The sequence below is a fragment of the Cotesia typhae genome, unplaced genomic scaffold (genome assembly GCF_013202065.1).
Source record: "Cotesia typhae breed Kobodo isofemale line unplaced genomic scaffold, CoteBio_Ctyphae contig_43, whole genome shotgun sequence".
In the NCBI taxonomy this organism is placed as follows: domain Eukaryota; kingdom Metazoa; phylum Arthropoda; class Insecta; order Hymenoptera; family Braconidae; genus Cotesia; species Cotesia typhae.
The window spans coordinates 4137909-4209141 of record NW_027423752.1 but is presented as its reverse complement, the minus strand read 5'-3'; the positions used below and the strand labels follow the sequence as shown (position 1 = coordinate 4209141).

At 32.5% G+C, this 71233-nt stretch overlaps 5 protein-coding genes across 8 annotated transcripts; all 5 read left to right on the top strand.

Moving 5' to 3' along the window:
* Positions 1-16841: 16841 nt before the first annotated feature.
* Positions 16842-19450, top strand: LOC141528436 (uncharacterized). The gene is made up of 3 exons (XM_074244481.1): positions 16842-17583; positions 17779-18062; positions 18614-19450. The coding sequence occupies exons 1-3, from the start codon at positions 16842-16844 to the stop codon at positions 19448-19450; spliced, it is 1863 nt and encodes a 620-aa protein (XP_074100582.1).
* A 31568-nt stretch (positions 19451-51018) lies between these two features.
* Positions 51019-51780, top strand: LOC141528435 (uncharacterized). The gene has a single exon (XM_074244480.1). The coding sequence runs from the start codon at positions 51019-51021 to the stop codon at positions 51778-51780; it is 762 nt and encodes a 253-aa protein (XP_074100581.1).
* A 385-nt stretch (positions 51781-52165) lies between these two features.
* Positions 52166-54181, top strand: LOC141528434 (uncharacterized). The gene is made up of 2 exons (XM_074244479.1): positions 52166-53401; positions 53618-54181. Exons 1-2 carry the CDS (start codon positions 52166-52168, stop codon positions 54179-54181), a joined length of 1800 nt encoding a protein of 599 aa, XP_074100580.1.
* A 149-nt stretch (positions 54182-54330) lies between these two features.
* Positions 54331-55696, top strand: LOC141528433 (uncharacterized). The gene is made up of 2 exons (XM_074244478.1): positions 54331-54474; positions 54878-55696. Exons 1-2 carry the CDS (start codon positions 54331-54333, stop codon positions 55694-55696), a joined length of 963 nt encoding a protein of 320 aa, XP_074100579.1.
* Positions 55697-65049: 9353 nt separating this feature from the next.
* LOC141528148 (uncharacterized) lies at positions 65050-68935 on the top strand. Of its 4 annotated transcripts, none has more exons than XR_012479325.1 (3): positions 65050-65272; positions 66329-68562; positions 68797-68935. XR_012479325.1 is itself a non-coding variant. In XM_074244048.1 (3 exons), exons 1-3 carry the CDS (start codon positions 65225-65227, stop codon positions 67892-67894), a joined length of 1494 nt encoding a protein of 497 aa, XP_074100149.1. In that variant the 5' UTR covers positions 65051-65224; the 3' UTR covers positions 67895-68798. The 4 variants fall into 4 exon arrangements, 2 of the variants coding, with proteins under 2 accessions (XP_074100148.1, XP_074100149.1); XR_012479326.1 differs by having other exon boundaries at positions 68703-68838; XM_074244048.1 differs by having other exon boundaries at positions 65051-65272; positions 66329-66677; positions 66798-68798.
* The last annotated feature ends 2298 nt before the right edge of the window (positions 68936-71233 follow it).

The following is a 71233-nucleotide window of genomic DNA, read 5'->3' as shown; positions in this document are numbered from 1 at the left end:
TTCTTATTTCCTAATTATCGTTCCTTAATTCCTAATTATAATTTTTCTATTTACTAACTTAATGTCGTGTTCTTAATATTACAACAATAATTATTCAATACCAAGAGTTCTTTGTATCTTGAATTAATCCTATTTTTTCAAATCCAAGAATTTATTAAATAAATTTTAATCCATTTATTTTAGTCGAAGTTAATTTAATTTCGATATTTAAGTAATCTTAATTATTGTCTAAGTTATTTTCATTTAATTCAAACTATTTTATTTAATACATTTTAAAACGGTAAAATTTTACTGAATTTTACTTCCCTTGTAAACGTAAAGTTTTGACAAAAGTTATTTCTTTGTAAGCCGAGAGATTTTATTTTATTTTAAAATTGAACTAAGACTTTAGTCTCGACCTTGAGTGTCCTCTACTCAGAGTTTTAGCATGGGACAAAATGGCTGACTCTCTCTCTCTCTCTCTCGGTCTTGCGTCTCGGTCACACAACTTTTGACGATTTTTCTTATGAACGAAATTTTACCAATATTTTATTCTTTACTTTTAACTAATTAATTTAAACAAACATTTTAACGATTATTATCTAGTTCTAATTTTTACTGTTGTTTTATTTTATGCAATTCAAATTTATTCCAAATTATTTAATGAACTATTTCCTGATTTTAATTTAATTTTAATTCTGCTGATTTTACTGAAACGTTTTACTGAGAGATTTTAATGAATTAATTTTAGTGTTCATTAAATTTTGTCTTAAATAATTTCAGTTGCGGTTTACTCAATTTCAATGTTACTGACTTAAGCCAAATCATTAATTACACGATTACTAATAATTATTATTTTACCCATGACATGAAAATCTGAGATCAATAACCCGAAATATGTTTCTAGTATTATTAAACCAGATAGGCCTATGTGTATAGTTAACAACCTGACATGGATCAGTTAAATTTCCTGAACAAATTAATTAACCCGAAATAGGTCCTAGTATTATTAATTAATTGTTTTATAATTTTTCCAATCTCAATTCTAAATTTGATTTTACTTACTTATTTCACTCTAGAAATAAGGCTCAGATAATTTGTTATTAAAGATTATTATTAATTGTCGAGTCGACCCCGTCGTTAGTAAGGGCTATTCGTAGTAGAGTACCTGTCCCGAAAGCCACTCGTTTGTGTCCTCGAATTGGCCAGTAGTGATTTAAAATTGTAATTGTATTTTTCGATATAATCTGACTGAAGAATTCGGGTATGCCTTAGTTTAAATTGTTAGATAAAATTTCTATTGCACAGATAAAATTCTGGTTTCATAATTAACGTCGTCGTAATATAACCAAATAGTCTATTGAAAATCAAGACTAATTATTAATAACTATCCGCGACATTATTATTATTATTATTTTTATTATACAGTCCATCCAGCTAAGAAATTCGGCTCTGGACTTAGTTTTAAGCAACTTGTTTTGAACAAATATTCGTTTATATTATTGTTAATTTTTCGTGATATATAAAATTACTTTTGCTCCTTTTCTCTCTTAACATCATTGTATTATTTATTATACACACACACAAAACCCGTGTCGGGCTTGGTGGATCCCGCATCGGGCGCCTTCCCAGATGGCGGATAGGGGAATGCCTGGCAGTAATGTCAGGTACCGAGGAAATAAAATACTCGGGTTGGACCAAAACCTAGCAAAAGATGATATGGAAATGTGAGAATAATTTCAAACATCGTTTACAGTACAGGGGTTGGATACCCCAGTGCCAGCGAAGGAAGGTGTGCAAACGGGCCTGAACTCGCCGTTATCAAGCGACCCCGGACACCGGAGTGGACCCCATGGCTCCGCAATCTAAGAATGCTACAGAGAGCACGAAAACAGCTCAGATGGAAGACGATGGAAAGCCAATAAAAGTTCCTCCAAAAAGTGGAGAACTTTTTGCTCCCATCAATATTCAAATTCACCGAGGAAGGATTAACTCTGCACCGACCCCTACCGGCCAACAGTCGCCAATGGAGAGGCTCGGTAGCAAAATTGACGAATTTACCAACTTCATAAAAGACAAGAAGAATTTCTATCATGAAATTAGAAAATTGGTTACGTCTATTGGTACGGCATATAGGCTGGCCAATAAAACACCAATGACGTCAGCGATAACCACCCAAACATCTCCATGAATGACTCCAAAACCACAGCCAATCTTGGTCAGTCCTGAGAAACTGCTACCGCAGAGAAAGCACAACAACAAGAAGAGGCAGCTTTCCACGCCCAGCCCATCCTCAGTAAGTGACAATCCAGCCCAGAAGAAGACTGCCCGAGAGGGCACATGGGTCAAAGTGACTCGGCAACAAAAAAGAAAGAAGAACACCAAACAGTGGCTCCCTCGACTAAAGCTCTACAACAACAACCAAGTGAGGGTAGCTTTAAAAAACCGAAGAGACGGAAGACAAGAACTAAGGATGTCTTGGTTCAACCAGTAGAAAGCCGAACATATGCCGATCTCCAAAAAGAAATCCAAACCAAGGTAAAACTTGTCGAGACGGGCGTAGACATAAAGTCTATAAAACGGACGAAACGCGGAGACGTTCTCCTCAAAATGGCTCGAAAGACCAAAGATAGCAGTGTTTTTATCGAAGCGGTAAAGTCAGCCACTGCTAATATCGGTACGGTTAAGACGCTATTACCAATAACGACGATCGAGATCCTCAACCTAGACGAAATATCTACTGGAGGAGACGTCCGCGTAGCACAAACGTGAATTCGTCAACAGCCTGGAGATCAAACGGGTAAATCTGACAAAACCCACACCACGAGGCAATCGAGCAGCCTTCTGCGAGATAGATGAGACCAGCGCGATTAAGGCCCTTGACAAGATACGTATGAAGATCGGCTGGGTAAACTGCCGTATAAGTCCAGTTGTAAATGTAACCCGCTGATTAAATGTTTTGGTTTTGGACACGAAACACGTCAGTGTGCGGGACCAGACAGAAGCAGGTGCTGCTAAAAATGTGGCGGAGAAAACCACAAGGCCGTAAACTGCACGGAGAAGCCAAAATGCTTCCTTTGCATTTTGGATAAAGATGCCCCGGACGGCTTATATCATATTTCTGGCACTTGACGAAGCCACGAGAAGGCAGAAATGACACACATACTGCAAGGCAACTTGAATAGGTGCGCTTTGGCGTAAAACCTGCTGCGCCAGCGCGTCTTTAAAAATAAAATCGACATCTGTCTTATCTGCGAGCAATATCTAAATATCGAAGGAAAAACATGGTTCGCACATAAATCCGACACAGTAGCTATCTGGATAGCAAACTCGAAAAAGGTCACTGTCAACAACAATGGAGCGGAGCAGGCTTTGGCTGGATTGAGACACCCTCGAGCTACTTGATGAGTGTCTACCTTTCACCCAACAAAGGGATTAGTGTGTTTCGCCAAAAGTTGGCAAACATAGAGGACACCATCGGCAAGCTTGACGGCGATGTCATCGTAGCTGGTGATTTCAACGCCAAATCGGCTAATTTCCACATTTGATAATTGTTTCCATCTAACTTCATAAGATTTGCTGTTTCTTTCTCAGCCATCTTAACACAATTACACTTCACCAACAATAAACTAAAGTCACCTAGCAAACAATAAACTACTTAAACTCTTACACTTATAACTTCACTGTATCAGTCAACAATTATCTTTCACTTTGCGCAGTGGAAGCGTGCTGGGCCCATAACCTGTTAGAAATAACTACTCAGGTATTGTTTAATTATTGTTTATTGATACAAAGTAAAAATAAGTATATTAATTAATATTAAATTAGCTTCACACTGAATTTAACTCAACGAACAATATTAAACGAGTTTAAGTTGACAGAAATACAATGTTAAATTATTTGCAATAAAATGATTCTAAATTTGGACAATTAACACTTGATGGTGAAAGAGTTCAGCTCAACTAACTATAACAGAAAAATTATTAGTTACATCTAGTACCCTCAGTACTCAGTATACTCCCACTACTTCATTAAGGGTCAAGGGATAGTGGAAACATTACCAGGTATACTGAATAGAGGACTTTACAGTGAACTGTATACTATACAAACATGTATACATAAATCAAGTATACTAAATACAGTGACGTTGTCCTGTACAACTTTTCTCTAAAAAATAAATCTAAATATTAATTCCAACAGATTGGACTACGACTTTTAGTTTCTTAATCGTAAAGGGTGTTACGTCAGCTCAGAGTTGTTTGGGTCGATGACGTCGACATGCCCAGAGATTTGTTAGTCAGCCTATATGCCGTACTGATGGAGGTAACCAATTTTTTGATCTCATAGTGGAGATTCTTATCGTCTTTGATGGAGTCAGCTAACTCTTCGACCTTGCTTCTAAGCCGCTCCGTTGGCAACTGTTGGCCAGTAATGGTTGGCAGAGTTAATCATTCCTCAGTAGGTTTGAATATTGACGGGAGCAAAAGGTCCTCCACTTTTTGGAGGAAATTTTATTGGCTGTCCATCTTCTTTCATCGGGACTGTTTTCGTGCTCCCAATAGCATTCTTAGATTGCGGAGTCATAGGGTCCACTCCGCTGCCCGAATAACGGTCGCTTGTAAGTAGGTTGAGTTCCGGCCAGATTGTACGCCTTCTCTTGCCGGCACTGGGATATCCATCCCCTGTACTGTAAACGATGTTTGAAATTGTTCTTACATTTCCATATCATCTTTTGCTAGGTTTTGGTCCAACCCGAGTATTCTTATTTTATTTCCTCGATACCCGATGTATCTGGCTAGCAGAGATGTATGGATGGATGTATGTATGTTTGAATGTATGTATGTATGTGTTCGTGAGTAATCGTTGTCGAAAGAAAAACAAAAAAAAGTCTTTTTTTCGGAATTACTTTGAAATTACTTGTTAGATTAATTTGAACTTAAAACTTCTTGAAAAGGCTTTGAAAAGTGCGTCGAATCCCGTGAACCGCATGAACATCGGTCTATTCATTCAAAAGTATTTTAATTAAAAAATAATATAATAATGAGAACGCCTCTGTCAAAATCGAACCTCTATCAGACTTTTGAGCTCGACGAGCTCTAAAGCATAGAAAAGCTATCTCAATGAGCTTGGAGGATTAAAACAACACATAAATTGTATTTTTAAAAGCTCGAAGAGCTCAAAAACGCAATAAGTGCAATTTCAAGCACAAGTATGGAAATAGCGGAAAGGTGCGAGGATGGCCTTTAGGGTCAATCATTTTCGTAATTTTCAACTTCCCGCTATAAAAATGGTATATTTTCAAAAATCGGGAAGTTATTGTTTTTACCCTGTTTTTCAAAAATCGCGTTTTATCAGATCTCGACGTTTCGAGATCCTACGAAGCATCCCTGTCTATTCCCGCGGTGGTATCTGTGTGACTGTATGTATGTATCCGCGCGCGCGCGCGTGTGCGTGTGTGTGTGTGTGTGTGTGTGTGTGTGTGTGTGTGTGTGTGTGTGTGTAAACTTCTCACAACGTTTGAACGGTTCGACCGATTTAATCGCGGTTTGTGCCATTTCAAAGGGCTTAAATAAGCTCAGATTTTGAATACAGTTTAGACCGATTCGAACCAGTAGATTTTAAGAAATTGCAAAAAAAGTAAAAAAAAAAATTTTTTTTGTTGTTTTTTTGAAATAATTTTTGAACGGCTTTACCGATCGATCTAAAAAAATATTAAGCTTTTAACATTAAAAAAACCACTTCGATCGCTTCAGTTTGGTCAAAATCGGTTGATTCGTTCGTGAGTTATCGTTGATCAAAGAAAAGGGGAAAAAGGGAAAAAAGTATTTTTTCGGAATTAATCCGAAATTCCTTGTCCGATCACATTGAACTTGAAAATTTTTTCCATAAGGCTTAAAAAACTGCGTTGAATGCTACCAACCGCGTAGAAATGGGTTTATTCATTCAAAAGTTATTCTGGCTTAAAGATTTGAAAAATATTGTTCTATTAAATTTCTATCAGACTTTTGAGCTCGAAAGCATACAAAACCTATTTCCTCGAGCACAGAGAGCTCAAAAACACACACAAACTGTATTTTTGAGCTCGATGAGCTCAAAAATGCCATAAGTGCAATTTCAAGCGTAGGTATGGAATTGGCGGGAAGTTGCCGGAATAGCCTTTAGGCCCTTTTTCTTAATGTTTTTTTATCTTTAAGATTTCGAAAATGTATCTATTAATTGGTTTCCAAGCCCTCGATTTCAAAAACTTGAAAATTATTGTTGATACATTTTAGATAATGTAGCCAAAGTAAATATTCACAAAGAAAAATAGTAAATTTTCAATTCAACGATGAAAGCAAAAATATCCTCTAAATTTAAATACATGAAAGTTTTTAAGTTAGTCATAGGTCGAAACTCGAAAAAAACAGGCCACGATTAATTATTGTTTAAATTAAGATGCTCACGTAGTACGTTATTCAAATTTCTCGGAATTATTGAATCCGCGTTTTTTACTGTTCGAAATGAGAATTTTCAAAAATTAAGAGTGATTTTTTACTATAGTAGCTGTTACAAACCATTTTTTAAAATATTAAATTATAAATGTTAGCTTTTATCTTTCTTTACAGTATGTTTTGAAACATTTAATGTTATCCCTCCCGGAGTGCGATGTTCCATTTGAAACACTGAAGAGTTACCCGAATCCGAGTAAAACTTACTATTTAGTTTTTCCCGAGTATCTTGAATAAAAATATTAAATCTAAAAAGATTAAAATTTGTCTCTCATATGTCATGATACTATTGAATATTCATGACTAAAATGTCAACCCGCTTCTCTTCTGACAAAAACTGTTCACTGGACAAAGCGATAAGTGATAGGTGATAATGAAATTATTAAAAACAAAAATAGTAATCGGATCGTGTTGCGGTCCTACGTGATCATGTGCACAATAGTTGTATATATATTTTACAACACAACATACAGCACACGTTATACGTTTTATAGATTTGAGGATGAGAGTTGATCGTGAGTGAAATCCTGCACCGCATCGAAATTTCTGTTCGGTCCAACAGCCCAGAATGAGTAGGCCGGTTGGTTGATGTGAGCCGTCCAGAGATATGGCGGTGATAAAATGATTATTTTGCTTAAACGAGCGCAAAGCTCGCGTAAAATCGATTCCAATCAGATTTTGTTATGTTTCGTGTTCATGTCCATATCCATGTATGCACACACACATGCAATGTACATATTACAGTGTCAACCATTACATATAACACATAACATACAGCAATAGTATGTGTCGTATTTTGACGCAGGTATAGATTGGCTTGTTACCGGAATAGAGACGTTCCAACACTTTTGGATTTCCGGTGACTATTATTTACGGACATGCCTAAATTCGATCGATCGATGCCGATCGTGTCATCGTTTATCGTCATCGGTGAAAATAAACGCTACATGGAACACAGGACATGGGATGCGATGAAAACATTTCCTCAGTGATAGTAACCCTCACGTAGTAATAAACTCGTAATTTGGTTAAGCGACTTTATTGGGAAAATCTAATCCGAATGACAACTTAGCTCCTATCATGCTCCATCCACCAACTGATGATTGACAACTGATATGGATTTAATCATGCCGGAATTAACTGGTTTAATATTCTTTTTGTTTTTTTTTTTTCTGGCGTTTATTGCAAATAATTGATATGTATTTTTAGAATATCCTTTGTTGTATTATTTCTATTCTGTAGAACGAAGGACTTGTTTTGATTTATTTTTGGTCTTCACGTATAATTTCATTTTTTCTGTCCATAGTATTCTATGTCATGTTAAATGGAATAATTTTATGTTAAACTATTCGTTACCCGCCCGCTCTGCTGGGCGCTTAATAGGATTGCATTTTTTTATCTGGACTTGAAATATATTCAATTTTTGTATTGACTTTCACAGATTTCGAATTTTATTAAATTCGCATTTACCTTTTATTCATGTGATTATTCTAACGAATATTCATTGTAACTTTCAATGTGGAACCACTACAACATTTTCGTGGCTTTCTTATGAAAATGAATAACAATTGACATGAAGAAATGATCATTTAACGTTTCAATTAAATTAATCGCAGGTCTCGTTTGTAAAGTTTGAATCTCCCTAGTTATAAGTTCGACGTTAATTTTTTATGGGAAAGTAGTTGTTCATATTTTTAAAGGATTCTACCAGAACAAGTAACCAAATTTCTTATCCATATATCAGGTGTATAGAAAATGTATTCATTTTAATCGGTAACATTTCCGCAATTCTGCAATGACAACAATTCATTGGTTATACACTAATAAAAAAATTAACTTGACTTAGGAACTAAAATCCTTGAACCAACAATACTATTTTCCAAGAATCAAGAAAATTTTTAACTTCCCGCTAAGAAAATCGAAGATTTTCAAAAATCAAAAAGTTATTGTTTTCACCCCGTTTTGCAAAAATCGAGTTTTCATCAGATCTCGACGTTTAAAGGTCACAGGAAACTTCCCTGACTATCCCCGCGAGGTTGTCACTGTGTGTGTGTGTGTGTGTGTGTGTGTGTGTTTGTGACTCGCTTATAACTTTTGAACGACTGAACCGATTGGAATGTACTAAGCGGCGTTTCAAAGAGTTCCCTCAGACTTAGATTTCCTGAGAATTTGAACCGTTTCGGACCGACAGATTTTGAGAAATTTTGAAAAATCTTAAAAAAAAAATAAGAAAAAAATCATTTTTGACATTAGTTTTTTTAAATATCTTTCAAACGGCTCGATCGATTAACTTCAAAAATTGATACACCTTTGAGCTTGAAAAACCACGCCGATCGTCGCTAATCCGGTCAAGATCGGTTGATTCGTTCGAGAGATATCGTGAACGAAAGAAAACCAAAAAAAGTGTTTTTTTGGCATTACTCGAAATTTCTCAGTTTTATCAATTCTAATTTGAAGATTTTTCATGAAACTAAAAAAATTGCGTCAAATACTGCCAACCGCGTGAAAATTGAGTAATTCGTCTAAAAGTTAGTGCGGTTTGAAAATTTGAAAATTATTGAAAATTTATAAAATATTGTTCTATGACACTTCTATCACTTTTGAGCTCGAAGAGCTCAAAAACGTTATTAGTGCAGTTTTATGCACCTAGGTATGGAATTAACGGGAAGTTGCATGGATGGCCTTCAGGGTCTACCGTTTTTCTAATTTTTTTGTTTTAAGAATTTATTCTCTTGACTCAAGAAAATCATTTTCTTCAAATTGGTATTCTTGGTTCAAGATTTCAGCTCTTGAGTCAAGTTAATTTTTTTACCAGTCTATGATCAAAAAAAAATAATATGTATCCTTTTCTACCTTATCAAAAACGGCTCTCATAATTTTTTTAAATTCTTTTATCCAACCAAAAAAAAGTTATGAATTTATTAACAAAGTCCCTTTTTTATTTTCAAATTGCCATAAAATTTTCAAAAATTGACTTATCGGGATGTTTTTTTTCTTTAAAATTTTTAACTTCCCGCTAAAAAAATTAAAAATTTTCAAAAATCAGAAAATTATTGGTTTTACTCCGTTTCGAAAAAATCGAGTTTTCAACAGATCCCGACGTTTTAAGGTCCTAGGAAGTCATTTCAAGGGTTCCCAAGAGGGTGTCACGATGTCTGTATGTATGAGCGTGTGTGTGTGTGTATTAGGGTGTGCCAAAATGTAACTTCCTTGGAGGACCTCTTAAAATTGAAATTTTGAGTTTCGCTTTCAACAGGGGCTGTGTTTGGGAATTTTCTGCAATATTTTGAGCGTAAATGTTTTATTTGATTTTCATAGAATTTTTAACAGCTGTTTGATGTCGGTACAAAAGAGATTGACTAGAGCGCTCTCATGGGTATACTCAAGCTTTAAACACCTATACTTGGTATCTAACATGGGTCATTCTCATGGTGGTTTCTGTTATCGTTCTTATGAACGCGATGTCAAGTGGCGGCTGCACATGCGCCCCATGACTTAGCGGGAGGAAGACCGGCGAGCCCGGGGCACGAGGCCGGTGGGGACGCCATGATCACCAGTTGTACTGGGACTTGTGACTAGTGCAATATACCTGCGTTCTCTCTGACTTAGAAATTATTCCATTGTGTTTTATTATTTGCTAACGTAATTAATTATCAATTAAATATCATTTTTTCATACCTAATTAAATTCATTAACTCGACATTTGTGCATTATTTTCAAACTCAACATAAATTCGTGGTCAAATATTTAAGACGCTAATAAAAAGTACGTCGTACTTAGTGTTTAGCATCGCGGCCATTGTCTGTAGTCGCGTGATAAATTAGACGCAATAAATTATTATTGTTCAAAGTTTGTTAAGAATCTTCAATTCAGCTTGAATATTTATTAATATTTTCAATTCCGTTTATTAATTGATTATAATTGAAATTAGTATCATTTAATTACATTTTGTAATTATTAATTGAATTTATTCAGTCGTCATTATTAAATTAACTTCACTTGATGTGCCTTATTTAACTAATTTTAATCGTTTTATTTATTAAAATCAAATCAAGAATTTCAAGAAACAAAGTGCGTAAATAATTCAATATATTTAATAATTGTCGAGTTATTTAGAAAATAATTGAAGTCAATAGTAAATTCTCGCATCAAATAGAAAATTATATTCAACTACTAATTTAAACAAATTATTCAAATAATTTAAATCAATAAATAAATCAGATCCTCTCGGATCATAATACAACTTGATCCCAGTGATCAAGGATTCGATCCCAGCGATCAAACTCATAACACACTTGATCCCTGCGATCAAGGATTCGATCCCAGCGATCAAAGATTCGATCCCAGCGATCAAATTCAATACTTGAACCTACTGGTCATTTCAAACCATTCTAAACACACAGTCAATTCTCTTCCGATTACAAACACACGATCCTTTCTGATCATAATTACATCTTACATCTCTACTGAGATATTAACGGTTGACGGTTAACCACAATAACCTAACGGCGGCTGAGATCAATTCTCACCCCTCATTGCACAACAGTGCAATTATTCTATACATTCATATCAATACACATATACACTCACATATCTCTTAATTGTATTCATCTTCGAGGAGTTTTTCTCTAGCAATTGCTAGTTTTCTCCCATTGGGGAATAAATTAATCATAATTATTCACCCCAACACCGAGTCTTTTATTTAAAATAGACAGATCCTGAACCAATTTCCAACCAATCAACTACATACAGAAGAATTACGGAAATTCTCCTTAGTGGAGAGTTTGCGACAATACAACAGCAGATTTAATTGGGCACTTCCGGCCAAATTTTGAATTTTCAGCGGAAATGCCCAAACTAAGTAAGCTTCTGCTAAAAAATTCTATGAAAATCAAAAAAATCCTCTCCCCTCAAAATATCGCAGAAAATGCCCAAACACAGCCCCTGTTAAAAGCGGAACTGAAAATTCCAATTTTAAGAGGTCCTCCAAGGGAGTTACATTTTGGCACACCCTAGTGTGTATGTGTGTAAGTATGTGACCCTCTTATAACTTTTGAACGGCTTGACCGATCGAAACGCGGTTCATGGCATTCGATTAGGTTCCACCAAACTTAGATTTTCTAAAAATTTAAACCGATTCGGGCCAGTAGATTCCAAGAAATCTAAAAAAAACTGCAAAAAAAATTTTTTTTTAAGTAGTTTTTTTGGAATAACATTCAAACGGCTTTACCGATCGATTCTAAAAACTAATCAGCTCTCAGCCTTCGAAAACGATGTCGACCACTGCCAACCGCGTCAAAATCGATTGATTCGTTTGTGAGATATCGTGAACGAATGAAATCGAAAAAATCGAAAAAATTGAATGTTTTACCAAAAAACTCTAAAATTTTACATCTGATCAATTTATGTTAATATACTGTTAATAGTACTTAAAAAACTGCATCGATTGTTGCAAACCGCGTGAAAATCGGTTTACTAAATTAAAAGTTATAGCAGTTTGAAAATGAAAAAAATCGTTTTTCATCAAACTTTTATTAGATTTTTGGGCTCGAAGAGCTCAAAAGTATCAAACAGCTTATTTTTGAGCTTGGAGAGCTAAAAATATGACAATAAATTTTTGATCTCGAAAAGCTCAAAAACATCCCAAAAGCGGCAAAATTGCAAGCGCGTAATAACTGAACTTAGCAGGAAGTTGCAGGGATGGTCTTTAGGGTCAACCGTTTCCCAAATTTTTTTTATTATATGTTCTTTTTGGGATAAAGTAGAAAAAAATTTTTCAAACCTATCTTTATCGTTATTATCTGATTACGTGCAGCCTTCAGAAATGATATTAAGTTAAGGAACATTTTCTTGCTTAGTTAAGTTGAATTATAATCATATATTAAACCATTTGATGAAATCGTTTTAACCATAAAACTCAGAGAATCGGAAAATTACTTATTTCAATTCCTACCATTTATTAAGCTATTGATAATAAACAATTGTTTTTCAATTTTGTTTGTTTTTAAAAAAAATTAATTTTCTCGATGATTAATATGTTCAACTTTTGGATCTATATTTTTTTTTGGTTTTTTGAGGATTCCTGGATATTTTTAGACCGGTGTTATGAAAAATAAGATTAAAAAAAAAGCATCGAGAAATTCGGAGTTTTTTTCGGAAAATCTGAAAAATAACGATGAAGATAGGTTTGAATAATTTTTTTTCTATTTTTTCCTAATAATATTTAATAAAAAAAAAATTTGAATCAAAGAATGTCTCAATAAGTCAATTTTTGAAAAAGTTCTAGCAATTTAAAATAAAAAAGCGGTTTTGTTGAAAAATTCATAACTATTTTTTGGTTGGATAAAAAAATTTTGAACGAAGTTTTTGATAGAGTAGAAAAAAAGGAAAGACTTTCAGCCAAATCAAAAGGGGTCAGGGTAAAAAGTGGTCGATTTGGCGTGGAATGACCCATATCCATTAAGCCATAGCGTCCATAATCTGCTGAATTTTTAATTTTTTTGAAATGTAAAGCAAAATTCCAAAAAAAAAAAACTTCCTCGAATTTTTTGATCATAAACCGACTGCATATCACTGTTTTCCTTTTAAATTGTCTGAAATGGTCCGAATGAAAAAAGTGTTGTGTAAATTTGTAATTATTAAATTAAGCTACATAAGGAAAAATTCTCATGTTACCATGGGAATATCTCCTATGCTAACATTAAAAAAATTCCTATGTCAACACAAATTCCTATGCAAAAATAGAAAAAGAGCCATTCGGCAGTCGAAATGGAAGTAGATTTCATTTTATCACTTATCAATCAAAAATACAATTAGATTAACGTATGATGTATATTGTAATCATTATAATCAAAGTTTACACAGTTATTATATAAAATTCAATCTCATCGAAACTAGATTTTTACAAAACTAGGTAAAAACAATAACTTTTCGATATTTGGAAATCGTTAATTTTCTATGAAATCTACTAAAACGAGTGCAACAGCAAATTTCATATTTGGCATAGCGGAATAGGACTTAATTTTAAGACTACACATATGATTTGGTACTCAAATTAAAGCTTATTTAAAGCACTTTCAAATGCAGTTTACAGAAATTCAATAAGTTATTCCATTCAGAAGTTATTCGAGTTAGAAAGTGAAGAAATATGAAATTTTATGATTTTGAAAATTTTGAGATCTTGGCATTTCTAAATTACTTGACCGATTAAGCTCATTTTCGAACTTAACTTCGGTATCTATCTGTAGAATAAGTATGTTGAGTTTGGTAAAGATCCGTTGTAAATTGGTGACGCTATCGTCGTGTCAAACTGCGTTATATCATGTATATCTATATATAAACTTTTGAACCATATGTATTTTCTGACTCAGCTCGTCGAGTTAAGTCGGAATATATCAAAATTTTTCAAAAGTTCCGTCATGAGAACCAATGCAATATAGTTAGATTTAGAAATAGTTAGATTTCTATGAAATCTACTAAAAATCCCTATGTTTTTTTTCGCCGTGTATTTTTCGAATCACTAAACATTTTTAGGAAACTTTAAAAAAATAAATTAGTGTTGTCGCGGAACCAATCGGTTACCATTTTTTATCGGGTTGAAATAAAAAAAAAAGCAAAATTTTTAACCTCCCGCTAAGTAAAATTGATAATTTTTCTAAAATTCGGGAAATTACTGGTCTTACCCTGTTTTTCGAAAATCAAGTTTTCAACGGATGTTGACATTTTGAGGTGCTAGGAAACTTCCCTGAAAGTTTTTACGGTGGTATCCGTGCGGCTGTGTGTGTGTGTGTGTGGATAGATGTAAACCTCTTATAACTTTTGATTGGCTTAACCGATTCTATCGCGGTTGATAGAACGGCAACCGGAAGGGCTCGACTGAACTTAGATTTTGAATATGGTTTGGACCGATTCGGATAGGCAGATTTTCAGAAATCTCAAAAAAACTATGATAAAAACTTTTTTCAAATGTGGTTTTTTCATAATAACTTTTAAACGGCTAGACCGATCAATTGCAAAAACTAATCAGCTATTAACATCGAAAAACCACGTAGATCGCCACCAAGCCGGTCAAAATCGGTTGATTTGTTCGTGAGTTATCGTTGACGAAAAAAATCGACAAAAAGTGTTTTTTTCGGATTACACCGAAATTTCTGGTCTAATCAATTTGTGTTTGAAAGAATATCATAGAATTTGGAAAACTGCGTCGAATACCGCTAACCACATGAAAATCGGTTCATTCATTTAAAAGTTATTGCGGTTTGGAAATTAAAAAGGCCATTCGGCAGCCGAAATGGAAGTAGATTTCATGAAAATGAATGTAAAAATCTAAAGTTTTGGATGACGTTTGGTAAAACGAGTGCAACAGCAAATTTCATATTTGGTATAGCGGAATAGGACCCACTTTTGAGACAAAACATATAGTATGGTACTCAAATTGAAGCTTATTTAAAGAGCTTTCAGATGCATTTTACAGAATTTCAATAAGTTATCCCATTCAAAAGTTATTCAAGCTAGAAAGTGAAAATATATGCATTTTTAGAATTTTAGAATTTTGGAATCCTGGCATCTCTGAATAATTTTAGACCTACTCATATGTTATGGTACTTAAATTAAAGCTTATTCAACGAGCTTTCAGATGCATTCTACAGAATTTCAATAAGTTATCCCATTCAAAAGTTATTTGAGTAAGAAAGTAAAAAAATGTAAATTTTTATAATTTTGAAAATTTTATAATCCTAGCATTTCTGAATAATTTCAAGTCTACACATATGAAATGGTACTCAAATCAAAGCTTATTTGAAGAGCTTTCAGATGCAATTAACAGAATTTCGACAAGTTATTCCATTCAAGAGTTATTCGAGCAAGAAAGTGAAGAAATATAAATTTTTATGATTTTGAAAGTTTCAAAATCCTGGCATTTCTAAATTACATGACCGATTAACCTCATCTACGAACTTGACTTTGGTATCTATCTGTAGAATAATTATGTTGAGTTTGGTACAGATCCGACGTAAATTGGCGACACTATCGTCGTGACAAGCCGCGTTATATCCTTTTGGTGTCTAAAAATTGATAGTATACCTAAAAACAAAAATTTTGGCGCCCATGTGAGCTCTTAATATCAATAGTAAGATTTGCCTGTATCCATTTCTTTATTTTCCATTTAAATAACACGGGAAAAATTTTTTTTAATTTTTTAATTTTTATTACTTTGGAACGGTTCATCGTAACAACAATCTGAAAAATGATATTACTAGAAAATTCTACGCTCTATAAAAAACGTCTGAAGACCAAAGTTCCTCAGATTAACGGCTTCAATGATATCCGCGGTCAAAGATAACACTAAAAAAAAATTTCAAATATTTTCCAATAAAATTACAAAAAAAAATATCACATGCTATATTTTTATTATTTTTTATGTTAAATTACTTTAATTCCGTTAACCTGAGACTGTAAACTTTTTTTTTTTACTAATAAATTCAATACTTAACTCACGAAATGCACTAATATATAAATATAAACGTTAAAAATGTCATATAAATGATTTTTTGGTCTTTCTTATAACAAATTTATCTTATATTTTATAAAATTTATAAATTTTTGTAAGAGGAAAATGTAAAGTTCCTTATTACACAAACTCACCAAACACTCATCATTGCATATTATTCAAAATAATATGAAAATTCTGTAAATACGTTAAATCAATTAAATCTACTATAAAACTTGATCAAATGTTTTTTATTTGAAAAATATCAACAGAGCTTTATTTAGCTCTGTCGGTATAGAGTATTATACTCATTTAATTTCAGTGTTGTAGCTAATAAGCTCTGTGTTGGTAAGCCCGGTTGTTCGGTACTAACTTCATTTAGTTGATTTGCTCTCAACGCTTTACTATATCTTCTCGTCATTGTCTTTGTTTATTGATACTGACTGTTTTTTCAATCCGTTATATTATTAATTTAATTAGTTGAAATGTATTAGTTATAAATTTTGTGACCATAATGGTGAAAACAGTGTACTTGATTGGTGATGTGTTAAGTGAATTAGTTGGAAAAAAATTACACTCTCTGAAAGAGGTTATGTCGCTTTTATTTTATTATCTTGATACGAAAAATTTTTCAGTTAAAGAAAGTATATCAATCACTATCAACAAAGTTTTTGAAATTTGGTGTGCGGCACAAATCCCGACAAGAGAGAAAAGATCTGCTTTTTTGAAACTAATCTCAAATCACAATCGATGGATGTTCAGCTCATGCGGATGTTTTAAATATACTGGACAAAGAAAAAAGATTATTTTATTTGGGACAAAAATCTTCCAGTCGACGTGGTTTTATTTCATATAATTCTCAACCAATTTTAGAAGATGTCGAAGACATGGATGTTGATATCAGCAATTATGATAATAATAACAATAATAGTGATAATAATAGTGAAGAGAACATTGATAGCAATGATAAAAACTATAATAATAATGGTAATGATAGTAATAATAATGTCGGAGAGTTTGATAACGACAATGTCAACTATTATTGTGCAGTTGAGACTGATGATGTTGCTAATCATAAAATATCAAGTCATCTATCTCAATTATCCCAGAAATCTTTGGAAAGTAATACTTCTCGTATAATCTCTGATTATGAAGATGAAATGCCAAAACAACAAGTTCCAAAAATTGATATGATGACACCAGAACTTGCTGCGACTTTGGATAGAGCTAACGTGACTAGTAGGATGGCGACTTACATTATTGCTGCTTTATTATCTAACTTGAACATTGATTGTGCAAGCGTAAACTTTAGTCATGTGACTATTCACCGAGCAAGGGAAAAATTCCGGAAAGAAGCGGCGTTAAATCTGAAGACTAATCTGAAAACTGACAATTATGTACTACATTTTGATGAAAAACTGTTATCAGATATTACAGGTACAGAACAAGTTAACCGGCTTCCAATTATTTTATCATCATCAGGTAAATTTCAACTGTTAGGAGTTCCTAAACTAGAATCTGGGACTGGACAAAACCAAGCTTCGGCTATTATTAAAACAGTAAAACAATGGGATATTAATACTGACAACATCAAAGCATTGTGTTCTGATACTACGGCGTCAAATACGGGTAAATAATTTATTAATAAAAAAAATATAACATGGTTGATTACCGTAATGTTTAAATGCTAAATCAAATCAGATTTTTAGTATTAACCATTAATTTCCAAGTTATGAGTTATTTTTTTTTTCAAATTGAAAAGATTTCTCCGTACTACTCTAAAAAATCGATACTTCACTAGCAATTCTCATTTTATTTTTTCAGGAATCAGAAATGGTGCGTGTATATTAGTAGAAAAGGCTCTTAGTAGAAAACTGTTGTACTTGCCATGCCGACACCATATTTTTGAAATTGTTCTTCGAAGTGCATTTGAAGTATACTGGCCTGCTTCGTCTGGCCCAAACGTTCCAATTTATCAGAGATTTAAAAAGAAGTGGGATGAAATTGACCAATCAAACTTTACGGCTGGTATTTGTGACAAAAAAGTTTTGGAAGTAATAACACCAATCAAAGATGAGATTTTGAAATTCGTTAATAATCAAATAGAAGTAAAATTTTTTAATCCAGCGCTGAAGAATTATTAACTGACGTTAAAGTGGAAAAGAAAAATGTATAAAGTTCAGTATAATTGAGGAGCTGATTTTCAAAAGGGTATCTTTTCATATTTTAAAATACCAGTTTTCTGAACTTTTAAATACTAATTACTTTGAGAATTATGAACATTTATAAATGAAAATCGAATTGCAGCTTCATAACCGATTGCACTTTATAGCTAAATTAAAAAAAGTTCAATACAAATATTTATAATTGAAGATAACTAGTTTTTTGTCTCGATTAATCAAAAATCAAAAGATACCCTTTTGAAAATAAGCTCCTCAATTATCAATTTTACTCTGATTAATTAACTTGCCGTCGTGATTAAAAATATTAAAAATCAGTTTCACATGACTGTTATACTTTCAATCATCTTTAACGATTAAAATTGCGTTTGTAAAATATTTTACAACTTTTACCTCACATCAGTTAATAATAATTAGTCTTCTCAACTTTGAAATTGCGATATAATCAATTTCATTTTGACTTATAACTTTTTTTGTAGATGGATCATTGTCGAGACGATTACCGTGAACTTCTGGAATTATCATTAATATTTTTGGGTACTACTACCACAAATATTACATTTAAGCATCCTGGACCGGTCCATCATGCAAGGTGGATGGCTAAAGCAATATATAGTTTAAAAATTTTTTTATTCAGAAATGAATTTCATCTTACTAAATCGGAAATAGATGGATTACGAGAACTTTGTTTATTTATCATAATATTCTATTTAAAAGCTTGGTTCACTGCGCCGTATGCTATAACAGCACCTAATAATGATTTAACTTTGATTAAAGAATTAATTTCATATGAAAGATTTAATAATAGTCTTTCACAGACATGCTCACAAAAATTAGCCGATCACTTGTGGTATTTAAACAACGAGCTGTCTGTTTTATCTCTCTTTGATAAAAATGTTTCAGTTGAAACAAAAAAAAGAATAGTTCATGCTCTTAAAAACTGTAAAGCCAATGAAACTATAACAAATCGCTTTATAATAGATAAGAAAAATTTAGAGTCATTATTAAATAAAGATCTTAGTCAATTTGTGTCTATGAGATCGATTAATATATTTGAATCGTTTGATTTGTCGTATGAGTTCAATGATGAGGATGTTACTTTGTGGCCTCAGAATCCGAATTTCTTAGAAAACTTGGAGTATTTCGGGAAACTTCAAGTGGTGAATGATGTAGCAGAACGCGGCGTGTCATTGATAGAGCAGTATAATCGATGCTTAACGAAAGATGAAGAACAGCTTCAATATTTGTTGCAAGTAGTGACAGAACATAGAAAACAATATCCTAATTGCAATAAAAGTAATTTTATAAAACTGTAATATTTTCAAGTTGAGAAATTGTTGTAACAAGTTGTAAATATCGTTTTTTGTTATAAAGAATTAATTGTTCAATTAAATTTCTTAATATTTAGTAAAAAAAAAAATAAATTTGTTATAAAAGAGACCAAAAAATCATTTATAAGATATTTTTAACGTTTATATTTATATTGTAACCGGGGGTTAGCCCTGGTTCAGTTAGCTACCCCTTTCCTCTTTAGAAAGGGCGCCACTGGGATTTTAGACACGGTGTCCCAGAAACCGGGGAAGCATGAGAGGAAAAGACAGGGTCGTGAGAAGTCCGAGAAAGGCTGTAAATAAACTGAAAAAAACTCTTTATAAAAATAAAAATTGATTTATTCCACCAAATCTACATACTTAACAATCTCCTTAAAACTAACTTAATTGTGAGAACCTCTCACCTACGTTGGCCCTTGCCAATTATTTTACAATCTTAATCTAACTTAATTGTGAGAACCTCTCACCTACGTTGGCCTTTGCCAATTTTTCCTACAACTAATTAACCAAATTATTCAACCTCGTCACTCCGACGGAATACCTCAAAAATCTAAATTTCTCCTCGTCAACCTGACGGCATATCACTTTTCCCAATTCCACGTCAACCTGACGGATTCTCAATTAAAACCAAATTCTACCTAGAACATCGTCCACCGGACGCTAACTTCATTTCTCTAACTTTTATTCAATTTACTAATTCTCTAAGTTTTGATTTCAATTTACAATCAATTTTTCCTAACAATTCACAATACAAAATTTATCAATCTCACAAAATTTAACACTTGTCGGTTTCCCTAAATTATTCATTTCACAAAATCTACAGAATTACTTCTCCAAATTTCTCAATCAAAATTCTTCAACTAAAATTCACTAAATTTCACTAAATATCTTTTGACAAATTTTCTTTAACAATTTACTAATTCCCAAATTTCATCAAACTAAATAATTAAAATTGTTTCATTAAATTTAGCCAAACGGCCTTAAGTTATACTTCCACAATTTCCAAGAATTTAACACATGACTATAAATGACCTTTATCCTAAACTACGTACTTATTCAAATTTATTATCAAACAGCAACTTCCTTCAGCTTCTCGAGTCCGTAAATTCCTTTCCTCGTCTCCTCGTTCTCAATTTTCTCTCGTACAAATTATCTCTGTAAAAGCCGATAAATAAATAACGGATCAAATACAAATTCGCCAGCCTAACGGCCTGACGGAATGAAATTTTAATAAAGAATTAGAATATAACGGCTCGCTTCGTTCCTCTTTCGTGAAGGCTCGAGCAAATTTCTACTTACGTTTATTTTGATGGTAAGTCACTGGGCACTGTACAACCACAAGTCTCACCCGTCAAAAGGTGCTGTTTTGGTCTTCGCCGGCTCTTTTATAACCTCTCTCTCAGGTTCTCGAATTTTCCCATTATCTCGTTCCCGCTTAGATTTTCTGGGGAACAGCGGGGGGGACTTAGCGACCCGGACGACCAGGTGACGATTCTTACAACTAGCTGCTCACGCTCAGAAGGTACGGAGTAGTCCCTACACACCGAGACAAGATAACGGTAACACAAACCCCGCGCGGGAATTCAAATTCCCTGTCACAATATATTAGTGCATTTCGTGAGTTAAGTATTGAATTAATTAGTAAAAAAAAAAAGTTTACAGTCTCAGGTTAACGGAATTGAAGTAATTTAACATAAAAAATAATAAAACTATAGCATATGATATTTTTTTTGTAGTTTTATTGGAAAATATTATAAATTTTTTATTAGTGTTATCTTTGACCGCGGATATCTTTGAAGCCGTTAATCTGAGGAACTTTGGTCTTCAGACGTTTTTTGTAGAGCGTAAAATTTCCTACAAATATCATTTTTCAGATTGTTGTTACGATGAAAAGTAATAAAAATTAAAAAATTAAAAAAAATTTTTCCCGTGTTATTTAAATGGAAAATAAAGAAATGGATACAGGCAAATCTTACTATTGATATTAAGAGCTCACATGGGCGCCAAAATTTTTGTTTTTAGGTATACTATCAATTTTTAGACACCAAAAGAAAAAAAAAAATTCGTCTTTTTTTGAAACACCTAATATATATATATATATATATATATATATATATATATATATATATATATATATATATATATATATATATATAATAGCTGACCCGGTAAACTTCGTATCACCTACAAAAATTTTTTTTTTACAAATTTTGATTTGTGATTTTTAACCTGTAAACTCGAATTTATTTTTGTCAACAATTAACACTGGTCGTATTGTAGACGGTTAAGTTGGTATTAAATTATTAAACGAAACTTGTTGGTCATTTTAATATGTCTTATGTGTTTTATTTATATAATAAATGTATATTAAATTATAGAGCCTTTCGCGCGTAACCAATCGATCCGGGTTCGATTCCCGGTCTGGGCTGTCCGAATTACTTTTTCAGTTACCGAAAATTCCTACTGAGTAAAGGTCCTCCCCTTCCCCCTTTATCCTTTATTTCCCCCCGTTCCCAAAAATTTGTCTTTAATGACAAATTTAGCTATTATATATGGCTTTTATATATATATATATATATATATATATATATATATATATATATATATATATATATATATATATAAGGTGCTTTTTTTTTTGCGACCATTTTTTTTTTTCGCTCCTATCCCGAAATTTTGTTGGAAATACACCCAAAAAAATTCCCTGAAAGTTTGAGCCCTTAATATTAATATTAAGTACTCCTACACAGCGTGTGAAGATTTCCCATTTGAAATATACGAGAACTTTCATTTTTTTTTTTTCTTCTATAGCTCAGTGGCATTTCATAGCATCGCTTTGACCATGGACGGGTTTTTTTCAGAATTGAATGCTCTACAAAAGTGTCCATTGTCGCGAAGTCGTAACTCATACTGGTGGGGTAGTACGGACCGCCAAACCGAATTTTTCATAGAATTCTTGTTTTTTCACTCATTATCTCATAAACAACAAGACATACAGAAAAAATGTAGATGATAATTTTGTAGGAAATTCAATTCTTTACAAAAAAGGTCCTTACCACCAAATCACTAAGATCGATATTTTCTGAGATATTAATCATTGAAGTTTACGTAGCATTGAATTTCCACAAAATGTTGAATCAAATCTTAAAAATATTGATTTTTTTATTCGTATCATAATTATAATTAGTAATTACTTATTGATTAAGTTGCCAATTCAACGAAAAAAATTTTAATTGTATTTTTCTGAAGTTTTTTTATTTTTAAATAAATTACTAAGATATCAGGTCTATGTAACTTTGAACTCAACTACATGTATGATCAAATACGATAAATTAAATATTTCACACCATTTTCTTTATGCTGTAAGTTGATTTAGTACACAGTTTGTTGCGAACGGTGATGCTGTACTGTTTGAAAAACTTTTTGTCGTTCATCTTCAGTGCGGGTGAAAGCTTCATTGAATCTTTGAGTCAGAGCTACTCCTCGCTCAGCAGTATCATTTACAACTTTTAACTTTTTGAATGTTTCAGAACATTTTTGGTACTCAAAATTTGATTCCCATGTATGAAATTCAGAATTTAAAAATTCATATGAAAGGTTAAACTGTTTAAAGATGAAAACTGAATTTGGTGTCACAAAATCACTGATGTTTTTTTCACTGAGTGAAGTAATTGTTTTGTAAGGCTCTGAGTAATGCTTATTCGATTGCTTTACAGCGGGAATACCATTAATTTTTTTCGCAATTTTCAATTTTTCTTCTGGTAATACTGTATTATCAAACAGCGCCAAGCAAGCAAGTTGTTCATGCAAATACCATAGATGTTTAGATAATTTTTCAAGAGCTGCATTAGCGATTTCCGGATGAATTTTTCGATGTTCGATAAGATCTTTTACTAATTGTAAGTCTGAGTTTGGGGCTTTTATCGCATATGGAGCAGTAAACCATATTTTCACGTAAAATAATACAACAAACACGAATTTTTCGCAAAGCATCTGTTTCTTTCGCTGGTACTTTAAACTGCTTACGAAATAAATATATCTTGAAACAATAAAGAGCTTTTGAAAGCCATCTTGCATGGTGACAAGCGCCAGGGGCTTTAAATTGAACTTTATCACCTCGACCACCTAAAAAGATACTGCTTAGTTCCAGTAATTCTTTATAGTCGTCTCTTGGATGATGATTCTTGTTGAAAAATATGAAAAGAAAGAAAAATAAAAAAGTGAGAAAACTGTAATCATTATCAGCAACCAATGGGTTTCTTTGATAGTGAATGATAATGTAATTAATTAAATTTGTAAATAGAGTTAATGAAAAAATACACTTTGTAAAATATTCGAGCAAAAAGATATTTGAAATTTATCAATTAAAAACTTATAAGTCCTTAATACACACAAAAATGTGTCAAAAACTAGTTCATCATTTAAATACACAATTATTAATGTAAAATTGAATTAATTCATACCTTTAATTGATTGTCAATAAAATCGAGAATGTCTTTTTTTTTGTCGTTCAAAATGTCGGTAATATGTTCATCATTGGAACCGATTTCATATACTACTTTATCAATGTTATCCCAATTGTCTCTAAATCGTTTGAAAATAGGTACATTTGGACCATTTGTGGCTGGCCAAGCAACCTCTGCTACATTTCGTAACATCAACTCTGACGTATGATGACGACAAACAAGGTATAATAAATCACGACCAATTTTTTTCTCTAGTAAAGGACAAGCACCTTTGGTGTCACCTTAAAAAAAAACATTATCTGTTTTGATTGAAGTGGTTGATAAAAATATACACTAGTCACAAAAATTATGGGACATAAAAAAATTCTAAATTTTTGTGTATTTTTCAACGAGCTGTAACTCCGAATAAAATGATCGCAGAGCAAAAACAGAAAACAGGCAAATAGTTGCTCTAAGTGTCTAGTTTTCAGATACGATCATGACAATTTTTATCACGTTTAAGTCTGAAGAAATCCTAAGGAAACTATAAAAAAAAATTTTCCAAATTTTTTCTTGTCTAAAAAAGGTCTACTGGCTTCAAAAATGTTTTTCATTCTTTTACTCAAAAGCTCTTTTAGAAAATTTAATGCCCGTTTATTTGACAGAATCAAAAGCCTGTGAGATGATTTGCCGCGGAGTTATCGTCATCAAAGCAAAAAGTTCTGTTTACTGATAAACAATAACTCTGGGAATAATGATCGTATGTGAAATCAAAGAGGGTTTTGAAAACTACACGATATTTTCTATGAGATACAGTGAATTGTTTTTGACGAGAAAATTTTTTCTGAATTGAAAATTTTGACTGAAAAAAAGACAAAAATTTGCATAATTAAAGATATTTGGATAACTTGGTATAACTTTGGATAAAATGGATAAACGAAAAATTTGATGGGTAATTTTTTAACCTTAAAGTATCTCCTAAAATCCCTGGAAAATTCAAAGTGCTGTGATTTTTTGTTCCATAGTGTCTCGAAGCTTCAAATTTTTTGTTTTCGCAAAAATCGTCATTGTGAGCAATTTCTCAATTTTTATTTATTTTCTTGAAATTTTTGTTTTTTTTTTTTCAAATTTCTAAAAAAATCAATCTTTTTGATCGAAAAAATAAAGATTCTTAAGAAAAAAAACCTTTTTTCATTGAGATTTGGATTTTCAATTAAAAAAAAAATTTTTTTTTATCAAAAGCCATTCTCTGAATCTCATAGAAAATATCGTGTAGTTTTTAAAACTCTCCTTCAATTTCTCATACGACCATTATTCCCAGAGTTATTAATTATCAAAGTTAAATCAAAAGAACTTCTTTGCTTTGATTGACGATAACTCCGCGGCAAATCATCGCACAGGCTTTCTAATTCTGTCAAATAAAAGGACATTAAATTTTTTGCAAGCGTTTTTGAGTGAAAGAATGGAAAAACATTTTTGAAGCCCGTAGACCTTTTTTTAGACAAGAAAAAATTTGGAAAATTTTTTTTCTTGTAGTTTCCTCAGCATTTCTCCCGACTCAAACGTGATAAAAAAATTGTCATGGTCGTATCTAAAAACTAGACACTTAGAGCTACTATTTGCTTTTTTTTGTTTTTGCTCTACAATCATTCTATTCGAAGTTACAGCTCGTTGAAAAACACCCAAAAATTTAGACTTCTTATTATATCCTTTAATTATTATGACTAGCGTAGGTTTGAAAATGTAATTTAACAATCTGACAATTTACCTGTGTTTGAAGCAGTCGTATCGAAACACATTCCTTTAATATTATCGCAAATATTGCGTGTCGTTAGAGCCTGAAATACGGCTGAAGCTTGACTTATACCTGTGCCGTCAGAAAGCAACGGAGCTTCTAAAAATTTTTCGCCACTTATTCCTGAAATGTGTATCGAGAGCCGTTCTGCTTTTGATGTTCCTTGTCCTGTATGTAGCATTTTTCCATCCCAATGAACTACGCAAGATTCGTCTATTTTTTCTTTTTTAATTGCATCGACAATTTCTTCTCTCTTAGAAATACGTGTATTGCGAATAGAAGAATAACTCACATTATATTTATCAATATCTAATCCCAGACTTTCTATAACAGCTGCAATGATAAACATTGCATCTCTATCACTAGTTCCAGTGCGATCTAAAGCTGATACAAGTTTTGGAGTTAAAATATTGATTTTTTTCTTTTTTACGAGGTACAGGAGTTCATTCTCAAAATCAGAATATGTTCGTTTCAACCCACTGGAATTTGATGATAGACTACAAAAACTTGCTGGCATCGAATGTTGCGATAATTTCATGCCTAAAACAATTTTTTCAGAATTAAATAAATAAACCCAATCGATTAAAACATTTTTCAAATTTTATATTCAGCTTCTGTTATTCAGAAGCAAAGATATTCTTTGAATTCAGTTTCCGTCAATTTTACCTAATAAAAATAAGATAAAATGATATGTATTTTAAATTTATTGGTTACAGTGACTTCAATTTTTTAATAGCGTGGGAATTTTCGACTGCAAAAAAATCGAAAACAAATTTTTTGAAGTTATACTTCTTTTGGCGCGTTAGATTAAATTAAATAAATTTTGATTTATCTCACTTATTCAGATTTACTTGATAGAAATTTTACCAAAAGTGATAGACTAATAATTAGAAAAAAAAGTTATGAATCTAGAAACAAATTTTAAAATATTGAAAAATTATATAGAATTCAATTTTCAGAAAATGAGGTTAAGAAAATTAGAATTTTAAGGCGAATTAAATTTTACAAGTAAGTAGAAAAAATATGAGTTTAAATTATAAGAAATTGTTTTCGATTATTAAAAAATGATTGATTGTTGAGCTTGATAATTTATAGTTGTATGTGAGAAGAAACTAACCAAATTCGTCTGTATTGTTCTCATTATCTTCATTTGCTATCTCCTGTTCAGTATCAGATTTATTCTGAAAAGTTTCCACCGGCAAGAAAGTAGTAACGGGCGAGTGAAGATTGCTTTTTCCCTTTTGACACTCATTCAGAAATTGTTGCTGCTCTTTTGGCAAATTCTTAACCATTGTGGAATTGGAAATATCGAACAATTTATCTAGTTTTTGGTTAAACTTTTCAACATTCTGTTTTTGTGCTTTCGATCTTTTTTCCCTCTTATGATGTGTCTTCACTTTTATATATTCAGCATAAAATTTTTCCAACTTCGCAAGACTGTGCTGAGGACGTATAGTTGGAATCATGAAACTAGCCCAAATAGTATTAGTATCGTTAATAACACTAGTAGCACTATTTCGAATAGTTAATTTTAAAGACTGATGTTTATACATAAACAAATTCAGTAAGTCACGATACGAAGGCAGCTTATTATTATTTATTTGGCTTCTTTCAAATCCAATCAAATAATTCCAAGTTTTATTACCAATTTTTTCACTCATTTTAATGATTGTTAAAGTCGATCTAACCTCAAATTTAACAAAGTATACATACAACGGCGTCACACTGATCAATGCACACTAAGTTTTGTTCTTACTCTCGCGGGATTAGTACGCGAAAACAAAGAAAGCGCTGCAATTAAAGGGGAAATTTGTTGAACGCATTCAAGGTCAAGTGAAAGCTCAGTAGTACTACTAGAGCAATAAAAATAAACCGCAATTAATCAGTATCACAATACACAGCAACAAAGAAACATCCCATATTCTTCGTAATGATCATACACAATATATTTTTAGCTAGAATTTCATTAAAATTGAATTATTAAATGATAAATTCAAATATTATGGTGTGATTTAAATGAGAAATTTATTTAAAAATAAAAAAACTTCAGAAAAATACAATTAAAAATTTTTTCGTTGAACTTGCAACTTAATCAATAAGTAATTACTAATTATAATTATGATACGAATAAAAAAATCAATATTTTTAAGATTTGATTCAACATTTTGTGGAAATTCAATGCTACGTAAACTTCAATGACTAATATCTCAGAAAATATCGGTCTTAGTGATTTGGTGGTAAGGACCTTTTTGTAAAGAATTGAATTTCCTACAAAATTATCATCTACATTTTTTCTGTATGTCTTGTTGTTTATGAGATAATGAGTGAAAAACAAGAATTCTATGAAAAATTCGGTTTGGCGGTCCGTACTACCCCACCAGTATGAGTTACGACTTCGCGACAATGGACACTTTTGTAGAGCATTCAATTCTGAAAAAACCCGTCCATGGTCAAAGCGATGCTATGAAACGCCACTGAGCTATAGAAATTAAAAAAAAATGAAAGTTCTCGTATATTTCAAATGGGAAATCTTCACACGCTGTGTAGGAGTACTTAATATTAATATTAAGGGCTCAAACTTTCAGGGAATTTGTTTGGGTGTATTTCCAACAAAATTTCGGAATGGGAGCGAAAAAAAAAAAATAGTCGCAAAAAAAAAGCACCTAATATATATATATATATATATATATATATATATATATATATATATATATATATATATATATATATATATATATATATATATAGGGTGGTCCTTATATTCGCTACGTTAGAGTCAAATGAGTACTAAATTTTTATGAAATTTATTTAGCTCTTGAAAAATTTTTAATATATATTTAAAATATTGCAGTGATTTATAAATATTATTAATGAATATCAAATATATTTTAAGTATTTATTTACATATATCAGTAAATTTAAATTGATTACTGATTTGATTCTATTTTCAATATGGTAGAAAGATTACCTAAATAATTTTTAGTATGTCAGTTAAAAAAATTAATACTTAATTACAACGTTCGATAACACTTATTTTTTATTACAAATTTTTGAACTTTATATTTAAAAGAATATTTTAAGAAAATCTCTATTACGGTATGTACTTAAATAATATAAATATAATAATTAAAATTAAAAAAAATCTGACTCGTCATAAGACTGTATGTTAAAAGTTTCATTTTCAATCGTTAATAACTTTTCAAAATGATCGATAACGAGTTCCCAAATTTTTAGGAAAAATTTTTATATAATTTAATTTATCGAAACTGAAAAATAACAAATTTTATCGACTGTCAAGTCTCACGGATGAACGTCCTTAAGACTCTACAGGCACTCATCTGAGTTATATATATATATATATATATATATATATATATATATATATATATATATATATATATATATATATATATATATATTAGGTGGTCCTTATGTTGGGTTTTTTGAAATTTTTTTTCACGATAGTTCAAAACCGTTCAAAATCTATAAAAAAAAATCATGCCAAGTTATAGCTCTTAATTTTAATATTAACCCGCGCCCCCGACGGTCAAAGTTTTAAAGGAAAATAACATGGGAAAAGTTATATTTTTACTTTGGAATTTTTACGTCATAAACTAACAAACAAATCACATCAAAAATTTTTTTCTAATGCAAAATTTAACGGTCTACAAAAAGGTCTCTTATCATTTTTTGATAATTCTAACGGTTTTGAAGTTATTCGAGGTCTAAATTGAAACTATAATCTTTTTCATAGTTTTTTCTGTTTTTTTGGTCATTTAATAGTTCATAAATCATGAACCGGTTATTCTTTATAATCGCATTGGATTTTTTGTTTAGAAAATTTTCAAAGTAACTGTAACTTTGGAATAATAGTAACACCAATTCATTTTTTTAGCCTGAACTGTCAAACATTTTAAAGATTTTTAACTTTTTTTTTGGATACAAAAGAAATTCGGGACCTATTGTCTCGATTTTTATTGTTATTGGTACAAATATCAACAAACTCCAATTTCAAATTTTGATTTCTGGTTAAAAACATTTTAGAAACCGATCATGCCGCCATCTATTAGATTTTACTTCAATCTCTAACACTAAAATTAATTCTCAGATTACTCATAACCTACATTTATTTCTCAGCTTGATCAAAATCGTTCAATTACTAGTACTGATGCCTTTTTGATATATAAATAAATTTTTGAGTTCATTTATCCGATATTTAAGTAATCAGTTAAATATGGAGTTATCACGTTTACGTCAAAACATTTTTTTGATTGGTGATGTTGACATTCAAATCGTAGGTAACAAATTACCATCGAAATTGCAAGCTTCGAAAGTGTTATTTTTTTATACACGTATTTTAAATAATACTATCACAGATAGTGTTGCTGCAGTGATTGATGAAATTATTGTGTTTTGGAAGAAAGCTCGAATTCCCGTTCAAGATGTGCAAAGATGTCGAGATAAGTTGAAAAAACTGTATGATGAGTGGCGCATACTTCTTAAACATAGAAATCGGAGTGAAGTTGCTGTGAAAAAACAAAATGAATTTTCCTGTTCATTAAAAAATTATTTGACATCGCACCGTCAAATGTATTTGAAATGGTTGATGAAAATTCCAAAGAATTCTTGAATAATCAGAGATCAGATGAACGAATTGGTTTTATTGCAAATATTAAGACGGAATACGATGACGATGAAATTGGTGTTAAAAAATTAGAGAAACAATTGGATTTCGAAAAACGAAAATTGGGAAGTGAAAAAGAAAAATCATTATTTGGTAAATTATAATAATCAACTTACTCATTGATATTTTATTATTTTATAGTGAAGATATTTTTTGTCTTATCATTATCCTTTTTTGTAGACAAAAACGTTGAACTCTTATCAAGCCAAGGAAGTGCTCAATCAGTCTCTAGTGGAGAAGTATACATTCCAACTACTGCCGGCCAATTTAAATCAAGAAATATAAGAGGAACTCACAATATTCTCAACGAAAGAGTTGTAGCTACTTTTGACCGTTGTAAAGTAAGCGACAGAGATGATGTGTTTATAACTACAGCTATTTGTCAGTCGCTTATCGATTTAAAATTATTAGAAGTGGATATTAATTCCATTATTGTCAATCGATCATCTATTCGCCGATGTCGGCTTACTATGCGAGAGTCAAAATCAATAGAAATAAAAAAACATTTCCAAGACTTAAAGTTATCATCTATTGTTGTACATTGGGATAGAAAATTATTACCTAATTTGTTAAATACAGAAACTGTTCATCGATTGCCTGTAATAATTACTTCAGAAAGTAAAGAAATTATGTTAGGTGTACCAACGAGTGAAGATGGAACTGGAATGGCACAAGCTTCTATAGTTCATAAGACATTATGTGACTGGGGATTCGACATATCTGTAAAAGCAATATGCTGTGACACTACTCCTTCAAATTTAGGCCTTCGTAATGTTGCGGCTGCATTACTGGAAAAATTGTTAGAAAGAGATTTGTTGTATCTTTCATGTAGGCATCATATATTTGAAATAGTCCTAAGATATGTCTTCGAAGCTGTTTTTCCAAATACTGTTGGTCCTAATGTTCCACTTTTTATCCGATTCCAAAAGCAATGGGGAGATTTAAATAAACTCAGTTACAAAACAGGTTTAGATGATCCGAAAAATGATAATATCTTGACAAATGAAAAAATTGAATCTATTAGAACTTTTGCGACTGAAACTCTTGCATCACAACTGCCTCGTGATGATTACAAAGAGTTATTAGAGCTTACTTTAGTTTTTATCGGTGTCATCCCCGAAAAATTTAGTTTTCGTAAGCCAGAAGCTTGTTACCATGCACGATGGATGGCAAAAGCTATTTATATATTGAAAATGTACATGCTTCGGGAGCAATTGTCATTGAAAAAAGGTGAAGATAATAAACTACGGCAAATATGTGTTTTTGTGAAAATGGTTTATGTTAAAGCTTGGTTTTCGTCGTCAAATAGTGTCAAAGCTCCGTACCATGATCTACAGTTTATAAAAGAACTCAACAACTTTAAGGCAATCAACAGTAATCTTGCTACTGTGGCAATTAGTAGATTTATGAATCACTTGTGGTATTTATCACCAGAATTAGCAATCATGGCTATTTTTGATGAGGAAGTTTCACAAGAAACAAAATTAAAAATTGTCGCTAAGCTGCGTAAAGAAGAAGAAACAATTGTGATTGATGATATTCCGGAAGAAGACTTGGATTATACTAGTGAAAAATGTAGTGTTAAACGCTTTCAAACTAAGAGCATAACTGAATTATTATATAATGATATTGACTTTTTCGTAACTGCAGAATCGATCAATTTTTTCAATAGATTCGAGTTACAAACAGAATTTTTAAAGATTCATCCTTCTGAATGGGCTCATAATGAACACTATAAAACTGCATTACGATTCGCTAAAAACTATCGGTTGTGAATGACTGTGCTGAAAGAGGAGTTAAACTAGTGCAAGATTTTTGTAATCGTTATACTAAGGATGAAAAACAAATGCAATACGTGTTACAATTGGTTAAAGATCATCGTCAAATGTTTCCTGACGCACTTAAAAAAACTAATGTAAAAACTTCATGAAAGTATCTGTAATTAAAAATAAAAATGGTAATGTTTGTACATTTTCGATTCATTAAAATATTAATAATATACTTCTTTAATTGATTAATACTTTTCACGTAAATTATAGTTCAAAATTATATGCATAAGTAAAAAAGTAATCTAATATGAATAATAACCCGTCTATGATTGTTGATTTATTAAATGACCAGAAAAAACTATGAAAAAGATTATAGTTTCAATTTAGACCTCGAATAACTTCAAAACCGTTAGAATTATCAAAAAATGATAAGAGACCTTTTTGTAGACCGTTAAATTTTGCATTAGAAAAAATATTTTTGATGTGATTTGTTGGTTAGTTTATGACGTAAAAAATTCCAAAGTAAAAATATAACTTTTCCCATGTTATTTTCCTTTAAAACTTTGACCGTCGGGGGGTGCGGGTTAATATTAAAATTAAGAGCTATAATTTGGCATGATTTTTTTTTTATAGATTTTGAACTGATTTTGAACTATCGTGAAAAAAAATTTCAAAAAACCCAACATAAGGACCTCCCTAATATATATTTATATATATATATATATATACATATATAAACTTTTGAACCATATGCATTTTCCGACTCAGCTCGACGAGTGTAGTCGAAATATCGCAAAATTTTTCAAAAGTTCCGTCATGAGGACCAATGCAATAGTTAGATTTCTATGAAATCTACTAAAAAATAGTCATTTATTAATCTCCTATCAAACTTTTGAGCTCAGAGAGCTTAAAACTACACGAAAATTAGATTTTTGCGCTCGAAGAACTTAAAAACATATTAAGTGCAATTTCGAGAGCTTAATTACGAAAGTAGCGGGAAGTTGCAGGGATGACCTTCAGGGTCATCCGTTTTCCTAATTTTTTTTACATAACTTTAAGATTCCTGTTTGGATCGTTTTGATGAGACGTAATAATTATTATAACTGGAAAATCTGCGTCGATTGCCGCCAAGAATGTGATAGTCGGTCGATTTGTTCGAGAGATATTATGAATGAAAAAAAAAAACCAAAAAAAGTGTTTTTTCGGAATTACACCGAAATTTATTCTTCAATATTCTACATGAGGCTTAAAAATCTGCGCCGAATTCCGCCAACCGCGTGAAAATCGGTTGATTAATTCAAAAGTTATCGCGGTTTGAAAATTCAAAAAATAATGTTTTATTAAACTTCTATCAGACATTAGAGCTGGAAGGACTAACTCAAAAGCATTGAAAAGCTATCTCTTGGAGCTCAGAGAGCTCAAAAACCTCGTAAGTATAATTTCAAGCGCCCAGGTATGGAATTAGCGGGAAGTTGCAGGGATTGCCTTCAGGGTCAACCGTTTTTCTTATTTTTTTTTTTTTTTTCTATATTTCGAATACAATATGAAATTGATGTTATTAGTATTTTTCTTGCAATATGATGCCAAATGAAAAAATTTTTTGTTTATGATTTACATATTCATCATGAAATATTATTTTCAGTTATTTATTCATATAATATTAAAATCGTTTGGAAATTTTGGAAAAAATCGAGGAATTGTTCTTTTTCTAGATACTTGACTCTGAAGTGTTAAGTTCCAAAAAAAGTAAGATTATGTACTCTATTGCATAAGTGTATCTGTTTTTGAATGAAATTGTATGAACAACTAAAATAAATTTTCTATCAATTACGCATTAGTGGCATTCATATTTTTTAAACAACAAAATAAAATTACAAATGATAAATTTTATTTATGCTTTAGGTTTGTCTACCTCTTGATATGGCCATGTCGGCCTTGAAGTCTAACATGGCCAATTTCCATATCAGCCCTGATATGAACGGTCCATATCAGGCCATATCAGGTCTGATCAGCATGTTTTTTTACGGGTTTACTCTTGGTGGGGCTGTTTTAGTGCTTAGTTAAGCGAAGTCGTCCCCAGGAGGTCACAGACCTGGGTGGGCCCCCCCCCCCTTATAAGAAAGTATGGATTTCTATAGAAATCAACGTAGGAACCTGTGGATACGGGGATTCTTTCGTAGGAAATCCACATCGGATGTATGTATTTCTTTAGAAATCTACTTAGGAACCTGTAAGTTCATGGATTCCCGTATGGGAAATTCACATCGGAAGTATAGATTCCTTGTAACGTAGTAGATTTTTATTCGAAGCCCAATATTTGGGATATTAGAACCTTACAGGCTCGAATCCAACGACGTAAATGTTATGTGTGAATGAAAGAAAATATGACTAATTTATACTGAATTTATTTTGTAAAAATACGTAACGCTGAACGAGTAACGATAGAGCGAGTCACAGCGAGTACGAGGCTACGGAGTGGAGCAACAATGATAGAGACGCGACGTAAACAAGCGAGTACTGAAGCAAGTAACGTACCGAACGGCGTAAATACTCGAGACATCTGAGGTCAAATCGATGCCGCATTGCCGCATTTTTCAATACGACGATCACCATCGATGACAGTTGATTAGTCAGTACTGCTGGAGTAGAGGTGACTAAAACTGCCCTGATAACCATGTAGAATAAGAGTTGGCTTTAGATTGGACTCCAAGTTATGAAAAAACTACGACTGAAATCTAACTATAATTTGATTCAAGATCTTGCAGTTCAGGAGTTTGAGTGAACCTGCAGTAAACTTTGAGACATTGAGACAATGTCTGTTGATACGGCAGAGTACAGAAATTTTACCCTACCTGGGTAAAAAAACTTGTATATAGTATACTTTGAAACACTAGAATTTTTACTTCTATGAAAAATTTTAGTTTCTAGGCCACTAAACCTCGCGGATAAGAATTAGTCGCCTCGATTTCATATATAATTTTGGTCCACTGCCCTGGGATATTCCGCTCCCGTATTTATGATTGTCTTTTGTTTTAAGAGAGCTCGATTAGAAAGATTATGGGACAGAAGTTACCACGTGTACCAGTTAACTTTATTTTACTTACTTACAAAAGTTACTGTGCAGATGGTCCTTCTTCCGTGGTTGGTGTTGTAATTGATTAGATGGAATTACGCAGTGTGAATAGTGTAGTGGATAAATTAACTTGATTGATAACAAAATTGCAACAAACTTAATTTTATTTCACTAACTAAACACTTGAATTATACGTATTATATTAGGTGACGAAATACAATAGATTTGTGGTATGATTATTTTACCAATATTCTAGGTTGTCGATGGTTAATTATTTATAATAACGCAATGATATTTTAACACAAAATAGTAGTAATAATGATGATATAAACTTATTAATTAATTAGTAGATTTGGTAGTTGTTAATTGTTATTTAGTTTTGGTGAGTAATCACCTAATAGTGGTAATAGTGGTAAGATTGACTAAGATAAATCTAACGTGGTGGTTGACACCGGGGGATAGATCGAAGTGTCGATCACCGCTCAAGTATCGGGGTTTGTGACCGTTTTTCCCCTCCTCGTGCCGTCTTGTGACGTCACGGGACTACCTATTATTTTAGCTAGTGTCGGTAACGAAAATTTAGGGTGGTAGTTCGCCAGGCTGATAAAGTCGGGACATTTTGTAGTGTCTCAACTTACATATAATTACATATGAACAATGGCCTTATAGGATTATAAATAATTATCTAGAATAAGATATTATTATACATAATTATGTAACAGTTTTACCTGCTCAGGTTAGCCCCTAATCAATTTTATAAATAACTAACCAAAACTAACAACAATAAAAATTATCAGGGCGCCACCAGGATTATTAATCACGGTTCCTGGAACCGGTCCAGAGCTGAGAAAACTTATCTTAGGGTAGAGAGAGTGGAGGAAGGTGCTGTTGAATAATAAAAATCTAATTAACAAAATTGATCAATATTTATTAACAATAAAAAGGAAAAAAAACTTAACAGAGTTGGCTTAAAATTAGTTAACAAATTTCACTCACTCACACACTTATAATCTAACGAAGCGGAGAATAACTGCGAACTAAACGATATTTACAAACGAACCTCCCAACGACGATACGATGACTAGACGGGCTTTTTTTTGAACGAACGGTCTCCCACACCTGCGTAAAACTAAATGGGCTTTTCTTAACGAACGGTCTCCCACACCTGCGTAAAACTAATGGGCTTTTTTGAACGAACGGTCTCCCACACCTGCGTAAAACTAATGGACTTTTTCTAACGAACGGTCTCCCACACCTGACCTAAAACTAAGCTTAAAATTACAAGTCCACCGGACTACCAAAACGAACTCACTTTACACACTTATAACTTAAAATTAAGTCCACAGGACTACCGCACTTAACACTATTAACACTCTCTATCACGCATAACCCATACAATTCTTCACACACATGATCCACACTTCGCTTAATTAATTTTATAATTTTAAATTTGAAAAAATGATTTTAATTTAATTACAATTTATTTGAATTATTCAATCATTAGTATCTTAATAAAACGACAATTTTCAATTAACAATCAATTTCCAAATAGCTTTGAACTAATCTCTATAGAACCAGAGGCTTAATGCCTTGAATTAACTTAATCACAATATAAACCTTTACAATCAAGTTCAAAATTATTAACACAAGTTTAATTAACTAATTCTGATTAAACCCTTACTATGACAATTCTAACTCACTTAACTGATTTCTTGGACTTAATATCCACGCCGATAATTATCAAGTGTCATTAATTTTAATTTAATTCCTTCACGGACCTAATCCTCAAATTTTACTTAATTCACACGTGTCAAAGAAATAATTTTATAATACAATAATTTCGATAAGAATTCCTAATATAATTTTCTTAATAAATTTTTCTACTCTATAATATTCTCAATTAATAATTTTCTTAATATAAAACATTCTTAGTAATTAATTCTTAATATAAAATTTTATCAACAATTTTCTGATTGTTTTATCAATTATAAAAATTCGACACTAGTCGAAATAGTCAATTTTATTTGCTAGAACATTCGCTAGTCAAGTCTTGCTTGACCTTGGGTATTGGAATTTATGCGACAAAAAAAATTGACACTTGACCAAAATTCCACGAATAAAAATTTATCGATTTTTTTCAATGACAAAAATCAATCAATTTTACTAAGTTAATTGTTATAAAAATTACAACAATAAAATTAACGAAATTTTCGGATGTTAATTAATTAATTGATAATTTTTAGTTATTAAATTTTCCCGCAAGGTCGATTGAGAGATTTTCGGGTATAAGCTCCCATGAAAATCGCTAAATCCAAAAACTAGCAAATGTTCCACGATTTAATTATTGAATTAAATTTTCGTCGATTAACGATCCAATTGATGAATAATTAGGAGAAGTAACTGGGCATTGGATAAACCGCGGTCCACTTTTTTCCCACAGAGCAATAATTGACATCTTGACGAACAAAACGATGATCTAACTCACTCGTTGAGGATAAAGTCCTAGTTGTAGTTGGCTTCCTTCGTCTCGTCACTACTCTCGGGAACGGTCGTTTTTGATTTCCGTGGCACTCAGTCTGGCGGTCACACTACTTCTCTCTGTTCCGCTGCACGGCTCACCTATTTTAACCCAAACTCACCCCCTCCTATTCTCCCTTTAGGCCCGAAGATCGAGACGCGCCAGTGCTATGTCGAATAATTATCGATATTCGGTGACTTATCGATTAAGGGTAATTTTACCCTGTTACAATTGTAATATGTTGAATTGAGCGCTTAGGCACAGAATTGGCGGGAAGTTGCAGGGAGGGCCTTTAAGGTCAACCGTTTTCCACATTTTTAACTTCCCGCTAAGAAAATTGCAAATTTTTAAAAATCGGGAAGTTATTGGTTTTACCCCGTTTTTCGAAAATCGAGTTTTCATTTCTCTCCGATGGCCATAATTCATAGCTATATTTGTCATTATAGACAAATTTGGGAACTGGGGGAATATGGGATAAAGAGAGAGGGAGGACCTTACTCAGTAGGAATTTTTCAGTAACTGAAAGAATAATTCGGACAGCCCGGACTGGGACTCGAACCCGGATCGTTTGGTTGCGCGCCAAAGGCTCTACCAGTTTTGCTATCCAAGACGGTGTCCATAACTACTATTCAGTCACCTAATAAGACCTACCGAGTAATAAACACCACCGTCCATCCTACGGAAAAGAGCCATAATTCATAGCTATATTTGTCATTATAGACAAATTTGGGAACTGGGAGAATATTGGATAAAGGGAGAGGGGGGACCTTACTCAGTAGGAATTTTTCAGATGTTCAACTTTTGAATGGTTGAACCGATTTCATCGCAGTTGGTGCCATTCGGAAGGGCTTCACTAAATTTAGATTGCCTGAAAATTTGAACCGATTCGGACCGATAGATTTTGAAAAATTTGGAGAAATCTAAAAAAAATAGGAAAAAAATTTTTTTTAGAAGTGGTTTTTTTTGGAATAACTTTTAAACGGCTCAACCGATCAATTTCAAAAACTAATTAGCTCTCGACCTTGAAAAACCACGTCGATCGCCACCAATCCAGTCAAAATCGGTTGATTCGTTCAAGAGACATCGTGAACGAAAGAAAACCGAAAAAAGTGTTTTTTCGGAGTTACTCTGAAATTTCTAGTTTGACTAATTAAAACTCAGAAATTCTTCATGAGGCTCAAAAAACTGCGTTGAATGCCGCCAACCGCGAAAAAAATCGGTTCATTCATTTAAAAATTATTGCGGTTTAAAAATAAAAAAAATAGTGTACTATGATACTTCTATCAGACTTTTAAGCTCAAAGAGCGCAAAAGCAAAGAAAAGGTATCTTTTTGAGCTCAAAGAGCTCAAAATAACATACAGATTGTATTCTCGAGCTCGAAGAGCTCAAAAAAAACGGCCATGTATGAACGCAATTAGCGGGAAGTTGCAGAGATGGCCTTCAGGGTCAACTGTGCTAAAAAATAAACAACTCTGCTAAAAATTAAACCGACATAGTCTATTTTGAGTATCACATTCCTGCTTCCGACGTCGGAAATTTTTTTTCGATGTCAGTATTATTGATGACTCACAATTATTAATGATAGTTGGCAGTAATTTATTAATTTAAATTGTAAATAGGAAAAATGTTCAACTAAGTTTTTCATTGTACTCAAGTTAAAATCAACTATAACTCATTAATTGAATTAAATAAATATAAATTATCAAAAAAGACTTTCCGTATACTGAAGTCAAGATCAGCTTTACGAAAGGTTCAATTTATAAAAAAATATTACGAATATTGTGGTAAACAACTAAACAAACGACCGTATACTTGAGTTTACTTAAAAGAGGTAAATGTTATACGGTCGTTCGTTAAGCTGTTTTTTTAAATTTTCAATATATTTTTATACAAATAAATCAGTATGTGAATTCATTCTTTCTATTTATTAATACTATATATTCTTTGTCATTTATCCAACATGCTAAGACGGATATTAGATATTGCATGGAAAGCCTAACTGTTCTATGCGTCTGATTATGTTTCTTAGCTGTAAACACGAGATCCCGACGCAAAGTGGTCATTTCATGAACTACCTCTAATATACTGTTTTCATGTCATGTTTTCCTTTAGCAACAAAAAGTATATTAATTGTTCAATTATCGTGAAATGGAATTTATCGGAGCCAAAGTTTCCATTATTAATATTTTTATGAAATTTATAAGATTACTTTTAAGAATTATCAACCTCATCTGTCAAAATTTTCAATGTTAGACTAGAATTTCCGACATCGAGTACTTCCTTAAATATACTGAGAATTCATAACTTTGCTATTCATCAGAAAAATTCAGTTTATCGTGCCCTGACTTTCAATTATTTATATTTTTATGCAATTTTTAACAGTATTTTAAAGAGTTATGAATTTCACCTGTCGGAATTTGCGATGTCGGAAAGACACTTTCGATATCAAGTTCTTTCTGAGGAGACAGAAAATATATTAATATGCCATTCATCGGAAAATTGAATTTATCGGAGCAAGAGTTTCCATTATTGATAGTTCAATGGAATTTATAAGATTCCTTTAAAGAATTATAAATCTCTTCTGACGAAATTTTCGATGTCGGTATCAAATTTCCGACCCCCGATTTCGACATCGAATTTGTCCTCCGAAAAACTGAGAATAAATTACTTTACAAATCATCAAAAAATTAAATTTATCGAGTCCACATTCTTACTTATTGATATTTATATAACATTTATAAAATTATTTTGAAGAATTATGAATTTTACCTGTCAAAATTTGCGATATCAGAATAAAATTTCAGACCCTCGATTTCGACATCGAGTTCTTCCTCCGACATAGTGAAAATCAATTAATTTGCCACTTATGATAACATCAAATTAATCGTGGCCAGATTTTTATTCATTTATATTGTCATGGAATTTATTAGATTTTTTTCAAAAATTGTGATTTTCACATGTTGAAATTTGCGATGTGTGAAAATAATTTACAACTCATAGTTATGTAACGTTCCTAATAAAGGTGACTTTTGTTGTTTATATGATGAGATCATCGTAAAGAGTACTCAGTAATCACTATAACTTCATAAATAATAAGCGCATCTAACTTCAAATTTCGACGTCGAAATCGTGCACATTTCGACTAGTCGCACGCGTCCACTATAGGCGGTAATATCATTGACATTAAGGTAATTAGTTTTATTTGATAAACATAATAATGTGATTAATTTAATACTTTTTACTTTTTACGTTAGGACTCATCAAGATTTTTACGAGCATATTTTATCCAAAATTTGGTAAATTTATTATGAAAACTTTTAATCAAACTTTGTAATTTTTAACTTTAAAATGACAAAAATTTTTTTGCCTCTGACCTTTAAAAGAATTCACGTGGTTGTCTATATCACAAAATACCCGACAATACAGTGGACTAATGTAGTGTATGTAGTGTAATGTAACGTTAGAGAGTGGACAGTCGCAAAAGCCTTTCAAGACCAAATATCCGGTATCTGGGAGATTTTTTCCTTTCATCCTATTATATCTCTCTCAATTAAATCCGTCTTTGCTTTTTGCAGTCTTGATAAATGTGCTTAAGTCTCTAAATGCCTGTTATTAAAATATTTATCACTGATCGATGAGAATGTACACTGTATGTATGAATCCAGAATGAGAAGAAAGAATCTCTATTTTGTTTTGATTCATAGCACGAGTGCGTTAATCGATAGGCATTGAGCTCATGCGTGGTAAGAATTTATGATAATGATAAGATGATGATGAGGATCATTATAAGATGGGAGGCAATCCAACTTAAATGGTTGCGTGTGACCTTTGATGTTGCGTGCCTGTCATTAATTATAGGTGGGAAAATAATTTCGAGTATCATTTTCATGGGAAAATTTATAATCGAGGGTAATTCTTTGACGTTTTCTATAAAAAATAATAAATATCTTGTATGTTCAGTGATGAAATCTAAACGGGAGATAACCGGCGTTATAATCTTCATGACGCACAGCTTAATGCGTTGTTTACTTTTACTTAAATTAATTTTGAAGTTTTTTGATGAGATAATTTGCTTGGAGTCTGTTAATTAATTAATAATTAGATTTTGACAGTTACTTTATTTTATAAGTTAAATAATTAATATTTTATAATAATTTACTTTTAAGTGGTCATGCAAAATATTTCATAAAAATCTGTGTAAATTAAACACAAAATTAGAAATTACTACTTACAAAATACCGAGAAATTCCTCAATAATAATTCGAATATTATTCACTTTTATGTTATTGGTTAAAATCTTGCATAGTAACTATTACCATCATAAAAGTTATGATTACCATTACGATAGTAATACTTACTGTTATGATTGTAACGGTTACTATGATGATTTTAGTAGTTACCATCATATAATGAACGATTTTAATATTGTTTTCAAATAGTTCATTAGGTAGATTTATTTAGAAATCTGCCTGTTGCAGAGATGATCTTGTTGGAATTTACGTAAAATTTTGCGACATATTTTGTTTTTTTGAATTTTATCGAAAAATAGCATCAGCTCAAAATTTTATGTAACATAACCCTGATGGGTTATCCAATTTCTTTCTCAGGGAATCCGCAGTTGGTATTTGTGAGCCATTATCATTTATCTTCAACAAATCATTGAGATGTGGAGTTTTTCCTGACCGTTGGAAAGATGCGCATGTGGTACCAATCTTTAAATCGGGGGAGAGAAACGACGTAAACAATTACAGACAGGTGTGTATTCAATCGGCACTATCTATGCTGTTAAAGAAGCTAATATACAGAAGCATTGACTTCTGGTTTAAAAGTCTTCTAGTTAATCAGCAACATGGTTTTGTGAAGGGCAGATCGACGACAACTAACCTCATGATTTATCTGGAGTACATATTACGTCATTTAACAGAGAAACTTGAAGTACATGTCTTGTACACGGACTTCAGTAAGGCCTTTGACATGGTCAATCATGAAGTATTGCGGATTAAGTTGCTCAAATACGGAATATCCGGTAGCCTATACATCTGGCTAGCATCCTATCTTAGGGGAAGAAGACTTCGGGTGAAAATTGGTGACTTCATATCAAAGGATTTTGGAGTAACAACAGGGGTTCCGCAAGGATCACATCTTGGACCTTTACTGTTCGATATATTTGTTAATGATATTGGTACGGAAATAACATCTGAGTATTCTCTGTATGCTGATGACTCAAAGATCTATAGAGGCATCAGGAACAATGACGACATAAATGCTTTGCAAGAGGACATCAATAAATTATCAAAATGGTGTGAACTCAACATGCTAAAATTAAACGTGAAAAAGTGTGCAATAATTAAATATGGAAGGGCTTCGGTGATTAATCAGCATCAATACTCCATTGGTAATAATATTTTACCTCAGGTTAACGAGATTAAAGATCTGGGATTTTTTATGGACAATATGCTTACATTTGAGGTGCATCTGAAAAACATAGTGGCCAGAGCTAGCCGTGCACTTGGTAGCATACTGAGGTCAAGTAAAGACTTCGAGGATGATAAAACACTAGTTTTATTATTTAACACTCTGGTGAGACCGATCTTGGAGTATGGGTGCGTAATCTGGGACCCGATCTACATTTATCAGAGCAAGAAGTTGGAATCGATACAAAGAAAATTTGTAAATCATGTTATATATCGAAATAGTAGGAAGAATGTCTTCATGAACTGTCGTCAGGCATATGAATATATTGGAAATTCTTATCTGGCTGATAGAAGAAAATACCTGACGTTCTGTTGTGGAGCCAGTATTCTTAACGGATATTTGGATGCTCCTGACCTACTGAAGCGACTCAATTTGGTTATTCCAAATAAGAGTCTACGCAACAACAGGGTGTTCGGCGTGCCATCAGTTAAATCACGTTACTCTACACGTACTCCGACTTATGGAATATCAAAGACGATGAATGAACTTGCTGCAGATGTGGGTCTATTTGGTGCAACCGTGGGAAGGATAAAAAGAGAGGCTAAACGGGCTATTCTAAAATGATATTTTTGGTGACAATAGTAACTATTGTGAAATATTATTCTAGTTGTCTTTTTCTTTTTCTTAAATTTCTTCTTTTTTAATTTAAATTTATGTAAGTGGAATCTGAATTCTTTTATGTGGATATTTAGTTCTTTATATCACTTTACACTTTTATATGTAAGTACTCTGTATAATTGCCGAGTGGCTGTTTTCATATATAAATAAATAAATAAATAATGCAGTTCCAGAGTTATGGGTATATCGAATATTTTTTCATTTTCATTAAAATCAAAATTTTACGAGATTTACCGAAATCACTTTAAATCTATGATGAAAAAATATATTTTGATAATTGAATTTTTATACAATAATGAAAATATAAAAGATTCAGCTTATATTCTAGAAAATATCACTAGTTGACAAGATACCATGCCATTCTCGGGTCGAAAAATTTAAACTTACTTTGAGCAAAATAATCTGCATTTGAACTTATTGACCTGTATTTGAACTTTTAAAAACATTTAGTGCTGTATTGATTTTCTTCTGTATCTTTTGTTCTATTATTCAAATTATTAACTTCTCGCTAAAAAAATCGGGAAGTTATTGGGTTTACCCCGTTTTGCAAAAATCGAGTTTTCATTAGATCTCGACGTTTTAAGGTCACAGGAAGCTTCCCTGACTACCCTCGTGATGTTGTCACTATGTCTGTATGTATGTGTGTGTGCGTGTATGTAAAAGTATGTGTACCGCTTATAACTTTTGAACGACTAAACCGATCGGAATCTACCGAACGGCGTTTTAAAGAGTTCCCCTAAACTTAGATTTTCGGTGAATTTGAACCTATTCGAACCGATAGATTTCAAGGAATCTCAAAAAAACTGAAAAAAATTCTTTTTTAAACGTGGTTTTTTTTTGGAGTTTATTCAAAAGTTATTGCGGTTTGAAAATTCAAAAAATAATGCTTATCAAACTTCTATCAGACTTTTGAGCGCAAAGATATTTGGGAAGCGCTGGAAAAGATAGCGACTCGTGCTACTCAAAGCTGGTTTAAGCTGGACGATAGTCCAGCATGCCCCATATGCGTCGAAACCGTGGAGGATGCAGAGCATGTCTTTTTTTGCTCGTCCGCTCTTTGCGCACGAGAGATACCAACTGCAAGAGAGCATAGACTAACAAGTCACTTCTGAGAACATCATTTTGTCGATGCTCAAAACAGCAACCAACTGGAACGCAGTGGAAGAATTTGCAGCAGAAGTTGAAAAAACTGCGCATTAAAGAACGGCAGAGACATTAGCCGGAGCGAACACCTGACGTGGCCGTTGCAAACTCCTTGCCCTGTGAAGTAATGCCTGACAGTGGCCCCGTAGGGTTATTACAGGATAGGAATAAAAATAGGTGATTTTAGTGGGTAAAAATCTCGCACTCAGGTAGTGCGGTTTGCCTTGAGTCTACCCGAAGATTTTCATTAACCCTAAAAAAAAACACACATATACACACGGACATACATATAGATATAGTGACAACATCGCGGAAGTAGTCAAGGTAGCTTCCTGTAACCTTAAAACGTCGAGATCTGATGAAAACTTGATTTTTGCAAAACAGGGTAAAATCAGTAACTTCTCAATTTTCGAAAATTTTCGATTTTTTAGCGGAAAGTTTAAATAGTAATGAAATTGATAGTTATTTGATAATATTTATAAATTACATTCTTCTATGGAACATTAATAATAAAATCTAGGGCAAATATCGCCTGTAACTTCAAATTCCTAGAAAATAATAAATAACTCTCCCTAATTATAAAGCATCATTTACCATACCGGAGATAACAATAAATGATGGGTCATTTTTTCACAATAATACCACCAATCACTTTGGTAAACATGATAAATATAATAGGATTACCTAATTCCCCCACAAATTTTGATAAGATAAAAGGACATGCATTTGGTTGGAGCGTTAGCTAGTTGGACATTATCTAATAATCTCATTTGTCCGTTATCTCATGCGCGATACAATCATCAAGAGTCGTATCATGCAATGTCTATACACAGTAGCAATATAATATGAATCTCGTTAATTCGAAAGTGTCGTGGGTGAGATGAGGAAGAGGGCAAAAGCAGGTTACCAATATTGTGCGCCAGTTGACCTAATAAGTCGTTTAGTTCAGCTTCTTATCCTCTTCCTCTACTTCTTGCTCCTTCCGTCGCTCATTCTCATGCTTATATTCATGTTCATATTCACGCTTTACTTTCTTCTAGTATGTTCATACAATTCGGAATCACCTCCAGGAATATTAAGATCGATTTTCCGAAGCTCAAATACAGTCGGTACATCATCAGTATCAGTGCTATCCCATGAAGTATACTGTTTAGTTATGTACTTTAGTTTTTTATAAGTTAAGAGAAAATTGTGATGTATTTTTAAGTTTACTCATGTTTTCTAAAATATTTTGACAGACTTTCACAAAGACATCATAAAATTTAAAATTCGGAAATTTATGACATTCCAACTCAAGTAATTGCCATTGTAAAATAATCCCTTGAATGACTGAGACTAACCTTCGACACAAACGGACAAAATTTTACAACCCATCTGTTTATCAGATGTTTACCAGACTATTTTCCAACTTAGCAAACCTTCCCATGCTTCGTTTAAACAACCCTGCGTTAAATAAATAATACCCTTTCCAGGATCCTCTCATTTAGCAACAATTCCCCAACCCTAGTTATTTTCCACCAACCAAAAGCTAAAATACCCTTCCCAAAATTGCACTCCTTCACTGACGATAGTTTGACGAAAAATCGAATAAGACAGTTACCATTGACCACGCTCGTCGAGCGCCTTGATTACTAACAAACCTATGACCAAGCTCGCCGAGCATCTTATACCTGACCTTTACCGACTTATGTACCTATTAAGTGAATGTAAAGGAACCGTCAGTAATCACTAAAACAAAACCATAAAACGAAATATTTGTGATCTTTTAATTAAAATCACAAAATTCTTGTCAAGTTAATACCATATTAATCTGCAAGAAAACATTTGGTCCTCAAAGCCGGAGCTATAAATTTATATTTGTAGATCCCAGTAAAACTTATCATTAAAATACATATTAGTAAAAAATTGTGACGTGCAAGTGACAATACTAACTGTGTCCATCAATTCAACTATCTAACAACGACCAAGTCCAACTGCAGTCCAGTGAGCCATTCAACATCGCACGGAGGCATCAAGATTTATCATCACCACCATCATAAAGGTGAGTTGGTTTTTTGTTTCACCAAATCAATTAATAATTTGCCAACTTACATTGATCCCTTCGACAAAAAACCGTCGCATACCTATTTCCAATTTTTTTACACCGTTGAGAACCTATTTATCCTATTTAAATCAATATGGCCGATTTCACGCGACTTAAAAGACAACGCGGGCATATTCAGGCTATGATAACCACCCTGAAGAAGATTTTAGACGCATCAGACGAGAATCCTGATCAGCGTAATCTAAACTATATCAGATTGTTGCGGAATCATTCAAACCTTCCCGCAACAAACTGGTAGCACCGAGGCGCCGCTACACAAGCGCCCTCGGGTGTTCTACCTCAACTCAACTGGCTCACCGGCAAGCGGCCATACTCCTCATAACACGTGCTAATTGTACAGCGTACACACGCATTTACCGTGACTAGTGCAATTTTGTGTATTTACGAAATCATCAAACTCATCCACTCAGCTTTACTGAAGCCAACTACAGCATCGCTACTCATCTTATTCACCAGCAATCATTGGCAACTCAGGTACAATTAAGTATTTATTGTAAATCATCTGAGATCACTTTATCACAATCCATACTCACATGCTCCCTCTCTCTCCTACTCATTGTCACATGGCTACTCATGTGTCGCTCTCTCTCATACACATGTACAACAGTCACCTACACTTTCTACCTAGCAACGATAATATCACAATTGCTAATAGAAATTCGTCATCATGCGGCAAAATCAAATGCCGCATTGCAGATGTTGCGTGGTGGAGATTGGGGGTGACTGCCACCAGCTCTTGGGCCAGTCGGCCATTCCGTGTTCAACGTTGTGTGTTCTATCTCGTATCCCGAGACTCAAGTACTCAATTGAGCTCGTTAGTTTTAAGGCTCATTCGCTCACACTGTGAGAGTTAATTATGTTGTTAATTGATTAATAATCCAGTGACTCTAATTTATACAGCTCATCCAATTAATCATTACTGTGAACTCTACAGATTCAAGCTCAAGTTCTCACTACACTTGCATTCATTCACTCTATCAATCATTACACTCAGTCAATCCAATTTATACGCTCATACTATGACTATTAATTAAGTGTAATTAATTAATCGTCTGGTGACCTAATTCTACAACATTACTCATATTTCTCGCTCATAATTGCTAGTGTTAATTACATTGTAAATTAATTAACAATTCAATTGAAGATCAACTTTCTACAACTCATGCTCAGTCTAATTAATATGCATTAATTAATACAACTCAATTAAACTCAATCAACGCGTACTCATGAATTAATGTGATAATTCAAGATCATAACTATGTTCAAAGTGCTCAATATTTGTGAACTATTCAAACTCTGTACAACCAAAGCTATGCCTGTGATTAATTTTAGAATAAATACCATTATAACCACGAATGTGTCTCCTCCATCTTTTAACACCTGGTCCCGGCAAATAAATATTTAATGTTAAGACAATTATCTTACACAGATCATCTCTCGAATCGGCCAGGAAAGCTTTCAAAAAATTCGAAAAAATTCAAGGTCAATTAGAAGAGTTAGATGAAAAAGAAATAGATAATCGTGCCGCGTATGTACAATTATATAACCTAGAAGTCGCCCGCGCTGAAAGGTTGCTACAAGATGCAAATCCACCACTAGTACCTGCAGTTAACCAAGCAGCAGCCAACGGAACCATTGTGAACACACCAGTCGCCTCAGCACTACCACCCATTAGCTTACCTACCTTTGACGGAGCTCCAGTAAATTGGTTTTCCTTTTTTAATTTATTTGAAGCCGTACTTGACGAGTACAATTTAAGACCGGTTAAAAAACTACATTTTCTCCGGACAGCGCTCAGCGCAAAGGCAGCAAACGCGATTGAATTATGACCCAGATATCGGGAAAAGGGCTCTAGAATAGGGAAATGGGACTAAGTCGGAGGGAGAGGGCCGATGGCTAGTACAGGACAGCTGAGGAGTAGGGCGCAGAAGAAGGGACAAGGAGGGAAACGACGGTGGCTTCCTACTCTTCATCATTCATGTTCGCCTGATACGACGACGGGCGTATTTTCTCGAGAAATTATTAATTAACGTTATAAATAATCCGTTTTTCTTTATTTAAATTATTGTTTATGAGTGCAGTATTGTTATTCTAAGTATTTAATAACGATAATTTACGATATTAAAAGTATTATTCACCAAAGACTTGTGAAAATGTTACTAATTAACTTAGATTTGATTATAAATATCTAAAATTATTTTGTTAGTTAATATCGTTTGTTTAAAATAATTAATGTTTAATATTTGAGTTACCAATGTGAAATATCTAGACGGGTTAATAATTAGTAACTATAAATATTAATTTTATTCTCACGAAAATCATGCAGCGTTTAGTTATAAAAGTATTATTTTGTCTACGACGATTATTTATCGAGTTATTATTACTTGTTATTGGACTTAGTTCATATTATTTAACCAAGAAATCTCATACCATAATTAGTAATTATTGGAACATTATTATTTAATTTTGTTATATTTTGTTTATTTGATTTATAATTTTTCCATGACTGATGTAATTAATTCTATAATTGTGATAAAATATTTTTCTTTATTATAAGGTAAAGCTTATGTCCACTAAAATTGTTACTGTTTGTTTATAATTTTAATATTGCTTAGGTTGAAGAAAAATTCGTAATGTAAGAAATAACTTAAGTGAACGGAAATATTCTAAGTCCCAAGTGATTTTTAGTATGGAAAAGCAAGGAATGGTTAGGGAATGAAAGAAGACCGATTAAAATAATAAATCAAATTTCTATCGAAAATTAAAATTGAGAAGTTGACACAGCGTAGGGATAGATAATGAGGGAATTGCCAATTAAATTAATAGTTTGTAAACAACGTGTAGAGGGCAAAAACGATTATTCTGGTTCGCTGTAAGTGACTTTTTTAAAAACTGTTAAATGCGAAAATTAGCGATCAGAAAAACAAGTCTTGTGACAGAGTGTTATTGTGGTGAATATTCTTCTGCCAATAACATCTGAAGGGACATTACCTCGGTTCGTCTTGAACATTGGTAAGTACCTTTTGACTCTGAACAAGATTTGACTTCCCTGGATTTTTGATCTTTTGTCAAAACTCCAGTAGGTGATCATACACCGTGTAGGTGGGGGCGAAGAGGACATTCTCCATTCGCTCTCGCGGTAGAAGTGTAGGCCCAGGGGTGACGGCTTGTCTCCTGGGAAGCAGGGAACCAGCTTTTGGAGTTTTAGTTCGCGATTTTGACGCCCACGAGAGTGAGAGTGTATGAGAAGTTTGTTTTTGTACAGACCAGTTTTTGATCGGATTTTCGTTACCGACGAAAGGTACGCGTGCGTTTACCGACGAAAGATTTATTACTGAAAATTGTTCGTTGTTTTGATTTATTTTTTGGGGTTTTTGATATAACCTAAAAGTGTATCACGTTTGTTTATTTGTACACTTTTCTTTGACTTATTTAACTGATTTTGATAAATAAATTACTATTTTATCGTTATCATAACCTGTTTGATTTTTCGAGTTTACTTCTTTAGATTTAGTATATATTATGCTATTTACAATTAATTGAGTTTGTTTTGGCTTTTATTTTTGGATTTGTATATTGGTACTAATCCCTGTTTTGACCCTGGACTTCGGCGAGCTTCAGATTCGAGCAACGGGGGCGTTTATGTCGCAGTATCATTCATTGTTTTAGTTATTTAAAAACACTTAAAAGTTACCCGTTACAAATTTCTGAGGTAGTTCCAGGTTTAATTTTAATTTTGTGCGTCGCACACTGGGTAGGGCCAACTATTTCTTCGTCTAGTTTGAGCCACGTCTTAATCTCTTTCCGAGCAGTCTCCAAATCGTATCCCATATCTAAGGCATTAAAGGATTCCGCACTGCGTTGCAACTGATAACCTAATATCGCTAGGTTATCTACGCCGAGAAGCATATCATTTGCATACGCTGGCATGACAGAATCTCTCGAATTGACAGACGAAAATTATCAAGTTGCTGTTTCGATTTTAAAAGATCGATATGAGTCAACCCGGCGACTCACCCGTCGTCATTGGTCAGTTTTGCGAGAATATCCATGTTTGCAGAAAGATTCTCCAGCAGCGATCAGTCATCTCGTAGATACTTTTAACCAGCACACCAGAGCTTTGGAAAATCTCAAAGCACCAGTCTGTTTTTGGGATATTCCATTGGTAGATTTAATTTTAACTAAAATCAGTCCCACGACAGCATGGCATTGGGAGCTAACCCTATCAGATGACAAAATACCATCGTTCAAAGACCTGTTAAAGTTCTTAGAAAAAAGAGCAGTTTGCGGAGACAATGTCCGCAATGACACAAATCTAAGTAACTCAAAAGCAACCCACCATCGACCACAATCTCAAGCATTTTATTCAAACAATGTCAAGGAACATACACCAAGCCATCAGTATGAAACCTCAGTTACTTGCCCCGTCTGCGATGAAAATCACCGATTATTTACCTGTGACAAATTTCGTGAGCTGAGGGTCGAGGACAGACGCAAAGCTGTTTCAAATGCCCAGCTATGTTTCAATTGCTTTGGAAAGAATCATGCAGTAAAATCATGTCATTCTAAAGGTACATGCAGAAAATGTTCCAAACGGCATAACACATTATTATATCTTGAGATTACCGATAATTCATCAGTTACTCCAAGGTCTGAATCCAGCAACAATAATAATAATAGCCGTACCTGACTAGAAGAGGAAGATCTACCTACAAATAGCCTACCTGCACCGAAAGGGAGACAAATCACCTTAGTAGTGGACAGATTTTCTAAGGACATTGTAGTTACAGCCAGATTAAATGTGTTAGATAAAGACCAAAAAGCTATGTCATGCAGGGCATTGCTTGATACCTGTTCCACTACAAATTTTGACCCAAAGTTTAGCAGATACCTTATGATTGAAAACTACTACCTGTCGTATACCTATCGGTGCACTTAGTACCATGACCACTTATTGCAACAAAATAACTACCGCTACCATTACCTCTCGTGTGAATAATTTTAAGAGAACTTTGACCTTTTTAATCATTCCGACCATATCACATGTTATACCAGACCAATCAATTCAACGAGAAATGTTAAAGATACCTGCAAATATCAAGTTAGCTGACCCAACCTTTCATAAACCAGGATCTATTGACCTGCTCATAGGGGCAGGAACCACACTATCAGTGTTATCTATCGGACAAATATCATTGTCACTACCAAACCAACAAGAAGTATTTCTTCAAAAGACGTTACTTGGATGGATTGTAGGAGGAGCTGCACCAACAAGTAAAAATGTCACTGCGCCGCAGTGTCATGCAACCAGTACCATTCAGTTTGATTTGACCAAGTTTTGGGAGATTGAAGAATGTCCAACCACCAGTAAACTTACACCAGAAGAAATACAGTGTGAACTTCATTTTCAGAAATACGTATCAAGAACACGCGATGGCCGATATATCGTAGCATTACCATTTAACCCAAACACTCCTGACCTTGGAGAATCGTACCATCTCGCGTTAAAAAGATTAAAAAGTACCGAACGAAAATTAAAGAATGACCCAGACCTAGAAGTTCAATATAACAATGTATTACAAGAATATTTAGACCTCAACCATATGTCACCAGTCAATGTTTCACCATCAAACACACCTAATTATTACCTACCACATCACGCCGTGATTAAAAGCAGCAGTATGACCACAAAGGTAAGAGTTGTATTTGATGGATCTGCAAATACAACTACAGGTGTATCTTTAAACGACGTATTATTCACTGGACCTACCATTCAGTCTGATTTATTCTCATTATTAATACGTTTTAGGAAACACCCTATCGTTATTACAGGCGATATTGAAAAAATGTACCGACAATTTTTAATTAGAAAAGAAGACCGAAAATACCAACGCATCCTCTGGAGAAACAGTAACAATGAAATACAAACCTACGAATTAGATACCGTGACCTTTGGAATTAGACCATCTCCATACCTGGCTATCCGATGTTTACATCAGTTAGCCGACGATGAAGGACAACAGTTTCCTATAGCAGCAAAGGTTTTAAAAGAAGATTTTTATGTAGACGATTTACTCTCAGGAGCTGAAGATGTTGAAAAGGCAATAAAAATTAGACAACAAGTAACACAAATCCTAAGAAGGGCCGGACTCACAATTCGTCAATGGGCCTCAAACAACTCTGCTGTATTGAAGGACATACCTCAAGAAAATATAAACCCTCATTTGCAGTTAGGTGATTCGACATTAAAAACACTTGGTATATGTTGGGAATCCAAAACTGACAATATAATTTATACCGTCAAACCTATTGTATTTCTAGAACAAACCAAAATAACCAAGCGAAACATTTTATCGGAAGTCGCAAAAATATTTGATCCTCTCGGTTTATTAGCTCCAGTCATTATTTTAGCAAAAATTCTTATCCAAAAGTTGTAGAATGCAAAACTGGATTGGGATGAATCTTTATCAATCCAACTCCATACAGAATGGAAAACCTATTGCACTCAACTTAATGTATTAAACCAGGTATCATTTCCAAGAATCATTGTTACACCGAATACAAAACAACTACATTTGCATGGATTCTGTGACGCCAGTGAAAAGGCATATGGAGCCTGTATCTACCTGCGAGTGACCGACCATCAAGGAAAGATCCAGGTACTTCTAGTATGCGCCAAGTCAAAGGTAGCCCCTTTAAAAACTATTACCATACCTCTACTTGAACTATGTGGAGCTCAACTGTTATCATCTTTAATAAAAGCCACAATCACTGCATCAAAAATGACCTTTGATAAAATACATTATTGGACCGATTCTACCATTGTTCTTAATTGGTTAAATACCTCACCACACCAGTTAAAAACATTTGTATCCAACCGAGTTTCAGATATTCAAACAAAAACCGATGTTAAATCATGGAGACATGTTCCGACGAAAGATAATCCAGCAGATCTTGTATCAAGAGGAGTTTTACCAGCTGACTTTACCTCAATGAACATCTGGAAACATGGGCCATCTTGGCTAAGAGAACCTGCCGAAAAATGGCCAACCTATCAAGTACCATTGTTAAAGGAGATACCTGAGCAATAAAGAGCTACCTGTTAACCATACCTCATAAATTTGTTGACCTTACCAGATTTTCAAGTTATAATCGGATGATTCGTTCATTAGTTTATTGTATCAGATTTGTTCAACGTTGTAAAACAAAAGGTCCTTTAACTATAAAGGAATTACGTGATATGAAGATTTGGATTTTAAAAGATGTTCAACAACAAGCCTTTGCAAAAGAAATAAAAGAATTACGAGAGTCTGGAACCCTTACCCAGGATACCGCCAAATTAATAAAATTAACTCCAAAATTGGACGAACACCAAATTATGAGAGTAGGTGGACGATTATCTTCATCAGCATTACCCTATAACACAAAACATCCCATCATTTTACCAAAGAATAATCATGTTACCAACATAATCATTCGACATTATCATAATCTACATTTACATACTGGAGTTCATCAAATATTTACTCCGACGTAAATATTGGATTATCGATGGAAGAAGTCAAGTTTTCAAGGTTCTGAAAGGATACCTACAATGTTGGAAAACCAAACCTCCAACACCTAATTACCTTATGGGAGACTTACCAAGGCAACGAGTCACTCCCTCGCGCCCTTTCAGTCAAGTTGGAGTTGATTACTGTAGACCATTTCTACTGAAAGAGAAAAAATGCTATAATCGAACAACCATAAAATCGTACGTTGCTGTATTTGTTTGCTTATCTATAAAGGCTGTCCATTTAGAATTAGTTACCGACCTGTCCTCTGAAGGTTTCATTGCAGCATTAAGACGCTTCATTTCACGACGCGGCTTATGCCAGGACATCTTTAATGATAACGGAACTAACTTTGTAGGAGCAAACAAGATCTTGAAAGAATTAACGACAAAACTTCATACTACCGATGCTCAAGATAAAATCAACGCGTACCTAACCAGCAAAGGAATTCAATGGCATTTTATACCACCACGGGCACCTCACGTGGGTGGCTTATGGGTAGCTGCAGTAAAAAGCTTCAAACGACATTTAATATATGTCGCAGGACTAGAAATGCTGTTTACTTATGAACAATTCAACACCTTAATAATTGAGATTGAAGCCATATTGAATTCGCGCCCTCTTACTCCCATTTCCTCTGACCCCAATGATCCCATCGTCCTTACACCTGGCCATTTTTTGATTGGTGATTCATTAACCAACCTACGCGACCGAAATTTCACCAATGTTCCTACTAATCGTTTAAATACGTGGGAACATATCCAAAAGGTCAAACAAGACTTTTGGAAACGTTGGAAACGTGAATACCTCACGGAAATCATCCAACGAACCGAATGGACCAAATCAGAACCCAATATTACCGTTGGGTCAGTGGTAATTTTGAAGGAAGACAATCTACTCCCTTCACAATGGGCCTTCGGTCGAGCTATCGAGTGTTTGCCAGGTGATGACGGTGTTGTTAGAACCGTCAGAGTGAAAACCGCGAATTCATCATTTGTTCGTAATGTGAAAAAATTAGCTGTTTTACCAATAACTCCAATCGAGCAGGAATAAAAAAAAAAAAAAAAAAAAAAAAAAAAGAAAAACAGAAAGACATTTAGTAGAGACTTTAAGTGATTTTGAATTTATATTATTTATATTTTCATTAGTATTCTATTGTTGTTCGGCTGACCCTCTCAACGGGGGGAGAATGTTTAGTTATGTACTTTAGTTTTTTATAAGTTAAGAGAAAATTGTGATGTATTTTTAAGTTTACTCATGTTTTCTAAAATATTTCGACAGACTTCATAGAGACATCACAAAGACATCATAAAACTTAAAATTCGGAAATTTATGACAGTCCAACTCAAGTAATTGCCATTGTAAAATAATCCCTTTAATGACTGAGACTAACCTTCGACACAAACGGACAAAATTTTACAACCCATCTGTTTATCAGATGTTTACCAGACTATTTTCCAACTTAGCGAACCTTCCCACGCTTCGTTTCAACAACCCTGCGTTAAATAAATAAAACCATTTCCAGGATCCTCTCATTTAACAATGATTCCCCAACCCTAGTTATTTTCCACCAACCAAAAGCTAAAATACCCTTCCCAAAATTGCACTCCTTCACTGACGATAGTTTGACGAAAAATCGAATAAGACAGTTACCATTGACCACGCTCGTCGAGCGCCTTGATTACTAACAAACCTATGACCAAGCTCGCCGAGCATCTTATACCTGACCTTTACCGACTTATGTACCTATTAAGTGAATGTAAAGGAATCGTCAGTAATCAATAAAATAAAACCATAAAACGAAATATTTGTGATCTTTTAATTACAATCACAAAATTCTTGTCAAGTTAATACCATATTAATCTGCAAGAAAACACTGTTCATTGTACGTAAAAAACTGCATCGATTGCTGCAAACCGCGTGAAAATCGATTTACTAAATTAAAAGTTATAGCAGTTCGAAAATGAAAGAAAATCGTTTTTCATGAAACTTTTATTAGACTTTTCGGCTCGAAGAGCTCAAAAGTACCAAATAGCTTATTTTTGAGCTTGGAGAGCTCAAAATATGGCAATAAATTTTTAAATTCGAAGAGCTCAAAAACATCGCAAAAGCGGTAATAATGCAAGCGCGTAATGTCTGAACTTAGCGGGAAGTTGCAGGGATGGTCTTTAGGGTGAACCGTTTTCCAAAAGTTTTTTTGTAGTTTTTTTGAGATTTCTCAAAATCTACTCGGTCTAAATTGTATTCAAATTCTTAGTTCGGTCAAGCCCTTCTACATGGCACCAACCGCAATGAAATCAGTCAGGCTGTTCAAAAGTTATGAAAGGTTTACATACATCCATATAAACACACACACACACACACACACACACACACACACAGATTTGATTTGATTTGATTGATGATTTATTCATGCCAAGGCTCAAGCCAAATGGCAATTTTAAATACAATATGATTTACAAATACAATAATAATAGCAAAATTATATAAGTACATAAACTAGAATAAAAATCTAGTATAAAAATTTATATTAATTTTATCTGATTCAACTAACAAACTCAATAAATTATTCAATTAATAACAGCTGATAAAAGTACAAAGTTGGAGAATTTAACACTTCGAATCTAACAGTAATTTTCAGAGAACTTATCACTTTATAATAACATAATTAATAATCCAAATTCAACAAATGGTTAAAAATTTTATTTTTGAACACTTCAAGACTAGATGAGTTGACAATCTCTTCAGGTAGTTCTTCCCACAATCGTATTACACTCACTTGGAATGACCGCTCCATGAAGGTCGTAGCAAAATGCGGAAACGCGTAAAGAGAGTGTTCTTTGGCTGCTAACCTATCTGAACGTCTGACTTCGGTCTCCTCAACAAAAGAATCTCGCAGGTACTTGGGTTTACCAACTTGAAGTAGCTTAAAGAAGTAACAACTCATGAAGTACATTCTACGATATTTCACAGTGAGCCATCCCAATTCTCGTTGATAAGGTGTTATATGCTCATCTTTTCTAAGATTAAAAATGAATCTAATTGAGCAATTTATTGCACGTTGAAGTTTCAAGTCATTTTCAGATGTTGAGTCTACTAATACGATGGAACAATAATCAACAAGTGGTAAGATGGTTGATGATACTAACAATTTCCTGATGTCAGTTGAGAAAATGTTCTTCCGAACCTTGAGAGAATGCAAGGCTGAATTAATTTTGCTAACCACTAGCTTGACATGATGATTCCAACTTAGAGAGAGAGAGAGAGAGAGACGTCCGGATATCATCGTAAAAATACTCAGGGAAGCCTCTTAGTGCTCCAAAACGTCGAAATTTGTTGAAACTTCGATTTTTGCGAAACAAGGTAAAACCTATAACTTCCCGACTTTTCGAAAATAATTGATTTTTTTAGCGGGAACTTAAAAATTTTAATCTCCTTCACAAAAATATACTGTTGCAAGAAAGAATAATTCAACTTCTCAATTCGTCGATTGTGTAATTCCTCATTCATTTATCTATTCTACAGTATTTTATGATGAAGACTTAGGTTTGTTCGTGAAAAAAATTGAGAAGTCTCAATGTATGGTATTCCAAAACTGCCATTTAACCATTAAAGTTTAATTGGAAGAAAAATAAATATTTTTTAAGATTTTACATTTCATGATTTTAATAATAAATAGAAAGTGAAAGTTAACGTTTTTAAACTCGTTTAGAAAATAATAAAATAAACTAATAATTAAATGAAAAAATTATTAAGTATATTTTAATTTTTTTAGACTATTTTTAAGGAATTATTTATTTTAGCATTTTAAATTTTATTTATTTGGAATGCCCCCCCCCCTCTTCCCAATCGGGGCTATTCACTTGGACCCCGATGGAGCTTGCGGTTCTGCTATGCACAGTATACTATTTTTGCTTTTCCTTAATTAATTTTTATATTTAAATTTGATTTTAAAACTGAAGACGAATTCAGGACACTGGTACTACAAAATAGTGTAAGATACTAGTGGCTTAAATAAGCGATCATTCACGGCGTGTCATTATCGCTCATTTAGGCGATTCGTATCTTGATGTACCATCAGAATTTTTGCAAATTTTTTCACCCCACCAAAAAAAAGTTACGAGTTATTTAGAAAAGATAGAAAAGCTTTTTTTCTTTCTATTTTTCTTAGAAATGAAAAAAAAAAATTTTTTTTAAATGTTTGTTTTTTGGTATACCACTCTGAAAATTTTTCAGCAGATTTAAAAAACCTAAAAATCCGAAAAATTAAAGGAAGCATTGAATTATTTTTTCGTATTTTTTTTCCAAAACTCTATGCAAAACCAAATAAATGAAATTATAATTCGACCTATTTTAGAGCAACGCACACACTTTTCAAAATTTTGGGCAATTAATTTAAAACAAACTCTGTTTGAATTTATTTTCATTTCCACAGTAGCTAAAAACATTTTTAATTGAATGATTTGTAACAGTAGACTTGAATGGAATGTGACTTTATTTTTTTACACATTTAAATAATTTACATATCCTAAATTCAGAGAAATTCAATGCTTCTTTTAATTTTTTATCTAACTTTATTGGAAAATAACCAAATTTTATCGATGATTATCACTTTTAATTGACGGGTTTACTTTTTTTTCTCGGAATTTTAAGTTTTCTAAATCTGCTTAAAAATTTTCAGAGTGGTGTAACAAAAAACAAATTTAAAAAAAAAAATTATTTTTTTTCATTTGAAAAAAAAAAAATAATAAGAAAGAAAATGCCACTGAAAATTTCAGGAAATTCTCGTGAAATACTCAAGTTTCTTATATAAAAAGAAAAAACAAATCGAAAATATCAATCAGTCCGAAATTTTCGTTTTTTTCCAAAATTTTCAAAAAAAAACTTTGAATATGAATCCGAATTATTATTTTTATTTTTTTTTTCTAAAAAGTACATTTAAATACAAAAATTAAAAAAAAAAACATCCCCATAAATTAATTTTCAAAAAAAATATGGTTATTTTACAAAAAAAAAGCTATCTTTTTTAAATAACTCGTAGCTTTTTTTTTTGGTTGGGCAAGAAAATTTGAAAAAATTCTGAAAATTGTTTTCAATAGGATTGAGAAAGATGCCAAAATTTCAGAAAAATCGAAAAGTGTCGAGGTCAAAAGTGATCGATTTGGCATGGAATACCCTATAAATTTTTTAACCATATGTATTTTCCGAATCCGCTTGACGAGCTGAGTCGAAATATAATAGCAAAATTTTTCAAAAGTTCCATTTTGAGGACCAATTCAATAGTAGACTAACTCAATAGTTAGATTTCTATAAAATCTACTAAAAATGTTTTCAGTTTATAATCAGGATTCAAGGATTTTTAACTTTTAAATTAAAATAAAACTCATCGTACAAGCTGAGTCGTAAATTTTTTGGTTTAAGTGGTATGCAGGCTGCCATAGTTTTAATCACCTTCACTTCAGCTTGTTCTTTTTTCGCGGAGTACTTCAATAAAATATAAGAGAATATGATATAAGTACAAGCAAGGGTTAAATGATCGCGACAGCTTATTTCCCGATGGTGAGATTATCTCATTTTTCATCTCACTTTGTTATATGTATAAATTTTTACGATCGACAAGAAGTTAGTTTCTTGTAATAATGATTACTGATAATTATAATTATAACCTATAACTATCGTTAGGTGTAAAATAAAGTGAGGGAAGATTATAACTTTGAGTGATTTTATGTTTATGTAAATGTCTGTAGATGACTATAATTTATGGGCGCGTTTCGTAGTCAACAAACAAACTAAAATATAATAGATGGTCGTAAAATTTTACTACGGTAAATTTAGGTTATACTAGTTTTTTGTTGTTATTAGCTATTATTGTTATTATTGATTTTTCGACTTTGAGGGCTGAAAATTAAACGAAATAAAGTTATATTTTCTCCGAATTAATTTATTTTTTCGCGGACAAAGAAATGCGCAGTCTACTTGGCGCGGAATTTTTCTTCCATAAAAAAATTGTTTTTAAAAATAATAAACTTTAACAATAATATTATCCGAGCAGTACTACTAAGTAGTTGATGAAATTTTTATCAAAGAACAATTACATACTTTACGTAAAATACATGCCAAATATGAGTTAAAAAGTTGATGTAATTATTCTTATAGAACAAAAATTAAAAATGCTGGCCCAAAAAAACTATTCTAGTTTTGTAAAATTATATTTCCATTAACCTGGTATAGATATTGATAAATAAAATTACTTGGTATCGTAGTACCCCGGATAAAATCCTTGTTTGTCAGTCAAAGTTATTAACTAATAAATCGATCTTCTTCCGGCGATAACAGCAATAACCTGAACTGAACGAAAGCAACGATTACTGGTATAAAATATTAAAACCGATATTGATTGTAGAAAAATCTAAAAGAGGTTGAAAGTATTCCACCTTTTCCTCTATAATATAATAAACTTGTAATCAATCTTCTCGTGACAAGTTCTAAGAGATTGAAGTAAAGGGATCGTCGCTTCACTGATAAATGGAAGTAATATCTATATACATAAATTCTATATTATATATGGTATATACAAACCCCAAAGGTGTAGGTGTGTTAACGAGCGTGAAACTGAACCCTTCTAGGTGTATTGCTGTCACGTAAACCACTTAATTTTCTCGGAAGGAACAAAATTACAGAATAACCGGCACATCTCCTGGGAATAATTGTTTACTTTTATTAATATCTCGTCAACCGTGATATTACACTGTAAAAAATCGGAGTGAATTTTTTTCCGCATTCACTGCCGTCACTCGGAGTAACAAAATGAAGTAATTCAACACACAGCGTTCGGAGTGAATCCAGAGTTTTTTTTTCAGCGGAGTGATTTCGGAGTGAATCTGAATTTTAACCCGGAAAACATCCAAGTACGCAGTTCTAATACTAAAATAAATTTTTAGTTAACTGCAACAAGTTTTATGTACCAAATTATTTTTTTTTTCGTCGGTATAAAATAAATAAATAAATATATATATATATATATATATATATTGCGATTTTCACTTTATTTCTATAATTAGCGAGAGCTAGATTTAAATTAAGAGTCACAGTCTGAATTTGCGCTAGCTCTACATCAAAATTAAAATAAAAACATAACACTTACAAAATTCTTTTTTTATCATTTTTTATCAAATGGCATGAACCAGACTTGAAAATTAACTATGGTCCAGTTCTAATAACCAGGCATGAGCCAATAGTGACAACCAAACGTGGCGCAGTTTTGATTACCTAGCCTGGGCTAAGATAGGCTGACAAGCTTGGGACAGCCTTAGTTAGCAAGCATGGCCCAGATCTGGCTACCACGCATGGGCCAGCCTTGGCGATCATACCTAGGCCAATGATAACAACCAAGTCTGGCACCCTGTTATCATCCCAGACTTTTACCAAAGCTGGGCTAAAGCGGGTTTACAAGCATGGGTCAGAGATCGACAGCATTGCGCCAAGCGTGGCCCATATCTGGCCCCGTCGTATTTTCCTGTATGGGGATTCTTCGACATGCCTCACTAATATTCTAGTCGAAACATTTTATCATTTTCAAATGAGTCAAAACAATTTTATTATTATTCAAAAAAAGAAACAAAAAATTTACCCCGCGGAGTGAAATCTATTAATAATATAATTTAAATCCGTCTCGGAGTGAATTTTATTGCACATTCACTCCGAAAATTTTTTAAAGTGTAATGTCGATGTAAGTTATAAATTATAACCAATGAAAATCTAAAAAATTGATAATGACAATAATGATGACGAAAACAATAATATGTAAAACAGAAGAAAAAAAAACAAATTCAGAAATGTCATTTTGTTTTGTCGCGAGTAGGATCGGACGTGAAATTGAAATAAAGTTTAAAAGGCGGAAGAAAATGTCAATAACGAGGCTTTGCAAAAAACCAAGAAGAAAACTTTAATTGAAAATGCCATCACGTTTCTTATTTCTTATATATCGATGATATGATCGAGTAAAAATACTTGGCAAATAAAAAAATTATTCGTTCATTCAATTATTTTTCATTTATCTAGTTTTACAAAAGCTTTAAGTTCGACACTGAAAAAAATACATTTATTGAGTCAAAAGAAAAAGTCGAACTATCAAAATCATTTTAAAGAATTTCACTGTCGGGAATCAAGACCCAAAATCCGTCAATTGCGCGCGGAAAAAAGAAAAAACTTACAGAATGAAATTTAACGAAAGAAAACACAAACGTAAAACTTATAGTTTTAGATAATAATTTTTACAGATTCTGTAAAATCTACATATAGCATTCAAAGATGTGAAAATTAACAATCAAACTTGAATTTATAAATAAGTTGTTTCAAACTATAATTTTATTAGTTTTAAATTTGAAGCGACACTTATAACTATTTATAATGTAATTTTTCTCTTTTTTTTTTCTGTGTGAAAAATTTGCTGGTGGGTACTCAAATAAAAGCTCTTGATGAGTGTAACATCGGGATGAGCTTATATCTTTAAAAATATCAATAATGAAAAAATGACATTGCATCTTGTCAAATAATGATATTTTTAAAGATATAAGCTCATGTCGATATGAGACTCATCAAGAGCTTTCATTTGAGTACCCAGATGCATTTTGATATATTTTTCATATATACATATATACAATATAAATGTATATGAAAAGTTGATGTAGGTACTCAAATGAAAGGTCTCGATGAGTGTAATGTCGGGATGAGCTTATATCGTTAAAAATGTCAATACTTCACCAGATACAAGGTTATTTCTTAATTATGTATCTGGAGATAGAGAATTTTCGAATCCAGCCTTAATTCTTATCCTAATAAATTGACTATTGGTGAGAATGATATGAAACTTTGAAAAGGCACAACTCCAGGTCACCTTTCTAATGATACCAAATTTAACCATAAAAACCCATTTTATCATAAAAGTACACAAAAATTTTTCTTATTCTCTTAATAATCTAGATTATTATGATTATTATTATTACTAAGATTAATATTAATAATAATATTTAATTATTCTTGTTGTTTTAATTATTATTAAAAATCATGTTACTGTTAAAAATCATCACAAAAAAATCATGTTACTGTAACATGAAAATCATGTGGTTGCTACATGATTTTTTCATATCTAAAAACTAGACACTTGGAGGTACAATTGGTTTTTTTTTTGTTGTACGATCATTTTCCTCGGAGTTACAGCTTGTTGAGAATTAATAGTGAAGAGAATATTGTAGATTATTCATGACAATTACAATAATTATGTTAATTATTATAAAGTAATTGAATGGCCCTTGATGTCCTATTCTGATACTAACAGCAATTATCAGCGGAGTTCCAGCGCAGTCGAGAGCAACTGATGCTCGTTGCTTGTGGCTAAATTATACCTATCCTAAGCAATTCCATGGGTAAAATCAATAAACTTCATTTAAGTTCTGTTGTAATGCACTTATACACGAAACTGTATAATAGTGACATTGCAACAGTATAAATTATTTCGAAGTCTCTTGGGATTCTTCTTACTCTGTTTTATATTAAATTATAAATTCCTATTTATATTATTATTATTTTTTTTTCTCTAAAATGTTTTCAACATCACCAAAGATCATTTTTTGCATCAACTATTATTGAAATTATATGTCAATATATATTAACTCAGAATGGAAAAATTTATAATATTTATTTTAGTTTTTTACGAAGAAATTAAAGCTTAAAATTTTGGCTCAAATATTGACTAACAAAAAAATCATGACACATTTTTTGTGTCAACCTTTTTTCTCTCACCTTTCAGCCAACTTTTATTTTGATATAATAAATTTTTTAATGTTACACTTTACAAAAAATTTTTTATATTATAATTATTATTTTGATTGAAACATTTTTTATTGTTCTAACGCTTTACTTATTTGGCACAGGAAATTTCAGAGTTCAATGAAATGGCATAGAAAAAAAATTATGAGATACGATTCATAAAACAACATCTTATACGGTTATTGGAACAACTACTATAGATTATTTAATCGTCACCCATTATTTCTAGGAAAATTTCTCGTTATTTTTATGCAGTTATTTTTAACTTTGTGTTTTATTAACACAAATTCTTATGAAATATTTTGCATAGTTACTTAAGACTAAATTATGATGAAATGCTAATAAATTAACTTATAAAATAAAGTAACTGTCATAATCTCATACCAATCAACTAACATTTTTTATTTGAAATATCCAAGTCTAAAATTTCAACATTAATCTACGTCAAAGTAAACAATACATTTAGTTGTGAGTCATGAAAATTGAAATCTCTGTTATCTTCCTTTTGGACTTCGTTACTGAATAAACAAGAAAATATATTGTATATATTATATATTATACATGTTAGAGTATAGTGATTAATGTATACTTTCTTAATTACTCATCCCTTAAGGCCATGATAAACGATTGCTGACCTGATCCCCACCTATCATTCACGTTCCGGCGCTTCAATACTAATGAGTACACTGTCTAAAGTAATGATTAGTGTATCGAGATTTTTTTTTAGTAAATCGACAATTATTATTTACCACAATGTTGTTCTATTTATTTGTAATTTTATTCGCCAGTGCTCTTGCTCAGGTAATTATTAATAATTTTAATTTTAATTTTAATATTATGTTCTTATATTTTGGGCTTTTCATCACTTAGATAAAGATCATTGTTACTTAAAAAATATAAATTGGAATAATTTCACGGTAACTTATTGAAAAAAAATTAGGAGAACGGTTAACCCTGAAGGCCATCCTTGCAACTTCCTGCTAAGTCCATATCTGAACGCTTAAAACTGCACTTATGACGTTGTTGACCTCTTCGAGCTCAAAAATACAATTTTTGTGTTATTTTGAGTTCTTCGAACTCAAAGAGATAGCTTTTCTGTCTTAAATTTTTGTAGTTTTAAATTTTTATCTACAATCACTTTCAAACAAAACAGTTGTTCTTTCATTATATATCATTATGTTTTTAACAAATTACTTCTTTTAAAAAATTAAGAGAATTACAGAGAATAAGGGGTATTTTGTTTGTCAAATTCATCACTTTTGAACTCGATCCTTTTTGATTTGACTAAAAAATTTTTGTTCTTTCCTACACTACCAAAAAATGTTTTTAGGATTTTTTTAATTTTTTTACTCAACCCAAGAAAGAATGACTTTAAAAATAATCGGTTTTTTTTATTCTTAAACAGCCATCACTTTTTTAAAAATTGATCATCCGAAAATATTTTATATAGAAAATTTTCGTTTTCAAATGTATTTTCTAAAAAAAAAAAAAAAAAATACCAAGAAATTTTCAAAGATCAACTTTCAGTGAAGCTAGAGGCTTGAAAAAATTGAATAAAATCGTTCCATCAATAATCTGCTATTTTTTAATAGAAAAAATCGTGTAGCTTCACTGTTAATGAATCGTTCTTTTTATTTCTTTTTCTTTTTTTTTAGAATCAATGACAATTTTTTGACAAAAACCACTTTTAATAATTATCAAAAGTATAAATGATTTATTATTCACATTTTTTATAAAAAATTTTGGGGGGCCGATTTTGCCTCCAAAATTTTGAGTCCTTCTAAATTTTAGGGGGGCTCACTTTACCCATCCCCCTTCCCCTAATAGATTTAATTAATTAAAAAAAAAATTTTACAGGCAGCGCCGACAGAATCGGCGATAACGGATTTGAAAGGAGTAATTGAAAAGGTGACCACATTAAGACCATTGACTGTTAATGAAACAGTTTATTCAGATGCAAAAGCCTTTCAAGCTCTCGGCAGTCCATTAGAATCTGTTGGCACGTCTAGAAACGTTTCAAGAGAAATCATACCAGGATCGCTTGAAGCATCAAGAGCCACCAACATAACTGACACTGACACAATTATACTCGTAGATACAGTGACTCCTATCGGCGAGCCCATTGTCTCGGCTTTGAAGACCAATGCAGTTGGCGAAACTATTATTAATACCACAGAAATTCCCCAAGCTTCAACTACCACGTCAAGTATAACAGTTGTCGGAATGGCCGACGAATTAACTACGGGCGCTGAAATTAGTACTTTGACGCCTGAAATGACAACAGAATCATTTTTTCTTTTAACAACACCAAATGAATTGATTTCAGATGGTATAACTACTACTTTAAGACCCAAAATAATTACGGATCTACCAACTACAGAATCTCAAATGAGTAGTACCATAGCACGAACTGTAAATAAAGAAATTAGTACTCTGACATCAAAAATAACAACGGAATCATTCATCGTTTCAACAACACCAATCGAATTTACTGCACATAATGTAACTACTACTTTGATGCCTGAAATGATTACAGATGCACCAATTACAGAAACTGAAATAAGTATTACTACAACACCAACTACAAATGATGAACTTAGTATTTTTACACCAGAAACAACTATCAAATCATTCTTCATGTCAACAACACCAAATGAATTGACTAAAGACAATACAAATACTACTATAACACCTGAAATAATTACCGATGCACCAACTGTAGATGATAAAATTGGTATTGTAATACCAGAAATAACTACAGAATCATTTATTGCTTTAAAGACACCATTCGAATCGATTACAGATGGTGTATTTAGTACTTTAACGCCAGAATCATTCCCTGCTCTTACAACACCAATTGAATCAACTACAAATGGAATAGCTACTACTTTGAAATTTGAAACAACTACAGGTGCACCAACTTTAGCATTTGAGGCTATTAATACGACACTGAACCCAGCTACTATAGGTGTTATCAGTACTTCATCACTAGAAACACCAATTACTGAAGAAACTGCAGTACAAAACGATGAAAATACAACTACTGCTTGCATCTTTTACACCAGTCAGTTTATTCTAAAAGACGAAACACCGGAATATTGCTACTGCTACCAAATTAATTGCAAGAATTATCTCAATCATCAAAGTTTCTGTACATACTCATTGGTAGGGGAGTGTAATAACTTTAAAGCTTATCAAATTGGGCCTATTGAACAATTGGTTCGATCGTTCACATATTTTCCATACACATTCAATTACCAGTACATTTATAAGGAACAACGTTCCTACGGATGTAATTTATATCGAGTTAAATGCGAACACCACTGTTTTGTTAATATAAAAACTGAACACTGTAATTATGAATACGTAGGTAAATGCTCTAATTATCAAATGATTCATGTTATTAATTCTTCATTCTATTAAATCAAAATTATATTAATTTCTTAGTTACTTTTGACAATCAATTTTTTCCACAATTTTAATTTTTTTGTACATAAAATATAATCACTATTATAATAATATTAACGAAAAAAAAAATTGTAAATCACTTTAACCATTCGACATTTCGGTTTTTCCTATTGAATCACCTTATAATACAGATGATGAAACATTGTTATAATTCAATTCAATTATCAATGTCAAGATATGTATTTACATTACCAAAACACTTGAGAAAACCCGCTCTAATCATTGAAATTCTTTGAATGCAATCCTTTCAATATAACTTGTTTATTCTAACAAAAAAAATACCAGGGCTTTTGACTCTGTACATTAATAATTAATAAAAGAATCTAAATAGATAAGCACATTTTTTAATTTATTCAAAACACCGTTCCGTAATTTTCTATCCACTATTATGTTATCATTATTGAGTAAAATTAAAAATGCTGTTTCCCAACATCAAGTGTTAGATTGTATTAATTTATCAATCGCTTTTATCAGCGTTAAATTTAACCTAGATATAAATACTTGGTTTATTGTGCTCGGGAGTCAGTTAAGTTTGTCATAATCGTCTTTCTGTTACTCACACCAGATTTGCGATAAAGTTATTTATACTTTTCGTTAGTTTCATTGCTATTTCAGTAATTGAGGTAAATATTATGGTATATAATTATTGTTATCAGTGAGAAGTCTAGTCTAATTCGTTTCTATTTCTAACATCGTAACTACTTTACAGATTATAATTACAGAATTATTAATATTATTAATTAATGATGTATTTTCTAACTAGGCAAACCCTGTTCAACAATCAATATGGTTGTCAATAATAAATTCTGATCCTGAAGATAATCAAGTGAAAAATATTGAATGACCATTTCTTTCAGCTTTATTACCAGGGTTACCTGAAACTCAATCGTCAGTTTTGCCTCCTGTTGAACCACTAATTCAACTAGCAGTTTTATCTCCAGATCAACCGCCGGTCTTACCTCCAGTTTATCCAAATGAACCAAGTGATCTAAAAAAATCAAAGCAAAAGCCAGATTATCACAAGCCAACTTTTGAAAAACCACACCCTCATCCTCATCCTTACCCTCTGAAACCAACTGACTCTCACCATCCTCAACCTTCAAGTCAACGACCACCAAAACCCACTGGATCTCCTCATCCTTCAAGTCAACGTCCCGCAAAACCAACTGGATCTCCTCATCCTTCAAGTCAACGTCCACCAAAACCAACTGGATCACCTCATCCTTCAAGTGAAAGACCACCAAAACCAACTGGTTCAACAATCCCTTCTTCAAGTCAATGTCCACCAAAACCAACTGGGTCACCTCATCCTTCAACTGAAAGACCACCAAAACCAACTGGGTCACCAATCCCTTCGTCGAGTCAACGTCCAACAAAACCGACAAATTTACCACCACTATCAACAACTGAAGAATCATCATCAGCAATTACTTCAGAAGTTGTTATAAGTTCGGAAGCCACTACTTCAGCAGCCTTTGTAAGTTCAGAAGCCGTTGTAAATTCAGAAGCAACTACTTCAGAAGCTGTTGAAAGTTCAGAAGCCACTACTATTGCCCTTGACACTACAACTGTATTCACTTCAGAATAATTAATTTTAATAAATTTTTGTTAGCATTTTCTTGGATCAAGAAGAACTTGCTTCGATCAACCAATTTGTGATTAAATATAATTATGTAGATTATTTTGAAAATTGGGCTATCAAAATCTTACTTATGTGATGTTGAATATCACGCAATGTAATTGGGTTTAATAAATTATAAGAATAATAATTGTGCATTGAAACTTTTTGTATTATTTTAGTTGTCAAGCTTGTATTTAGGATTCCTAGAGTCAAATAATTGAAAGCAAAAAATTTATTATAAGTTATAAGTCATTGCATTGGTGAGACCCGAACTTGAATATGCTTCAGTTGTTTGGTCACCAACCTATAAAAATCACATATCTAGCATTGAAAAAATTCAGCGTAAATTCTTAAAATACTATGCTGATAAGAAATATAATGTCTATCCTGAAAGAGGATCTGATTACCATGCCATGTGTGCTGATATTAATATATTAACGTTGGAAGAAAGAAGAATTTGTGCCTCAGTACTCCTAATTATAGGATTAATAAAGGGTGACATTTACCGTCCCAGATTCTTGCAAAAAATTCGTATATCTTTTCCACAAGTTCATACAAGATCTGCTCTACCGTTTTATCTTCCGAACGCAAAAAATAATATTATGCTATCTTCACCATTACATAGAATCTTAAACATATGTAATTACATTTCTGTTAATTTAGAGACTCTTGACTTCATGAGTTTCAATCGGAGTCATAACTGCAGCACCAATGAAATCGCAGCTCTTTTAATATCTCTTAGATAATAATCTGTCAATCTGTCAAGTCAAATTAATAAATTATTATTCAAGTTAATATCTATGCCTATTAATGTAAGTCTCACTTGTATATTATCTCTCACATCTTTAGTTAAACTTCTTTACATCTTCAGATATATATCTTCAGTCAATTCTTATTATAATTATAATTAATAATAAGCTCGTTTTTTTTTAACTTCCTGCTAAGAAAATTGAAGATTTTCAAAATTCGGGAAGTTATTAGTTTCACCCCGTTTTGCAAAAATCGAGTTTTCACTAGATCTCGATGTTTCGAGGTCTCAGGAAGCTTCCCTGACTACCCCCGCGATGGTGTCTGTCTGTAAGTATGTCCGCGCGCGCGCGCGTGTGTGTGTGTGTGTGTGTACATGGATGTATGTAAACCTCTCATAACTTTTGAACGACTTTACTGATTTGATCGCGGTTGGCACCATGCGAAAAGGCTTAACTTAACTTAGATTTTTTACTTAGACCAGCTCTTAACAAAAAATAAAAAAACAACGTTGATCACGGCCAGTCCGGTCAAAATTGGTTGATTCGTTTGTGAGTTATCGTTGACGAAAGAAAACCGAAAAAAGCATTTTTTGGAATTACTCTAAAATTCTTAGTTTGATCAATTCAAACTGAAAGATTCTTCATGGGGCTGAAAAAGTTGCGTCAAACGTCGCAAACCGCGTAAGATTCGGTTTATTTATTCAAAAGTTACTGCGGTTTAAAAATTTGAAAAATAGTGTTTTATTAAACTTTTGAGCTCGAAGAGCTCAAAAGCATACAAAAGCCATTTCTTTGAGCACAGAGTGCTCGAAATAACACACAAATTGTATTTTTGAGTGCAATTTCAAGCATTTAGTTATGGAATTGGCGGAAAGTTGCAGGGTTGGCCTTCAGGGTCAACTGTTTTCTTAATTTTTTTTATTT

Coding starts and splice junctions, on each gene's coding strand:
- LOC141528436 (XM_074244481.1), top strand. CDS start 16,842: ATGGATGTTGATATCAGCAATTATGATAATAATAACAATAATAGTGAT. Junction 17,584..17,778: donor TACTACGGCGTCAAATACGG/GTAAATAATTTA, acceptor TTATTTTTTCAG/GAATCAGAAATGGTGCGTGT. Junction 18,063..18,613: donor TCGTTAATAATCAAATAGAA/GTAAAATTTTTT, acceptor CTTTTTTTGTAG/ATGGATCATTGTCGAGACGA.
- LOC141528435 (XM_074244480.1), top strand. CDS start 51,019: ATGACAGAATCTCTCGAATTGACAGACGAAAATTATCAAGTTGCTGTT.
- LOC141528434 (XM_074244479.1), top strand. CDS start 52,166: ATGTTAAAGATACCTGCAAATATCAAGTTAGCTGACCCAACCTTTCAT. Junction 53,402..53,617: donor TTTATACCGTCAAACCTATT/GTATTTCTAGAA, acceptor GTATTAAACCAG/GTATCATTTCCAAGAATCAT.
- LOC141528433 (XM_074244478.1), top strand. CDS start 54,331: ATGAAGATTTGGATTTTAAAAGATGTTCAACAACAAGCCTTTGCAAAA. Junction 54,475..54,877: donor ACGAACACCAAATTATGAGA/GTAGGTGGACGA, acceptor TTATCTATAAAG/GCTGTCCATTTAGAATTAGT.
- LOC141528148 (XM_074244047.1), top strand. CDS start 65,225: ATGTTGTTCTATTTATTTGTAATTTTATTCGCCAGTGCTCTTGCTCAG. Junction 65,273..66,328: donor TCGCCAGTGCTCTTGCTCAG/GTAATTATTAAT, acceptor AAAATTTTACAG/GCAGCGCCGACAGAATCGGC.